Genomic DNA, 68942 nt, shown 5'->3' with positions numbered 1-68942 from the left:
TCACCGGACAACAACCAATAGCACTTGAAGACAAACAAACATTTTTAGAACCACCCTTGCATGCCCAACCAGAAAAAAGTGTAACCAGTGCAGAATCTGAAGCTGGAGCTGCAAGAGATCACACTGCAAGTTAGGACTTGACAGATATGAAGCACTGATAGCATGAATACCACAGTGGCAAACCCTCTATAAAATGTCATAACGATATAAAGAGTATCAATAAAAAGGAGAGGTGGTGAATTGACTCTGGACCTGCCATGTACATATTTTGAAGAAAAGACCTCGCTGCTTCTTCACTAAGTGACCCCACCAACCACGGTAAGACACATTCAATCAATTTCAAGGGCATCACACATAAGCTTTGATAAAGAAGTTCACGCTGTCTTTTGGCACTAAAGTGCTTTCGAGCAAGTGGAAGAACCTGCCAAAGCAATATACATGTCAGATGGCTTGCCAAGCTAGCAAAAGCCAAGAGGTGCATGGCTGTTGATTTTAAATCTCAACCAATAAGCAGGTGATATTTTAAAGCTCTATCTTTCTTTTCTTTTCTTTTCTTCTTGTTCGGTTAGAGAATCCAGGAACTAGAAAATCATCTCTGTAGGGAAGACAAGTTCCACAGTGATGCAGCAATATGCTTACCTGAACTTCCTCATTTTGGAAGTGTTTCTGTATGTTGTCCATGATTTGATCAGCTTGGGAACACAGCTTTGTATAGAAATCAGTAAGGGATGTGTAGGCTCCAGCATTTTGAATACTTTCTATCAGGCACCTAAGCTTGTCAAACTGAACTTCTTCTTCTGCATGCTCCTGGGCAAAAGAGAGTTCAGCGTCTACAGCAGGGAATATAATTTTGTCCTCGGCAATACTGCAGTCATAGAAAACAAAAAACACATTTCAAAAATCTCGAGTGGTCATAAGTTTGATAACAAGACAAAAATAATATTCATGTTCTCTTTCTATTATGCTTGTCTTTGTGTCCTGTGTAGGCACTGAAAGGAAAAGGAAAGGTCCAAGAAGTTCAACTGCCTTTAAAGAAGTGCAATTTGAGGAGATTTGACCATTCAAAATCTTCCATACTTTATTGAGGAGAAGGGTTTTCTAAAAAGACAACACAACTAAGGATTCAAAAGACTGACAAGAGGTAGAATGCATAAGTCATGCAGTGGACTGTACTATGAAGGACTAATCACCCCAAATACTTATCTTTAGGCATGAAGAAAGTTACATCAACGCACTACTGATGAAACAAACAAGTTGCTGCACTTAAACAATGTTATAAGGACATAATATGGAAACACAAAAATAACTGCACCTGTGAAAGATGCAAACTTCAGCAATGAATTGCAGCCTCTTGTTGAATGAAGACAGATTAGAAAAATCTCCAGAATGCTGGATGCTCCTAGCTGCCTCGGTTATATCATTCAACTCTCTTTTAATGGCATTGTGCCAAAGCAGAATTTCATCTATTGGATGGAATTCAGTGGAAAGGGTGGCATCACAATTTAGCTCCATATATTTCCTTTTACCCATTCTAGAAGATTCACATGCACAGTGTCCTTTCATGCTTTGACACCCTAAAGTTGGCGCTCCTGAATCTTGACACCAGGCCTTAGAATTATCTTCACAGCTCTTACACGTTTCAGACAATTTTGCCCCTTTCATCCAGGAGAAAATAACCTTCATCAATAGAAGTTTGAGTCAGCTTGTTCAAGTCCATCCAAAAAAAATTAACTGCCAAATATATCCTCACCTGCCGAAGAAGTTTCTCTTCTGGGATTATCTTACACAAGCACTTGTGCATATCCTGATGCTCATCAGATGATATAGAGGAAGAAAGCCAAGGAAGAAACTCTGCCATCATATTAACAGGAATGCTGCACAGAAACTGCCATGCCAATGAGGCCTGCTCTTCAAATGAAAACTTCTCGATTAGCAAGGGAAAGACCTGCCACGTCCAACAACAAGCTGGTGAAATTCGAATTTATGTTTGACTTGAGTGTATCAAACTCCTAATGAATTATTTGTGAAATATAATTGCCAGTTAGAAAGAGAAGTCTCAGTGGCATGGATTCAAAAACTTAGAGAGCACCTTGTTCCCTGTCAGCTCACCCTGAGCAGTACTAATTTGTTGCACATAGAAAAATCTGAAAGACAAAGACAAGGCTACTTATTTCTAGAATATCTATTCAGAAGTCTTCCCTTGAGCAATGCAGATGTGCACTCTATTCCTCAGGGAAATCCTTGTGGAGGATAAGATGTAGTGTCATAATATCATATTCATGCCAAAACCATATATATCTTGTATAAAAAAGATGTTGGAGCTGGCAATTTGCTATTGGAACTTATAGACTACATTGTCCCCCTTTTTCCTGTTAAACTTGGGGGAAAATATTATTGAACAACTGAAACGAAAAGGATGGACTTCACATCATGCAGATCAAATGTCATGTGACTGCAGCATTGTTAGCCTCCCCCTTTGCATTTTTATAACCAATGGCAGTGCATAAAGACTAGAAACACATCTTTCATTGTGTGTTGATCGTAACTTCTATCAACTGGAGTGGATACTGAAGCACATTAGTCATATGCTGAAACAGAGACAACTCTCAGAGCAAGGAATGTTTGATAGCTTAAAGAACTAGTAGGTATTCATGTTTAATGTGTTGGAGGAAAATCAATATCAATGTTCAAACATGCACAGAATTTCATTGCACCTTTCAGATTCTTCTGAAATAGTCGTGTTGACACAGATTTATTTCAAGTTGAAATATACATTTCTGATTGTTAGTCAATATTTGTAATATCTTCTTGTTCTCTAGTTTAGTCAATCATTCATTACTACATCTGAAACTCTACAATCTACATGTTGTTACAATCTCCCTCCACCTGCGGAATCTATTTATCCTTGTTTTTCCTTTTTGTTCCTAAACTGTTTAAAGCATTAAAGAAAGCTCTGCACATCATGTGCGGTTAAAAGATACAGATTAAGAGAATAGGGGGAACAAGTTTAAATTCCCTTAAACCTATCATGAGAAAATGCAAAGCTATCCTTGCACAACCGATAAAAAAGAATACCTGTTCCTCTTCCTTTGACATATGCTGGTCAATTGATGTTTGAAGGGCTCCTGTACGAGAGGCTAACTCTCTACGATAGCTTTCTTCATTTTGCATGTTTGAATTGAGCAGCTCAAATAATTGATCGAAAAGAACACTCTCCCCCTCATGTTCAAGGGAGTAAGTCCGTGCCACATTCTTCACACGTATATCAAGAGCAGGAAAAATAACCTCCAGTCACAAAAAACATACTGTCAGAATCCTCAGCTAATTGTGTATAAGCTAAACCCAAAGAACAGGGAAATAATCCATTTTCAAGCACGAAATTTGTGGCTGGTAACATCATTTATCACATTAATTGCTTCATAATGCTATGAATTATGATTCTCTCAAAAATAGATAGCAGAGACCTTAAAAATCCATGTGAAAATAGTAACACTGACTTTTATACACGGGATTTATTGCCCACAAATGCTTGTTTTAACTAGTGGATGCTACCTAACTAGCTAATAAAGACACGTGCATAATCCAAAACAGCCAGCCATTGAATCTCAGTCACATCAAGAATGAGAGAGGTTAAAAGAAAGGGATTATACACCATTGAGCAGTGCAAGACCTGATGGGCCTCCTAGTGAACAAAAAATAATTGACCACATCAACATTCCAAATACCAGTCCTGTGTGTTTCAATACACGTTCCCAGGACACACTGTTTTCTAGATTTTTCAGATATTATAGACCTACAAAAGCACTGATGCTTTCCAATACCAATTGATCTGATCAGACTAACAAATTCCAATTGACAGATGACTATGGAATCCATGCCACAGTTGTTTCTGACAGCACTTTCTACCTTTCGTCAGTTTAAGGATCAAGAGTAGAAGCATGAAACTACAGTAACAATTGTCTTATTCCCGTTTCACTTTGTACTGGATCGTGAACAGGAAATGCATCAGGATTTTAAAGCTTGTACTATAGCCAAACATGTGGAAAAGAAAATTTATACCGTTATTTGACAAAACCATTTCTACTAAAAGCTACAATGCTAGTATTTCTTGCAAGAACAAGTGGCAGATTTCTCCAAAGTATACCCTTTTCATTCATCACACTTCATATAATAATATCTAGATCAACTTGTGATAAATTCCACGATAAGTTTTCAGTTCAGAGATCATAATATATCATAAAGATATTTCACAGCATAATTAATTAGAGAAAGATGGCTGATATTACTGTTGTGCAGAAACAATGATTATCAGATTATCTTACCCTCTCAACCTTCTCCATTTGGCTAAAGTTTTACATGCTTATAATATCTGTAACTTCTAAACTCTTGCCAGCTTTATTTTGTTTTGTGTCAGATGCCCCCGCCAGATTATATAGATACAAATAGCTCTCAACCCCAAAATTATCAGTGCAAAAATAACCATCGGGCAAAGCTAGATACATGATGGAATACTCTATAACTTAATTAAGAAAGGAGGGACAAGAGTATAAATGCAATGCTAATTCAATAACTGATACCTTGAGAAAAGAATGCAGATTAAAAGGGAAAAAAAGAATATATCTGAAATAATGTGAATTGATTATAGCGAACAATGCATACCACAATCAAGACAGGCAGGAAATTAAGTACCTGACAAAACATATGGAGTCCATAATCTACCATGTGATAATTAATCTAATGACCAAAGACCATGAGTGGTGACAGTTGAAGTATAATCTGATATTTCAGTTTCCTAGCATTTGAGAGGGTCTTGCCATAAACATGTGATGGATGTTACAAAAACAGTGTAAGCGTCTCATATTATGTTGTGGCAGTATCGTGCCTTTTTGAGGCTAAATTGCATGTGGTGACTCACCGACATCGTCTTCCCACTAGACAAAATTCAATCTGCAAATCCAACTAAAGTGTGCATAAACAACAAAATGGTTACAAGCTTCTCGTGACTCAAAAGATTTGACCCTGTAAATCTGAAATTCAACATTTAAGTTGGAAATGAGGATATGCACTTTGATCAAGCAACGAAAGAAAATTTTAAACTCTGATTGCAAATGTCATTGTGTGCACTAATGACAGAAAAAGAAAAGGAAAAGAGAGTAAATATTACCCAATATGTGATCAAGTAATTCCAGAAGAAATGATAGTTCCAAGTCCCGCCAAATTATATAACAAAAGAGAAATTTTAATTATATTCCATCAAGACAACATGAATTCAAGGCTCATGGTACTTGATCTACTCTAAAACCTGCTGTTTAGGAAACTAATAGGCCCAACAATACGTGCTCATTCTTAACAATCCGGTAAAGCCTTAATCAAAGCTATCACATGTAATTCAATCACAAAGCCACGTAATGAACTGCTATTGCCATTGGCGATTCAGACTCTGCCGAACCTTGTTTTGCAAGATGAAAAAATATTTAGCACCACCATGCTAGTATCAAAGTATAGAGATACTATCCATATGTATCAATGCAACCATGCACAAACCTTCAACTGGTCCTGTCTACGACTACAGCGAAAAACAAAGCACACTCTCAACCAATCCAAAATAAGCAACTCAAATTACCACGATTAACAAAACTAAGAAAATTTAAGCAATAATCACACAAAATCATCACTAAAATGGCAAATAAATTAGAAAGCAAATTCATTTGCATATCCCTAAAAACCTCCAAAACTCCACTTAATCGATTGCAAATACACTAACACGCACAGAATCTGATACATAATTGAAAAATGAAAAAGCAAACTGTGCTGAACAAACTCGGTATACAAAATTCAATCAAAGCCTCAAAATCAACAAATCTGAAACAAAAATTAGTTAAACCAACCTCGTCCTCAGCATTGCAGTGATGCTTGTATATCGAGCGAAAAAGGTAGTAGCGCTCAAGTAACGGCTTAATATCACCACCAGTGGTGGCAAAAGCGATGGCGGCGCGGTGGAGACCATCGAGCTCGGACCTAATAGCTTTATGGAAGAAAAGGAAGATAAGAATTGGAGATTTCAAAGCAGAATTTTTTAGGCAAGTTTTAGACGGTGCAGAAGGATCGATTGGATTCACTGGACCTGCCATTACCGCTACTCCTCCTGCTCCCCCTCCGTCTATACCAGAAAATGGCGTCGACATTATAGCAGAAAATTAATTAACTAGTTGGAGAAGAATCTTGAAATTCCTAATTTATCTCCTTTTGTTTCCTTTTTCTTTCAAGAGAATTTCATTTTTGCGATTTTTTTTTAATCGGTTTCTTGTTTGGTTCTCCAGTTTTCTTGGATTATTTAGTCTTTGTAGAACGGAGCGAATACAAACAGAAGAAGAAAGGTAGAATACAAAATAAGGAAGATGGAGAAGACGGGGGGCGTTTTATTATTTTAGATCGGTCTCTCTCCTTTTTTTTTTTCTCTTTTTTTTTCTTCTTTTTCAGTTATTTTAGGTATTGAATTTTTATTTATGTTTGTTTTGGAATTTTTGGAATTTTTTTCTTACAGAGATTCATCGGGTGATGTGAATCAGAGGACGTAAGCCGGATTTACTAGGATCGACGTAGGACAAACAGAATAAAATTTATATATTTCTAATTTTATTTTATTTTTTTGAATGGTTATTCTGATACTTACATTAGTACAAAGAATTTTACCTTAGTTTGTTATAGAATTAATTGCTTGTTTGTTTTTATATTTTAAAAATGTTTTTGAAAAAAATATTTTTTTTATTTGTTTTAAATTATTATTTTTGTATTTTTAAATCATTTTGATGTGTTGATATCAGAAAAAAATAAAAAAATATTATTTCAATGTATTTTCAAGTAAAAAACACTTTGAAAATCAACTATCATCACGATACCAAACAGGCATAAAAAGGAAATCTGCATTATGTCGCAGGGCGATTGTGTTTTGAAAGAAGCAAGAAGAACTTGATACTCGGGTCATTAACTTGACTATATCCAATAAGATTGATAAATTTAATAATCAGATTTAAACCGAATGGAACAACAGAAAACAAATCACAAAAAAAACATTTGTTAGTAATAAATAAATAAAATGAGTGATTGATATCATACTTGTAAAAAGAAAAAAGAAAGGATTGTTGGAGACTTGCCGCCACTTGACTGTGAACATTATCCACAACCAAAAAAACTTGATGAGTTGATTTAAACTCAATTGCAAAATAATGCAAGATAACATCGAAATAAGTTGCATGGTTTGCTAGACCAATGCCCTGTAAATGTAAATCGAACAAAACACGATGAAATGAGTATTTGTCTATATTTAACCAATTAATTCTATTTAATTAAAAGTAATATATCTCAAAAAACAAAATATAAAAAGTTCTAGATAACCCAACCAAAAATACAAAAAACAAACATAGGATGTAAAAAGCATATAAAAAAACAATGAGCTTAATCTCAAATAGAATAAAATAAATCAAATGATAGAACCTAAAAAAATACATTAGATTAAAAGAATGATAAAAGGAAAAGGCAACACCTAGCGAACGTCTTTAAACTGGGTTAATTTATCGAGAATCCTTGAAATTCCAAAATGGGGTTAACCAATAAGCTCAAATCCAAATCAACTCAATGATGAATTATGAAATTAAGTTTTTTAAAAAAAACTAAAAAAATTAGCAAAGCAAAAAAAATAATCAAAAGAATAAGAATAAAATTTGACATTAAAAAAAATTATTAACGGTGAAATCACCGAAAAAGTTACATTATAAAAATTATTTTAAATGACATAAATAGCAATTAATAGAAGGGGTTTAAACAAGACAAATTTAAATAATCAAATGAGGATAAAAATTGGAATAAGTTTCAATTTCTATAAGTTATTTCAAATAAAATAAATATTAACAAAAAAATCAAGGACAAACAAAAACAAGAGAAGTAAAAAAATCAAATGAGAATGAAATTAAAATAAATTTGAATTTTCATAAGTTATTTGAAAAAAAAAAACAAATACGAGCCAAAAGATTAAGGACAAAATAAAAAACAAAGAGATGCTAAGGGGTTGATTTGAAAAATTGCAAGGCAAGACACAAGAAACGAGGGAGAGAGAAAAAGAAAAAAGAAAACACAAGACATATCTGTCAAATCCAAATCGGAGCTCTGTTTTCTACACACGTCATCTCAATATGAAGAAGACACCGAGACAAATTTAATGATGTTCTGAAATGACATTCTTAGTTACCGGAATCAATCGCACACACCGCCTAAAGATGACGGAGCAGTTGGCACCCACCAATATTTTTTCAATCCCTTTGATTTATTGAAAGACAAAACTAACCCTTACAATTTTACCACACACTATTTGTACAATAACAAAAATACCCTTAGACCTATCACATGAAAAACTAAAACCCAAGGGTAATGAGATATTTTTATTCTGCAAATACAAATGATAGGACGCAACACATCCCTCCTAACCATATAAAGTTTTTTTTGTTTACAAGGCTAGACTGGTAACTTTATTGTACACTCTACAGGTAAAAATACAAATTTACCAATAAACAACGCCAAATAATGCATTGGTCTTAAGAGTATTTATGATAACTTGTAGTGCAATTTTAAAGGCAAATACTCGTCTTACACTGTATCAATTTAAAAATGCCACCACTAGAAAGACAATCATGCCCTCATCATTTAGGCAAAAGTTTTTTTTTTTCATGAACAAAAAAGGGATGGGGAATTAACAATTCCCATCCATGGTGTGTCTTGGGGAATAATGAATTCCCCGTCTTTTTTAGTTTTATCTATAATATATCAAAATTTATTGGTATTTTTCCAAGCAACTTTTTATTGGCTCGAGATTATTTTTACAGTAGCTTGGGTCTAGAAACTAGCCCTGACATGTTCTTGGTTGGGTAAATCAAGAAACTGGTCTGGACCCGACACCATATCCGTTAGTTATACATGTTTATGGGTTTGAACATTGTGCTTGGTCCCAAAGCCAAGTGTGTGGCCGTGCCCTTTGAATCAAGGTGTCGTGCATGGACCCGACACAACTCATGGCACACCCCACACCAGGCACGAGGCCCGACGCTATAAGCATAGTGTATAGCCCAATGCTAATGGACTAACATTGTTTTTCTTAAAAATTTTAAGGGGTGTTTGAGAATGTGGTAGCAATTGTTTTTTAAAGTGTTTTTTCTTTTAGAAATACATCTAAAATAATATTTTTTTACATCAAAATGATCCAAAAATATAAATAAAAATAAATAAATTTAACCAACTTCCATTCAAGTTGCACTCTGACACATGAGGCTTGGTTTACTTGTTGATGTTTGGAAATATGGTAACGATTGCTTTTCAAAGTACTTTTCATTTTAAAACACATTAAAATAATTTTTTTTATTTTTTAAAAATTATTTTTGACATCAACACCTAAAAATGAACTGAAAACATAAAAAAACATATTAATTTTTTTAAAAAAAAATTATATTTTTTTAAAAGTATTTTTCAAATGCAGTGCCAAACACTATCGTAGAGTGGATTTGCCAGACAAGCATACGATGTTAAGAGATTTGGATAATATTTAGGATAAAATTAAAAAAACTAGATAGATTTTTGATGAAATTGATAATTACTATACAGGTTCGAGACTTTTTGTCGTTTCTCAGGGTTTAAATCATCACCCCACGTGGCTTAGACAATTTGGACTGCAATATATTAGCTCACTGGACAATTCTCTCGAGCTAAGTTACGGGTAAAATTATTTTTTTAATATAAAATAATATTTTGATGTTAGTAATATTTTTTCTAATATAAAAAAATTAAATCACATAAAAAATAATTTGATATAAACCCATTATCTTAGCAGGGTTAAAAAACATTCTGAATAATCAATAAAAATATAGTTTAAATTAAAATAAATTTTTAAAATTAAATTTTTTAATAAATATTAAAATGATAACATACTTGATCGATTCAAATTAACTTATATTAATTTGTCAATTCGCATACCAAGACATAAAATTATGATAATCTTATAAAAAAATTACAAAACTCAATTTTTAGTAAACGCAGTGTTAAAATATGAGACTGGAAAAAATTTAATTAAAAAAATAGAAAAAAAAACCTAAGCCAACTTGAATTAAATTTCCAAACCTGTGACCCGGGTCATGGAACCAAGATAAACCAATAGAAAGCAAATCAAAACAAATTATAAAACTTAATCTATATTCAATCTGGTGCTGAAAGATGAAATTGAAAAAAAAATTGATTAAAAAAAGATACAAAAAATTACTCGGGTCAACCAACCAAACTCATAACTCGAGTCATGAGATGGGGGTAACCTCGTATAAAACAAACCAAAATAAATCACGAAATCTAGTTCTCAATCAACCCAATATTAAAGGATATAATAAAGAAAAAAAATTCATTAAAAAAACGGAGAAAAAACTCGAGTCAACCAAGTTAATCCGTTAAACTCGTGACTGGGGTCACGAGCCTGGCATAACCTCATAAAAATAAATTAAAATAATTATGAAGTTCAATTCCCAATAAATTTAATATGAAGGATAAAATTAAAAAATAAATACAAAAATCAAAAGAAAAGGAAAAGGAAAAAATATTATTTTAATTAACAACATTATTCAAGAAAGTAAACAGTAAAATCCCTTCTTCCTTTATTTTTTCTGTTGTTAATGTTAATGTTAATGTGAAAGTACTATTTTAAAAAATAAATAAAACCCAGTCTTGTAATTTAGAATTCGTAACGCGGGTGGTATCACTGAGCAAACAGGTGCCAGGTAAGATACGGATCCATAGACACGTATGGGCACTATGTGAGAATCAGCCTCCACCACGGACAATGAGGGGCCCGGAGATTTTTCACGGAGTCCACATGAGCTTCCACCGAGAACGGATAAAGGGCAACATGGTCATTAGCTTGGTCAGTCAGACAAAAACATCGCGCGTGGTGGTTCCTTACATGATTGTATCACTAGAACAAAGCATATTCAATGTGTGCTCCTTTTCATGACACATTTTGTCGATTGTGTGACATCAATGGCGTCCATCCTTCTCATCGATCTGACTTGTGTGCCAAATATTTCATATATTGAGTATTTGATTTTCTGGTTTAGTGTTTTTTTTAAAATATTAAAATGAGTTTATCTGTGCATTAACTATTTGGCACGACACTCCACACCAGGAAACCTTCGTCGTGTTTAAGCTTGTTTTTTTCTTTTTGAGGAAATTTTCAAGGTGAGGTGGCAAACTCTTTCAATTTTGAGGTTTCACTGTTTAGTCCGTCACTGGTTCATTAGAAATGTGATACTTCCGTATCTCCATCGATACTACACGTGACTGAGATCAAATAAGTAATATCTTATTTATGAATACATTAGTTTAAATGAAAGCCATTTGAAAATGCAATTTTGAATAAACTTGCTTTTAGCATGTAACAATTGATGCACCATGGATATATGTGTGTAGACAGTCCCATGTTAACATATTTATATTTATCGTGCTGCTTTTAATTATTAAATTTTTATCGAATATTTAGTCTCCATTTAAACTCTAAAAATGCACGTGTGCGTTAATACTTTTTTTAATTTAACAGTGTCACATTATTATTACCGGGGAAATTTTAAATCAAGTACGAATTTTAGCAATGCTATTTATTGTCTTTGAATTGTATGCACCTGTCATAAATTTTCAGAAAAAAAAGTCAATACAAATATTTAGTGTTTCTGTCATTACTTTAAAACAATGATTAAGCAGATAACACACGTGCATAATAATTTATTTTATTTCTCAAACAATCGAGATTTTAATTTAACTATCGCCTCAAAAATTGAATCAGAAGAGATTTTATTTCTTTTTGAGAATTAGTAGTGCTTTTAAAAATAATAAAATAATTCAATTTAAAATCTTTTTAATAAAAATAACATAACTTCGTCCGTGTGATGATTAAAAACAAGTTGAGGTTGTGAATATTTACTTACAAAAAAATTGTTAAAATGGGTTAGCACTGATTTCAAATGGGAGAAGGAGGGAGAAGAAATTAAAGAATAAAGAAAAGAAGATCTTAGAGATACATTGAAACTCCAATTATAATACCGTTTGTACCATAAAAAATTCTTGACGAAACAAATCCAACGACACCAATAAAGATCATAAAAAATGATCGAAGTGGATCACGCTCTCAGTTTAAAGGCAAGTCAGCAATTACAACGAGGGAAAAAAGAGATGAAAAAAAAAAGATTATGAAATACACCGAAGTTATGACTATGACACTAGTAGTACCGTAAAAAGAGATCACGACAAGAATAATCAAACAACACAAAAAAGATCATCAACAATGATCGAATAGGGACATACACAACAAGTGACTCACTTGCTTTTTTAGCAAAGAATGTGACCCACTCCAGTCACGTTTGATAATCTTTATATGCATGTTTAGATTTGTCTTGTTAATATCTCTTTGATAATATAAATAGTGTCATAATCGAAGTTTTGAATATGCATTTAAAATCTTTTTCTTTCATTTTTTATCTCTAGTCTATTTATTGAATTGCATGCCAACTCATTTTAACAATTTATTTGAAAATCTGTACTCATAACCTTGACTTCTTACAAGTTGTCATTCATAATTGTGACATGTATTAAACTGAATTACTTTATCAAAAAAACATTTATGTGTTATTTAACTATTTTTTTATATAAAAAAATAGTGTTAACAAGTAAAAATACCCGATATACTTTGATTCAAGTAAATCGAGTCCCAACTGAATTTCACTAGACTATTTTATATCACGTGAATGAATTAAAATCTATTTGTTTTGCATAAAATATTTCACAAAAAAAGTATTTTACAGATTCTTCTGTGTTTGTTTTTGAAGAAATTGTATATGTTTCATGTAAAATATTTTACAGAAGAACTGGTAAATTAAATTATTATATAGTCAACTTTAAAACTTAGTTTATTTATTGAAAAATATTTTTATTTAACGAAGTTTGATAAAATATTTTATAAATATTAATATATTTAATGGATGATATTATAAATAAATTATTGTTCATAAAATATTTTACGATACTTCATGAGTTGAAAATATTTTACAATAAATAAATGTATTTTAAATGTTGACTATAAAATTTTTTTTATTAATTAATTTTCATATAATTTTTTTTTAAAAAATAAACATTATGAAATATTTATCAAAAACAAACACCAAAAAATATCAAAATGTAAAATATTTTATGCAAAACTGTAAAAATCAACATTTTTTTTTTTAAAAAAAAAGAAGAGAAGGGCGCGCGCGAGAATGAAAGAGAAAAAAAGAGCACGCCTTGGAGGGGGTAGTATGGTAATTTAACTCTGAAAGGGCCGATCCGGTTGTTATCCCAAAGCAAGGCTTGAAGGGAGCACATGAAACGGACGTGTAAGGTGTGCCAATCGCTAGGTGGCACAAGACATGCCCGTGCCATCTCAAGACATGTCTCTCCTCTCCTAATACTTGGAGATTCTCGTTGCTTTTCATCCACGAGACCATTTGACTATTCATTTGTGTTATCCTAAATCGTAAAAATTCAATCTAATTGGAGGGTATCAAAATAATTCTTTTTTTCAGATGAAAAACACTCATCAAATCATTTTTTATACATCAAAACTTTTTTTTTCGATGGAGTTTTATATTAACAAGTAATTTATAGACAACTCACACAACTTTTTTTTTATTTTTTTTTAAATGATAACTTAATTGAAAAAAAATCATTCTCTAAATAAAAATAATGATGTGATTACGCGTCTTTAATTTGATCAGTGATGTTCTAGTTCTGAACAAGAATCTATAGAAAAAGTTTAAATAATCTCTGAGGGTAGAGATTATGAAAAAATAATAATGTGATACTGATAGTGTCCAACCAACAATATTAATTAGTTTATAAAGATGATGGCTTAAGACTAGAGCAATCCACCCCCTAATTGTATCCATCAGCTTTAAACACACGCAACATCTCCTTAAACTTTGATTTATTATCCCTTTTCTTCTTCTTCTTCTTCTTTTCCTAGTTTACCTGGAGGTGTATCATAACATACCATGGAACATCGCCGTCACCTGATATATACAAAGAGAGCGAAGGGGTTTGAAAACTCTCGACGAGAGGTCCTGCCGCATGTTGAGTGCTCGGCCACTCACCAACGAGACATGCATTGTCATTAATTACTAGCTGCTGCTACTTATCTTGTGCTTCGTTTGCGTCGGCCGGAAATAATTACAGGCCAAGTTGACGCACAAGTGTTAAAGATCTTCTTCTCCCACGGTAAAGTTTTGTTCTTTACTTGGTAAAAAAAGTTTTCTTCTTTGCACAGAAGTAATTAATCAAATCTCTCCTTTTAATAAACCACCATCTTCTTCTTCCGTGTGTATGGTGCATGTTTGGAATCCAAACATGGGGATTTTAAATTAATGGCATGATTAAATGGATGGAGAAAGGAAGATTTTCTGTGAAAGTTAAATGGCATTATATGCCTACGAGGCTACGACTGGTCTGATATACCACAAATATTTTTCTTTTCTGCTTTCTTTATGTACCAAAGAGAGAAATTCTTTTACGTGGATGCGATTGGGCAAGGCACTCAACCATGCAGGCGTTTTCCCTGTGAGTGGATGACCGTGGAAAACCAATATTAAATCAATTGGTTACTTGGGTGAGTGTGTTATGCTTATGTTTGGCACGCATTCTTCAATTAAACATTGTCCCACTAAATGTGGATAATCCACCATGGACCCAAAAGCTGCCACTATAATCTTCTCCAGATGAGGTGCTGTCAATTTCACCTAACTTTTTCATTTTGATCTGTCCAGAGCACTATCTTCAAAAAGTTTCCCACACTAAGCATATAATATTACCATAATTTACTTCTTTCTACTTAAGTTAAAGACTAAAATTTGATCTTCTTTGCAAGCAGGAGATGCAAATGCTTTTTTAAGTATGGATTAAGGAAACCCTTCAGGCAATGATCTTATAATAGAAAATTTGGCACCCACTACCTCAATTTATCAAAGCGTCTACAATGGCATCCACGTGTGTTTTGATATAAATAATGCCACCAGTCCAGCAATTATTTGCTGTGGATAAATATTCTGAGCATCTTTTATGCTTCATGAAAAGCCAAATTCCATGTATTTCCACCCAAATGCATCGAACCCATGCAACTCGATATAGACCCAGAAAATCCTCACCATAGAGAGCCACTGGGAGGAGTATAGCGTAATTGGCACTAACCCTTCAATTGAAGTTGTGATTTCTGGGGCAAGGTCCTGAACATGGATGGTTAATCTCAAGAAATTAAGAAAATCTTATCAATTCCCATCAAAATATAAGTGACGAACTAACATTAAACACATTACAAGCCCTAGCTAGTGCAAACTACAAGAGGGGGTCTCGAGCAGCCCCTGGTGCAGCTACCAATAAATTTCTCTATTTTTTTTTCCTCTGGAAGTTTGAATGCAGATTGACTAGACAAAACACTGCCCAGTAACTTTTCCTGTTCACTTAGGGGACAATCGACTTGGGTAATGCAGGCCAGATGGAGTGCCCCAAATTCTGGTCTAGCACCGCTGCTATTCTGCATAGCATACACTCAGCACTTCAGTATTGTGTGGCTTTTGGAGTTCATGCCATATGCATATGCCTAATCTTTGTGACATCCTCCATTTCCCCTTTACTTGAATCATTGGTTATGCAACTTTTACATCACGGACGAGTCATGATCTCTTCCATTGGTTATGCAACTTTTACATCACGGACGAGTCATGATCTCTTCCATTGGTTATGCAACTTTTACATCACGGACAGGTCATGATCATGATCTCTTCCAAATTTATACATAAATTAATGTTGAGCAGATTTTTGTGTTTTTAATTTTTTTATTTCAAACTAATATTTTTAAATTATTAATACAAATTATTTTAAAAAACAATCATTATTATATTTTCAAGTACTTCTATAATTCACCGCGTGAATCACATGTTTCTTTTTGAAGCTAATATTAAAAATTACATTACCATTACTGTTTCTAAAAAAACTAAAGGATATGACAAAAATATCTTAGAAAAAAAAATAAATTATGAATTGTAATAGTGTTTAATGGTGTTTTTTTTTTAATAATAAAAAACAAATCTTTCTGGTGTGTTGCAGGTAATTTTTTTCTCCTTTTCTTTCTCTCTCTTTTCTCTATCCTTGCCTTGTCCTAGTACACAATTATTATTTTTTTGGCTCGGTCGGTTGATTTGTATAAGAGTTTATAATAAGAGGAAAAAAGGAAAGTTTATAATAAGCTCAAGAGCCGTAATCACTTATATTTGACTGAAAAATTATTAATGGGCCAGGCTTCATATCTGGGCAACAGCAAGCCTTTTTCTTAATTCAATTGTTGGTATCCGGGCTTGGCTTGCTTAGCCCAGCTCCCAATGAAATTTATTCCCGTAAAAAAAAAATTCAAGATCAACAGCAGTTCAGTTTGACCCTCCTCTCTTTCTTTCTTCACTTACCAGTCCAACAGAAACTTCTTAATTTTCTCACTCGCTAATCTGCAAACAACATTTTTGACGACAACGACCAAGGCCATTTCTGACTCCAGCCTATGGAGATTTTCTCTCTTGGAGAATAAGCCCACGGAAAATGTAATACTAAGGCAAACCAGGATCGAGCCCATGTCTAGTCCTAACCCAAACCAATTGAAGAACTCCATAGCCCAGTATTAAAAAGCAATAACAATGTAATTCGAGAAGAAGAATATCATGAAAAAATCTTAAAAAATAATTTAATTAGTCAGATTTTAAATTTATTTTTTAATAATTATGAGTTTGAATCCTGATTATTAGAGACTTACTAACTTCAAAGTCTATAGAATTAATCGAGATACACGCCCGCTGATCCAAACACCTATATTAATAATTAAAAAAAATAACCCAAAGAAAACAAGGGAAAGAAGTTGGGAATGCCAAGTTAAAAAAATAAAAGTGGAAAAGGATTTTTTTGGATTGTTTAATTAACATAAGCACATATCATTGCTATATCCATAACTTTCTTTATGGTCACACAAGGAACATACCAGAAAAACTATTTACGATCATATTATTCTACGGTCAAACAAGAGGAGCCGAGTACAAGGGAATACCATCGTATTGTTTTATGGTTTGCTTCCTTGGATCTTATCTCCTCCGTGTCGCCTCTTCCTCTCCCTTTCAGGTGATGTCTCAGAGAAAACAGCCTTCTTTTATCAACTCTATGCCATGATTCTTGGATTTGGATCTCACTGCAAACTTTTCTCTAGATTTCACCTTTTTTGATGGCCATCTAGCTAAGTCATATCCTGTGACTGGCAAAAGAAATCAAACATGTGTGTTGACTTTATTAAGAGCTAATTTGTAAGGAAATGGATCGATGCTATATAAAAAGAGCATGGTTAGTGTTGGCTTTATTAAGAGCTAATTTTTGTATTTTTTATACCAGAGAAAAGAAGTTTAGATGGAGACTTATTTGTATTGCGAAAGAGATCAAATTTAGTCACAAGAAACTTAGATATAAAATTATATAAGAAGAAAAAGAAAAAAAAAGAATCGTGAGAAATAATTTATTTGTTTCTTTGTTTTAAAAGTGCTTTTTAAAAATAAATTAATTTTTTTATTTGTTTTAAATTAATTTTTTTTTGTGTTCTTAAATCATTTTGATATACTAATATAAAATATAAACTTCAAAAAATAAAAAATGTATATTATTTTAATATATTTTAAATAAAAAATATTTAAAATCATAACTAAAAATACTTTATTGTCTGCCTTTAGAAAAGTCAAGGTTTTTCTTTTGAGGGAGTCGACAATAAAGTTTTATTGCAAGTATTAATTCTAACCATCTTTGCATTAAAACAAATAAATAACTTGACTTTTACAAATAGTCTTATACTTGTATTAGTTTTTTTTTTTCATTTTATATAACACGGTGAGAAAATTAAATGATATTAATAATCACGACAAAAACTTCTATCAAGAAAAATATCATATACCAAAATAAAACAAAATATATTCTTCCATAATAAATTAAATATGGTGATATTAGTACAATAAACAAAAGTAGTTGTCCTCTATTAACGATAACACCAACCAAAACCCGCCGTGCCAACTGTCCCTTCAATAAACGCACCCGCAGCTCACCATTATTTCTGTACAACCACCGCATTAACGCTCCATCTGTCTTTATTTATTATCAAAACCTAATCATCCATCCCTCCCTGCTCTCTCCCTCCTGAACCTCACTAAGCTAATCCAACAATGGCAACCTACAATCTCGCTTTAATCCTCGGAAACCCCTTAAACGACGACGAATTCCTCCTTGCAAAGCAAACCCCACCTCCAAAATTCGGAATTGAAGAGTATGATTCATTCGTTGACTCTGATCTCTGGGACTTACCCTCAAAGAAGCTGGACCTTGTAGAAGGAGAATTGGAGCCTGGTAGTTTTGTTATCGAAGGCATAGAGAGGACCAGTCTGCGCAAATTTGATTTTGATTCGGCTATTAACAAGGTGATTTGCAAGTTTAATTTTGTGTTTTTAAATTGTGGGTTTGTGTTGTTTTACCGGTTAGTAAATCGGGTTTCATTTTTTTTATGTGGCTTTTGTAGGTTTTGGAGCAAGTGGGGTTTAAGGCAAATGATGGAGGAGAGTGGAGATTTTTGAAGCATCTAGAGGAAGCTGAGTTTGGCCCAGGATTGCCAGTTCATACGGTGTACATTTCGGGAAAATTGTTGAACCGGAATCAGAATTTGCCAGGTTTGTTTTTAGCCGTGTTAATTTTGTTGACTGGTAATAAAAAGCTATGTTGTTATTGATAAAATAGATTCGGGTTCTGTATATAGGATTCTTTTTTGGATTGGTTCCGCTTAGGATTATTTTCATATTCATAACGTAAGTTTCTATGAGTATTGCACTGAAGCCAAGTTAGCTTTTGTGATGATGCTGTTGCTAAAGAATTGGGGTTTAAAGTTTGCTAAAGAGAGAATTTGGTGGAACTTTAATTGATGGACTTAGATATTTGCCTCATAAATATATGGACTTTTATCATGTTTTTAGTTATTACTAGTTTAATGGCCACGCTATCGCTGCTGCTTGGATTAAAATTTTGAACGTAGAAAAACAATATCTAAATTGTTGAAAATTTTTATGCATTTTCATTAAACTTGTTATAACAATTCAAACATGAAAAATCTAAACTTGACTTTTTACTTAGTTCAATTTTAAATTAAATTATATGAGAATTGTCCCGACATAATTTTATTGACTAGATAGGATCAAAGAAAAAATTAAAAAAATAAAAAAATAGATCAGTTTTACTCTAGTTAACTTGCAAAAACTGTAATCCGTTTTATAAACTCTACTGAGTTGATTTAATTTTTTTTTATTATATGATAGAAAATATAAATATTAATTTACAATCAATGTAATATTAAATTATAAAATTCAATAAAAACTTAATATTAAAGTATGAGATTGAAAAAAATAAAATAGAAAAGGCAGCAAAATAAATAAATAAATAAAGGACCAATTAAAAAAAAGGTATAGGCATGTTGCTAAAGGAAAAAAAAAAAGGCTAAGAACCTGGATGAAATAAAAAATAAAAAAGAAGAGATAAATAAAAGAGGTGCAATAACAACCCCCCAGGCTTGTTACAACAAAGCCTGTGTGGGCCTGAGGGAGGCCTGCGGGCCCTGGGCCGTTATTTTTTTCCGCCCCCTCTTTTTGAAAAAGGAATTCCATAGTCAATCTATTGCCGCATTAAACATATCATCCGGCTTAACCAAAGATCAAAGAAACATATCAAATTGTTTCATTGTTTATATGAACAATTAAATCGACTGCATGTTTTGTTAATGTTAACTAGGCTATGGTGAGTTGCTCAAAACTAATTTAAATCGCTTGTAATTACATGCAGGGCTGTGTAAGTGGATGTCTATCCAGAGTTGTTTAAGCTGGCTTGTGGATGTAAAACCAAGTAGTGATCGCGTGGGACCCTTGGTAGTTCTTGGTCTTATTAATGATTCCGTGCATTCTTCAGAGAAAGTGAACACTGCCTTGGATTATCAGGTTTGCTAGATGCACTTCTGGTAGCAAACGTATTATGAAGCTTGGTGCATGTGAAAATAATCTTTCCACGTGGGAAATGACAGTTGTGGAAATGAAAACCTACTTGACTTGGATGCTTGCTATTTTTATCAGTAATTCTCTTAATGTTCAAGCAGTTATTATGCTTACATGCTTCACCTTAATGATAACAAAAAGAAAAAAAGAAGATAACTGTTAAAATATTTTTGTAGAACAGAAAGTGTTCTAGAAAATGTAACACGGAAATGTATACCAGTATTCAATCGACAATTTTGTCACAAGAGGTTTATTTATAATGTTCCTTTCAATTTTTTTTGTTTGGGATGTGCCCTATTCTGATTACTGCATTTGTACTTGAAGTTCAACTACTTATTCTGTATCTGATTTTTACATTTCTGAGATTTATATAAGATATCGGTATCTGTCCCCTTAACTAAAATGAAGACTTGTATTTCTTGTTATTAAATATAACTCCCCCCCTTTTGGTGATGCTTATTCACATTTTCAGGAATATCCACCTGGTGTTATAATTGTGCCTATGAGAAGTAGAACAGCCAAGCCTTTCCACACAACAAACTTGGTTGTATTTGCGCCTGAGAGTGTAAAAAATAAATGTGAGGATTACAATTTTGTAGCACACGGAGATGCATTGATAGTGGACCCAGGATGCCGTGCTAATTTTCACAAGGAGGTATGTCAGTTTGTTACTTTGTGAGCCACATTTTGCTCCAAAATCATTATAGAAGTAACTCTTTGTGAAATTGGGCATGCAATGTGTCTTAATGCTATCTTCACGCAATGCAGACTGCATTTTCTTGACACATTGGCAACAACAGCAATTGTATTTAGGATGACAAGCTCATATTGGAAACAGGTTGTAAGATGAAAACAATTATTTGTCCTAGATCATACTCTCGAGATCTCCAAAATTCTCCCTCGGGCCAATTATCTTTGTGCATGATTCATCTTGTTGCAATGCCGTAATATTTCTTGTTACACAATAAAGCACACAAACTGTTCTTTTAGTTAGCTTATAAAAGACATTTCCCAAGTATCAACTCCAATGCTGTTAAATAATATTCATCTTTGAATTCTTTGCACAACTTTGTGGAAAGCCATAGCTGTCACACAGGACATCTAACCCTCTAGTCCAATCAAATTCACTCTAGTGCCCTGAAAGAAAAGAAGAAGAATAAAATGAAGAAGGTACATACAGAACTGAATTGAACTTGATAACCTTTTACAAGTGCATACCTTGATTTGGTTGTGTCAGGGATAGACTATAGTCATTTTTTTTTTGTTGCTTAGGCTGGTGTCTATGATGTCAGTCAAATTGCAGACACTGGCTTAAATATTTAATTCTTTTATGGCAATTCTTCTAATTAAAAATTTGATCACTCTACCATTTGCTTGATCAGCTCTTGAAAGTTGTTGCTCCTCTGTCGAAAAAGTTGGTCGTCTTTGTTACCCATCACCACAGGGATCATGTAGATGGTAAGATATGCAAAAGCATAGGAACTTACTTTGGCATCATGAGACCAGCCTAGAGTATTTCCGTTCCGTGCATACCATGATCCTTATGACTTCTCTAACTTTTCCAAATGGCTGAGACAACAATAGCATACTGAATTGTGTTTTTTGCCTGAACTTTTTAAATATTAAGTTATGTGCCTCTCTCATTTTAGATGCTTGTGCCGCACTTAATTACACAGTTTAGACATTGGTTCTGATTTGCTGTCTAATGGTTTCTTTCAGGTCTTTCTGTCATCCAAAAATGCAACCCTAATGCCACTTTATTAGCACACAAGAACTCAATGCGCCGCATTGGGAAAGGTTCCAATTACTTTGGCATAGTGATGATATCATTTTGTTATGGAGTGTTTAAAAAACAGCGTTTGTTAAAAAATCTATTTTCTTAATGCCATAATCACCAACTTTAAGCGCAGTGATTCATGAAATAACTTTTTTCAGGTTAATGAGCTTTGTTTTCAATCTCGTTAACTTCATTGAAGCTTAGTAGATATCTTATATTTCGCAGGTGACTGGTCTCTTAATCACATCTCAGTTTCTGGAGGTGAAGACATTTGCATCGGTGGTCAGAGGTTGAATATTATTTTTGCTCCGGTAATTCTTTCTGCATGACTGTTTGTTTTGGAATTTATAGTTACAAGATGAAAACCCAGTTTCACCGAAATTTGTAATGCCTGTAATTTGTGTACTTCATATTCCGTACATGTTTGTGAAACTGGTTAGTTATTCACCCACCCCCATAAAGAAGGCCTACTTTTTAGTTGTTAGCTGAAATATAGGGTTGTTTTCAATCAGGGACATACAGATGGGCACTTGGCACTGCTTCATGTTGATACTCACTCGTTGATAGTAGGTGATCATTGTGTGGGGTAAGATTCTTAGAAGACTGCAATTATCATTGACAATAGATTCATGACAGAACTACATTATCATATTGAGGGCAGTCTCAACCATGTGATTTATAAATTAGGAAATGATGCTATGATGGAAGAGTGAAAGGCTAATCGTTTCAATGTCATGAAATAATATGTTCATATAAAAAGGAAATCACAATTAGTTGGAGCCAAAAGAAACTTGCCTTTGACATTTGTATATTTATGCATTGCATTTTTGTGTAATTTCAAAGAAAATGAAGGCTATGGATAAAGTTTATATAATCATGTTGTCTGTATTTTCACCTCCACATTATTAAGTGTTTGCACATGTTTGTGTGTGAAAGCATTGATGGTGATCATCTTGCAGTTAAGTGATAGCCAAAAAGTTGTGTCAAATTTACTGGAGAGCTGTAATTGAGACTTGAATGGATTTCAACCTGTCAAATGGAGTTTTTTCCCTCTTTCAAGTTGCCCCATACAGTATTCTAAAATCTTCAGATGAACAATGCACTCAGTTTCAGTTGCATATAAACACCAAGGAGCCCCCTACTTGTTTACCTACCTTTTCCCCTCCCATTTTTCTGCAAGTGTGTGTGCTCACCCACACAGAAAAGCCTCGCATCACTTTAGTTTTTATTCTCATTCTTTCATATTGTTCTCTAGGATCTGCATTCCTAATGCATCTATGGGTTTGTTGCAGTCAAGGAAGTGCCCTCTTGGACGTTACTTCTGGTGGAAATATGACTGTAAGTAGATAAAGAAGCTAAAGTGAATACATTATTAATCTTGAGCTTTAATATATGCACTACAGCAGCTGTTAAATTTGCTTGTGCCATCAAACCTATTCTGTTGTTGGTATCGGTATGTATTAATATATTCTTTTGTATTACGATGGTGTTGGACTAAAGAATATGTGATATAGAATAGCATTTGAAAACCGAGGGTTTTCTGCAATCAATATGGGTAGACTAATATTTGAGAAGATTAGGGATATGTATTTGGAGGGATTAAGGTTGAAAATAGCTCATCTAGTGCAGGAGTGGGGCTGGAATAGAGCTGAACCTTTGAGTTTCTCTGAGCCTTCTACGAGCCTTGTGGAGAATAGAAACTGTTGTCGGTCAATTCTTTTTAAACTCTTGGTATGCTGTCCATGGATATGCTATCAGTCAAACTGTAATAGAAAAATAGAATATAAAATAAAAAAATGTTCAAATAAATTACTGCTGTCCGAGTTTTTATTTTCCTTGGATTAATTTAAACATCTTACTGTAGAGGTTTATTGTCTATGCAGGATTACTTCCAATCGACTTACAAATTTATTGAGCTTGCCCCACATGTTTTGATCCCAATGCATGGAAGAGTTAATTTGTGGCCAAAGCGCATGCTTTGCGGATATCTAAAGTATAAAACAAATCACTTTTCTTTCTTTAGCCACAACTCTGTATCATTGTTCTTTTGGTTGAACTGTTAAGGAAGCAGGACCTTGAAGAATTATTTTTACAGTTTTCAGATTAGGATTTTTCTTTCAAGTTCAGGTGGTCGAACACTCTTTTCTTTTTTCTATACAGTAGGAAGATCTCAGGCTGGACTATTTTGAGCCAAGAAATAAATACTATTACCTAGTTTAGACTTGAATTTCATATAGGTGCGCATGCTGTTCAATTGTGGTTCACCAAGCTGTATAACTATAAATCGACCAATGGTCTTACTCTTTAGTCAACTCGATGTTCTAGCTCACTAAACAATAATGATTAGGAGAGTTGCACGATACTGATTTGCACTTGATTTTTTCCTTCTCATGCAGGAATCGTAGAAGTAGAGAATTATCCATCTTGGAAGCAATAGAAAATGGAGCAAAGACATTAATTGACATAGTTGCCAATGTATATTCAGAGGTTGATCGCAGTCTTTGGTTTCCTGCTTCATCAAATGTTAGGCTTCACGTGGAACATTTGGCTCAACAAAATAAGTTACCAAAGGTAATTTCTGCCATGTTTGTGTTACAAATTTATTTTCCTTCCAACAGTAAATATAAACATCTGTATAGTATGGTTCTAGTTTCTCTGTGTATTCATTCATAGGCAAACACCAAATAGTTCCTATGCATTCTTTGTTGTCACTCATCGACAGTAATAAACCAGGGGGGGGGGGTAATACTCATAAAGGGCTTGAAGAATGTTTTTTTAAAGAAAAAAAACTGGTTCAGTTACACTAAAAGGCTTCTTATGGATGGTAGGGGGTAATAGCCGTGTACGTACACAGCTTGTGTTTTGAACAGAATATAACCTATGGTAACAAGATGAGTGCATATTGGAAAAATGGAAGGAGGGTTGGATTGACCTTGACTACAGCTATTATTCACATATTCAAGGGGGAGGCAGGGAATTTTATTTTTTTTACCAGGGGCTGGGCCCCTGCCAGCCACCCTCTCTGCCTCCGTCCCTGCTTGTAGCAGCAATCGCGTATTGTATATATATATTCATGGGGACAAAGGGTTGAACAGTGTGTGTCTTCGAATTTTCATGCCCATCAGATTGTGTTTTTTCTTTTTCTTTTTTGCCTTGAGCTTCTGGTAATCCACATCACACTGGGCACACCTTCTTACCTGCTGACCTTTAGTTTCATACTCGAGGTTTTTTTGGTGCGTGCGTGCGTGCGTGAGGAGACTAGTTTATGGAACTGTAGCAATTCCTTGTGTCTTGGACAAATTGGAAACCAGGTCTAAGTCTAAATTTCAGTTGGTAAAAAATAATCTATTATAGCCTAAAATATTATTTTACAATAAACCTAGACCCAGACCTAGACTTGACTTGACTCGAAACCTAAACCGAGCCACCTAGACTTGACTTGACTCGAAACCTAAACCGAGCCATTCAGCACATGCGCGTGTGTAGGTTTTAAACCTAAAGCACTCTTTGTTTAGGACCTTGTCTCCTTCAAAAGCTAGAGTGTTTTTTTTAAGTTAATTAACTTCTCAACTTTTTATTTTATAAACATCAATCAAGTTTTGTTGTGAGGTGTTAAGTCATTCAACTATATGGACCATGTACTGTGAAGTTTTTCCATCTTGTTTTACAATCTGATAAATGAAAGATCGCTTGCAACATAAGTTGGATAATTTGTCGTGGGAGTGATCAGAGAATACTGCCTTGTAGGAATTTTCGATTCAGAAGTTCCAAAGGACTTGCGGGGTGCATTTTATATCCAGATGGATTTGGGCATATCTTGCTGCTGAATTTCTGTCACGGTCCAAGAACGTACATATACCCAAAATACTAATCGGTGGAGCAGTGGTCAGCTTCGCCGTGTTCTACTCCTTGAAGTACAAGTTCACCTGAAAGTAAGAGAGGTAAGGGTGTACAATTTGCGGCTTTCTGGAAAACAGTCGACGCATTATGGCTTTCATACGGTGATTATTCATCGTGTATTTGAGGCTTCATGGAAAATGTTAAAAATGCACCGGCAGCTAAACCTTCTAAAGAAGGGCAGTATGATACAAGGTGCTTCCACAAAGCCAATCACTGATATTACTATGGATAGCTGCGATGTATAATTTCTCTGCGACTGAAATAGTTGCCTTCTCAAAGCTTTAATCATGTAGGTGAACCAATCTCGGTATGGAAAATTTTATGGTGCTAAACCTATACTATAACCAGTTATATTATCAGAAATGATTTTTCCTTTCTCTTATATGATATAGATATTCAATAAATATATCGTTTGAGTATTATAAGATTTCTCATATGAGTATATCCTAAACAATAAGAATTTCGTCATCCATGGATAACATGCATCCAAAACTGTTACTCAGCTGATGAAATGAGTGGCACTGTCAAACCCAATTGGAGGGAAAATCTGCATCCAGAACTGACCAAATTTCCATTCTTATTTAAACAACAAGAAGCAACAACAAAACTTTTGTTCTAAAGGCACAAACCGTAAGAAATTGAAAGTCTTGTATCATATAGATATAGATTTTAAAGTTATTTGCAGTCCAAAAGACACAAGTATTAAAAAAAAAAAAGAAGAAGAGAAGAAGAAGAAAGAAGGGATGGGGTATAAAACAAGAAGAAGGTTGTTATCAGTAGAAAATCATCGAAGACACGACTGCGTTAGTCAGATGTATTTCTCTAAGGGAAGGAGAATATGAAATTTTAAATGCTAATTCAAACCATTGTTGCATAATGTCAATACAATTAAATAAAATAGCATTATGATTTTTACAAAGGCTCTTATATTTGTATTAATTAGCTAGTTTTCTTTTATTCTTGTGAACATATATATATATATATATATCATGACATAGAATTCTATCAAGAAAAAATGTAATCTGACAGAACTTTATGTTCTTCTGTAGTAAATTGAATATAGAGATTTTAAATAACGAATTACAATGGATAAAAAGTGGGATGTCCTTTATTAACGGTAATACCGACCAAACCCACCACCACAACTGTCTTTCAATAAACTCAACTACCACTTCACCGTTATATCTGTACAACTACTGCATTGACCCTCCATCTGTCTTTATCAACACCTAATTCTTCCCTCACTGATCTCACCATCTTCAACCTCTCTAAAAAAGTCGAAGTAAAAATGGCCACTTACAACCTAGCTTTAATCCTCAAAAACCCCTCAGACGAAGCCGAATTTCTCCTTGCAAAGCAAAACCCGCCTCCAAAATTCGGCATCGAAGAGTATGATACATTTGTTGACTCCGATCTCTGGGACTTACCCTCAACAAAGCTGGACCTTGAAGAAGGAGAATTGGAGTCTAGTAGTATTGTTATAGAAGGCTTGGAGAGGACCGATTTGGGAAAATTCGATGTTGAATCGGCTATTAGCAAGGTAATCCTATGAGTTGATTTTGTATTATAATTTGGGTGTTTGTTTTGTATTATTGATTAATGAATTGGGCTTTCTTGGTTTTTGTTTCTTAAGGTTTTGGAGCAAGTGGGGTTTAAGGTAAATGATGGAGGAGAGTGGAGATTTTTGAAGCTTGTAGAGGAAGCTGAGTTTGGCCCAGGATTGCCAGTTCATAGAGTGTACATTGTAGGGAAATTGTTACCTGGGAATCAAAACTTACCAGGTTTGATTTTATCTATGTTAATTATGTATCACACACACGCGCGCACACAATTTAGTTATCTCTGCTGACGTTGATGGTGGTAGAGAATTGAGGTTGAAGATTGTTACAGTAGAATTTGTTAAAACTCACATTGATGGACCTAGAAATGCTTCGTGTTTGGAAATATATAGTTGTCTAATAGACATTTCAATTTGGTTCTGTTTTAGTTATTAGTACTACCATTGTATCTTTGGTGAGGCTCGCAAAACTAATTTGGAATGAATGGAATTACAAATGCAGAGCTGTGTAAGTGGATGTCTATCCAAAGTTGTTTGAGCTTGCTTGTGGATGTGAAAAAAAGTAGTGATCGTGTGGGACCTTTGGTAGTTCTTGGTCTTATAAATGATTCGGCACAATCTTCAGAGAAAGTGAATACTGCCTTGCATTATCAGGTTTGCTGGATGCATTTCTGTAAGAAACATATTTTGGAATTATAGTTTTTTATTGATTAAACTGGTTCTCAATTGCCTGTTAAACGATTCTCTTACTATGGAAAATGACAGTTGTGGAAATCAGAACCTACTTGACTTGGACACTCGCTATTTTTATCAGCATTTCTCTCCATGTTTAAGTGGTTATTATGCTTTTATGCTCCACCTAAACAATAGCAAAAAAGAAGACTTGTTAAAATAGTTTTGTAGACAGAGCAGTGTTCGAGAAATTGTAACAAGGAAATTCATTCCACTTTCAATCGTGACAATTTGTTACAAGAGGCTTATTTATAATGTTTCTTTCAAATATTTGATTTTGAATGTGCCCTATTCTGATAACTGCATATGCATTTGATGTTCAGCTACTGGTTCTTATCCAATTTTTGGATTTCTAATTTTTATCAAAACCCTAAAACAAATTGGTGTGAAATCTTGTATTTCCGTTATTAAATATAACTCCCCCCCCCCCTCTCCCCCACTGTCTGTTGTCTGTTGTTTTATTTAGATGACATTTATTCTCATTTTCAGGAATATCCACCTGGTGTTATAATCGTGCCTATGAAAAGTAGAACAGCCAAGCCTTTCCATACAACAAACTTGGTTATATTTGCACCTGAGAGTGTAAAAAATGAAAGTGAAGATTACAATTTTGTAGCCCATGGAGATGCATTGATAGTGGACCCAGGATGTCGAGCTGATTTTCATGAGGAGGTATGTCAGTTTGCTACTGGCTCTGAAGCATGCATTGTACATATGATTTCTTTCTGAGCCACATTTTGCTCAAAAATCCTAACAGAAGTAAACTCTTTGTGAAATTGGGCATGCAATATGTATTCAATGTATTCTTCCCACTATGCAGCCTACATTTTCTTGACTTAACTGGCAGCTGCAGCAATTGTATTGGATGAAAAGCTCATAAGTGGAAGCAGGTCGTAATTTTACTGAAATAAAAAATTCATTAGAACCTAAATGGAAGGGAAAACATATTGTCCAAGATCATACACCCAAGGTCTCTATAATTCTCTCTGTTGGGCTATTGATCCAAGTGCGTGATGCATCTTGTTTGGATGCCATAATATTTGCTGTCATACAATATATCACACAAACTGTTCTTTTAGTTTAGCATATAGAAGGCATCTCCCTAGTATCAACTCCGATGCTGTTAAATGATATTCCACCTCTTAATTCTTTGCAGAACTTTGTTGAAAACCATAGTTTTCACACACAGCATCTAACCTCTAGTTGAGTCAAATTTACTCTAGTGACCTGAAAACAAAAATAAAAAATGAACTAAGAAAGCTCATATGGATCTGAATTTAACTTGATAACCATTTGCCAGCGCCTACCATGATGTGGTTATTGTATGGGGAAGACCTTGGTCATTTTATTTTATTTCATTTTTTATATTTTGTTGTGGCTGGTGTTAATGATGTCAATCAAATTGCAAACAGTGGCTTAAATATTTTATTCTTGTAAGCTGTGCAATTCTTCGAATTAAAAAGTTGATTGGTGTTTTATTTTGCTTGATCAGCTCTTGCAAATTGTTGCTGCTCTGTCTAAAAAGTTGGTCGTCTTTGTTACCCATCACCACGGAGATCATGTTGATGGTAAGATATGTAAAAATGTTGTAACATGCACTTTAGGATCATAACTTACACTTCGCCTGAACTCTTAAATATCACCTTTTCTACTTTGGTTCTGATTTGCTGTATCGTGGTTTGTTTCAGGCCTTTCTGTGATCCAAAAATGCAATCCTAATGCAACTTTATTAGCACATGAGAACACAATGTGCCGCATTAGGAAAGGTTATAATTACTACAGCATTGTGATAATATCATTTTGTTATGTAGTGTTTAAATATATGACATCTGTAAAAAAATGTTCTTTTTCTTTGTATCATAAGCATCAATTTTAAATAGTAATATAATGTCCATGAATCAACTGCTCCTGGGTTAATAAACATTATTTTCAATCTCATTCACTTCATGGAAGTTTAGTAGACACCATATATTTTGCAGATGACTGGTCGCTTGGTCACATCTCAGTTTCTGGAGGAGAAGACATTTGCATTGGTGGTCAGAGATTGAATATCATTTTTGCTCCGGTAATTCTTTCTATGTGATTTGTTTGGAATTTGTAGTTGTGAGATGATAAACCAAGTTTCATCAAAATTTGTGTTCTTCATATTTCGTGCATGTTGGTAGAACTGGCTACTTATTCGCCCAACCCATGAAAGAAGGCCTACTTTTTAATTATTAGCTGAAATATAGAGTTTTCTTCAAACAGGGACATACAGATGGGCATTTGGCACTGCTTCATGTCGAAACTCACTCGTTGATTGTAGGTGATCATTGTGTGGGGTAAGATTCTTAGAAGACTGCACTTATTCATTAAAAATAGATTCTTGATGGGACCGTGTTATCATCTTGAGGGCAGTCTTAACCATGTGATTTATAACTAAGGAAATGATGCTATGATGGAATTGCGGAGGGCTTATCATTTCCATGATTTCAAATCATATGTCAATAAAAAAGGAAATCATTGTTGTGGAGCCAAAAAGAAAACTGCCCTTGACATTTGTATATTTATGCATTGCATTTTTGTGTAATTGGAAAGAAAATGAAGGCTATGGATAAATTTTATATAATCATGTTGTCTGTATTTTCTCCTCTACATTAGTGACTGTTTGCACATGTTTGTGAGTGAAGACATGGAAATTGATAATTGGTTCATATGATGAATAAAAAAGAACTCCCAGTTAGGATAGCCAAACAGTCGTTTCAAATTTACTATGAAGCTGTAATTGAGACTTGAAAGGATTTCAATCTTTTAAATGGGAGTTTTTTTCCCACTTTCAAGTTCCCCCGATGTGGCATTCTATTTTTTTTTTCCTGATGAACAAAGCACTCAGTTCCAGTATTCAGTTGCATATAAACTCTCTGGAGCAAATCCCCCGCCCCCTGCACGCCCAGGTGCAACAGCCGCACATAAGCTGTTCTTGAACAGGCTCGCCTACGCCCCCTCAAAATTTTCAAAAATTCATCATGCTCCCAGCAGTTTTGCATATTTTTCATATTGATCCTTGTGATATTCTAATTTGGTCCCTCTGAATTTTTTCCTTTAAAGTCGTATTATATTTAACTTAGCCTCCCAACAATTTTACTCACCTTCTGCCATTGCACATACCCGCACAGAAGAACCTAGCATTTATGTAGTTTTTGTTCTAATTATTTCATATTGCTCTCTAGGATCTGCGTTCCTAATGTATTTGTGGGTTTGTTGCAGCCAAGGAAGTGCCCTCCTGGACGTTGCTTCTGGTGGAAATATGGCCGTAAGTAGATAATAAGCCACAATGATACAACTACATTATTAATCCCGTGCTTTAATATATGCACTGCTAACAGGAGTTAAATTTGCTTGTTCCATCAATCTAATCCTGTTGTTTGTTTCATTGTTGTATTGATATGTTCTTTTGTATTACAATGGTGTTTGACTAAAGAATATGTGATATAGAATAGCCTTTGAATTTGAAAATTAATGGTTGTTCTGAAATGGATACGGGTGGACTAGTAATTGAGAAGATCAGAGATTTGTTTTCCAGAGAGATTTAACTGATCCAGGGCAAGAGTGGGGCTGGAACAGAATTTACAGAAACCTTAGAGTCCCACTAAGGCCTTCTAATAGAAAGTTTGGTTAGTTGATATTTTTAGATTTTGTGGTATGCAGTTCATGAGGTTGCTAAATCAGTCAAACTGTAATGGAAAAATGGAATGTAATATAATAATAATATTCAAATAACTTGCCTCTGTCCAAGTTTTTATATACATAGAATCTATAATTTGAACATCTTAGTGAAGAGGTTTGTTGTTTATGCAGGATTACTTCCGATCTACTTACAAATTTATTGAGCTTGCCCCACATGTCTTGATCCCAATGCATGGAAGAGTTAATTTGTGGCCAAAGCACATGCTTTGCGGATATCTAAAGTATGAATAAATCATTTTCCTTTCTTTAGCCGCCACAGTGTATTATTGTGCTTTTCGTTAAGCTTTTTATATGAGATTTGGCTATTGCAGGACGATAGAGACTTATCTTTACGAGTTCAAATTAGGAATTTTTCTTTTCTCTGTACATTAGTAAGATCTCAGGATGGACTATTTTGAGTTAGAAAACAATACTTTTATCTAGTTTAGACTTGCAATTTCATGTAAGGTGCACACGCTGTTCAATTTTGGTTCACCAAGCTGTATAAATTGACCAATACTCTTACTAGTTAGCCAACTCAATATTGTAGCTCGCTAAACAATAATGATTATGAAGAGTTGTATAATACTAAATTGCATTTTTTTTTCTTTTATTCCACAGGAACCGTAGAAGTAGAGAATTATCCATCTTGGAAGCTATAGAAAATGGAGCTAAGACATTATTCGACATAGTTGCCGATGTATATTCGGGGGTTGATCGCAGTCTTTGGTACCATGCTGCATCAAATGTGAGACTTCATGTGGATCATTTGAATCAACAAAATAAGTTGCCGAAGGTAATTTCTTCCACCTTTATGTTACAATTTTTTCCCCCTTTCAATGCATGTATGAATGGCTGTACAGGATGGTTCTAGTTTCTCTGTGTATTCATTCATAGGCCAATAGTCCCTATGCTTTCTTTTCATACTCATAAAGGACTTAGGCAAATTTAAAATAAAAAAAGAAGTTAACGATTCTCAGTTACACTAAAAGGCTTATTATGGACAGTAGGGGATAATAGCTGGATACATACGGAACTTGTATGTTTTGGACAGGATATAACCTCTGGCGATAAGATGAGTGCATATTGGGAAAAAGGAGGGGCGGGGTTTGATTGATATATCTATTTTATGGTTTGTGACCTTGACTATAGAGAATATCCACATAATCTTGTAGCAGCAATCGTATGTATAGTACCTGTATGTCCATGGAAGCGAAGGGTTAGATCTTTATCTTTAAATTTTCAAGCAGGTGCATTTGCTAACAGATGTTTTTTTGAACACATGATTACCTCAGTGTATTTTTTGCCCTGAGCTTCTGATAATCCACATGAAACTGGCTGTATCTGCTCACCTGCTCAAGTTATTTACCTTTTTTGTGTGAGATTCATACTGTTATGGAATTTTAGCAATTCCTTGTGTCTTGGAAAATTTGGAAACAGCAATGCTGTATAGGATAACGATTAGAAATTAGTGAAATTTGCTAAATTCCAACTATTCCTCGGAGAGTGTGCAGGGCTTCTCTGTAGACACTTTCAATTGCAGTTTGATTGCATTTGCTGAGAAGGTGGGTAAAATTGAGCCCAAGTGAAGAGAGCTGCTGTGTCTGGCACATTCGCCCACTACATCTCTTAGGTCGGACCCCTTCCCTTGAAATTCTCCGTAGTCATTCAACTATGTGGACCTTATACTATGAAATATCACTCTTGTAATCTGAGAAATAAAAGATTGCTTGCAATGTAGATGGATACTTGGTAGCGGGACTGATTAGAGAAATAAACTATGAAATATCACTCTAGTGCTGACCTTATAAAGAAAGGCCCATTTATGATACAAGGTGCTTCTACGAAGTCACTCGTTGATATTGATAAGGATGGCTATGATGTTCAATTTCTCGGCAACAGAAGTACTTGGCTTTACAAAGCTTTAAACATGTGGGTTAACCAATCTGAGTATCTCCTTAATTGAGAAGGATTTCGGCATCCATATACTAAGGATAACATGCACTACATATTGCCCCAGCTCTATATAAATGTAATGTGAAATTCTAAGTAATTTTTTTTTATGTGATCTTGATGAGTGGATATCTCTCTTAGTCTTAGTGTTACCGCAGTCATGGACATTCAGGTTGTATTCAAGTGCTACCATGTCGCTACTTGTGATGAATGATGTTGAAGTGTTGCCATGTCGTATGAAATGAAACTAGTACTCTTGATCTTGAACCCCCCACAGTGAGATAATCTTCCACTGAATAGAATGGCACGATTATTGAACCAACTCTCTCAGATTAATATGTTTTGATGATTATGAAACATCTTGCTATTTTGTTTCTGAGTTAATTGTGTTGAGCTGTTGTGCTAGGGTTTGGACCTAAATGGTGTTTATGGACGCGTCAAACTATGATCACTCAATCTCAACAGTGCCGGTTTGAGGAGCTCTCTCTTCCCCGATAATAATTTATTTACTTTCATTTAGAAATTCATCAATGTATTCAATTAGAGATTCTACATGTTGATATTGTATGAATAAAATTCCTTCAGAGAACATGGAAGCACGGGTATATAGAAGAAATTTATATCGTTTTCTTTATCCAGAAGCATAGTTTTAAAATCTTTCCTTTGCTCTCTGGTTTTCACACCTCTTCTAATCTTCTTGTTTTTTCTTAGTTTTGCCTAATATGTCATGTGCTAAGCTTCTCTTTTTTTCTCCCTCTCTCTCCTAATAATTTATTCCAAATTTCACATTGAACAAACCTCTAGCATGGTAAATGCTTCGGCCTTCACTGATTTCACTGTCCAACACATGATATTCTTGATCCTCTCCCTGCTTTATTCACGCATGGGAGTGTGTGATGGATCCAGAGCCACAACATCCATACCTTTCAATCAGTAACACCCCACAGCCAATAGCAGTAAATCAATCCCAACTTTTCCTTCATTTCTCAGAAAATCAGGTATGTCTTGAAATTCACGCTTCTAATCCTCCCAGTTCTGGCATTTCCCATGTGCTCAAGCAACATTTACCTTGCTCTTTTTTTAACGTCTCGGGCCTTCCCAAATTCTCCGATCACGCTGTCTTGGTTTAAAGGTTTAAAAACATCGCTGATTTGAATAGAAGAAAATCAAACCATTTTGTAGGTGGTACAAGTTTTAAGCTAGAGACAGGGAGGTAGGGAGGGAAATGAAGCAGTGTAAGATCACTGTGTTTCTAAAAGACCTGTCCATACGTTTTAGAAAAGAAGTTAGAGAAGGCAGTCTTCAAGCTACAACCACTGTAGTTTTATGTTTGTCAATGGTGTCATTTGTTGTGATTCTTGCAATGTTCATAAATAATAATGTCAAGAAATATCTGGTATCCGAAGATTATTCTTACTATCAGTTGGCTACTTTAACCCCACTATCATCTGGGTCTCCATGTCCATATTTTCTTTGCAACTCTTTTTTATCTCCTCCTTCCTTGCAACCATCGCAATTTCCAATGACAAGCTTGAGAGACTGGGTAACTCCAAAGGAACTGTGTCATTCTATGAATGACAAGGAGCTATTATGGCGAGCCTCAATGGTGCCACATATTGATGAATACCCTTACAATCGTACACCAAAGGTTGCATTCATGTTCTTGACCAGAGGGAGTCTGCCTTTGGCCCCACTTTGGGAAATGTTCTTCAAGGGACACGAAGGTCTCTACTCAATCTACCTCCACAAGTCACCGGAATTCACAAATCAACACCCTGAATCATCAGTCTTCTACCAGCGTCAGATACCAAGCAAGGTCATAACTCATAAATTTATTCTTGCTTTCAGTTCGTATATGTATTGACAGGCAAAACTTGGCCTCCCAAAGGAAGTAGAAGAATATTATAGGCTTTAATTTTTTTGATATGCATATATCCAGTGCATTTAAAGTGTTTCTTGCAGCCAGCTGAATGGGGGAGAGCAACTATGATAGATGCTGAGAGACGTTTATTGGCCAATGCTCTACTCGACTTCTCCAATGAAAGATTTGTACTGCTCTCCGAGACTTGCATTCCAGTATTCAATTTCAGCACAATCTACAACTACCTTATGAACTCAAACCAAAGCTTCCTAGGTTCATTTGATGACCCAAGACACACGGGGCGTGGTCGATACAACAAGAGAATGCGGCCAACTGTGACATTATCTGATTGGCGTAAAGGTTCCCAGTGGTTTGAAGCTCACCGCAAGGTTGCGATCGAGATGATATCTGATGTGAAATACTATCCTGTTTTTAGAGATCATTGCAGGCCTCCGTGTTACATGGATGAGCACTACTTCCCAACTCTAGTAACCAAAATTTCCCCTGAGCTGAACTCAAATAGGAGCATCACTTGGGTTGATTGGTCTGGTGGTGGATCTCACCCTACAAGATTTGTGAGAAAGGATGTCTCTGAAGCATTCTTGAATCAGATCAGGAATGGGTTTAATTGTACATATAACGGTGGCATCACCACAGTTTGCTTCCTTTTTGCAAGGAAGTTTCATCCAAGTACTCTAGACTCTTTGCTAAGGATAGCTCCAGGATTGCTTGGTTTTCGCTCTTAATTAGAAACCTCATGATGTCTAGCTATTTTAAGAGCAATTAATACAATTCGATCAAGAAGCAAAACTAGTGGGATGATTTTAATTATAACAAAATCACGAATAAAATGACTCCTTAGTGACAAAGATAATTACAGTTGCATAGATAGGATTCGGATTACACAGGAACCAAAAAAATGGTTGTATTTCAGATTTTACCATGGTTATACCTTGTTTTCCTCGGTCAGAGGGTTACTACCATTATCCTCATACCCAACCTGATCTTTTACATTGATTTTCTTCTTCTTCTTTTTACCATGGTTGTATTTCAGATTCTCACATCCTGAGGGACCCGTCATTTATATTTTCGGGGAGAACTTCTTGTTTGGATTTGAAGTTCAGATTTCAGAAGACCACTTCAGCTGAATGACGTTCGAAGGCTGCCCATTTCTCAACTCGCAAGTTACTCGCCGGCTATTTCAATGAAAGCTTTTGGGCCAGTTGAAATGGGCTACCATGGCTGTTCGAGGTTTAAGAGAATATTAAGGCTTGATTTTGTGGCCCATTCCCATTAATAAAATATGGTTTAAACTTGTAAGAGTGACTTTGTTTTGTTTTTGCCGTAGTGTTTTCATGAAAATTGATTTTTTATTATTTTAAATTAAATTTTTTTTAATATTTTTAAATTATTTCGATAAGCTGGTATCAAAAATAAATTTAAAAAATAAAAAATAAATTATTTTAATATATTTTTAAATAAAAAGCAACAACTACTACTTCAATGTAAAATAAAATTTTTTGATATAATTATAGAGCGATAGAGAATTTCATTAAGAATTCAAATGGGACAAGTAAGAAACTAATTTACCTAGTTGTTTGTGTCTGAACTTATTCTAGTTATTTCCATTCTCAAAGAAATCAAAATCATTAATATGCAAAAAAAGGGGAAGTTTCGTTGCAGGTAACAATTAATGATAGTGATAATTCTAAGAAAGATGGTGATGGGCGGTGAGAATATTCACCCCGTCATGGACAATATAAAATCTCTGTTCCAATTAAATTAGACATAAGGGCTATTATTTTTCTTTGTTTTCCTTCCCTTTTTCTTCTCAGAATCTTCCTACAAGAACTATTAAATGGAGGAACACGTGATTTCTTAAACCAACCGCGCTGTGCTGATGCATTCCGGTGGCCACTCCATGATGTTAGGAGTGATTTAGGGTTTAATATTCTTTCTTGAACGGTCAGCATGCAACGCTGGCAATGATTTCTTAGTCAATTGCATGAATAATAAAATTAATTCTCTTGGTCTGGTCCCTGTAGGGTGGCCAACTCTCCCATGGCAGCCCTTCACTGATTACCAACAACTCACAAGACGTGTATGTTGAGCCAACTTGTAAAGAACCTTCCTTCTATGCAAATGTATTAACTGGCGGGCCGGCGGCCTCTCATTCTTAGTTGCCAACGCTGTGCTGCTAAAATTATTCTTCAAAGTCAAAAGGGCCTTTAAGCTTTCCAAATTCAGACAAGGTCAGAGTTGGTAACTAGCTAGCACACATATGTTACTTTAATTGCCCCTACCAAGTTATTCATTTCGAAGAAAAAAAGAAAAAAAAAATAGAAGAGAGAAGGTATAATGCTAATTCTATATATTATATATTTTAAATAAATAAATTATTGAATGAATAAAACCAACTTATTCAAGGCATGAGATTTTCTATAAATGAGCTTAGAAAAAAAAAAAAAAACTAGCTGTATCTTGTGGAGACAAAAACAGCTTGCTTCTGAATTATTCCACGTGGTTTCTTTTTTAATGTTTGAACACGATGGATTCCCTGTTGAAAGAGAGAAAAAGTCGTAATTTTCATTATTAAAAAAAAAAAAAAAAGAAGTCGTGATTTTAAAACAATGAACCAGAAAGCCACCGTCATGAAATGGGGTCGCACCACAAATTTAAGCCAACGGCATCTCATCTTCTGATTTCCACACCACTCTCTAGAGATTTCCCGTCTCTCCTTCTCTCTCCCTCTCTCAAAAGTCATCAAAATTGTCATTTCTTCCTTGAAATTCTCCATTAAATATGCTTGATCGCCTTTGCTTTAAGAAGTTCCCCATCTATCTTTGCATGCATATATATATATATATATGTAATAGTTAGCGTCTCGTATTAATTTCTTTTTATTAGCTTTTAATTTACACAAACTTCTAACAAACAACTCTACTTATCGTCACATCTATCTGTGTGTTTGGTGGCCATCGATCCCTTCTAGCACTGCTTACAACAAACGTTTGTTTGACAGTATCATTTATTCTTAAGATATCATCATTTTTTCCAACTGACATCTCTTGTGCTCGAAGGAAAGAACTGCTTATTGGATCAATAAAAGAATAATCCTGAAGCCTTCGCAAGCAAGACTACCACTACCCCTACTTTAGTTCTTTCGAGTTATTGAACTCTTTCCTTTCACATATCAAATTAAAGCAACCAATTACCATGAAGGGTCAAACTCAAAACCAGAATCTGGTCACTGCATTTACAAAGCTGTTCAATGCCCAGTTGCAACTCATCAATGTCCTTTCTCTCTTCTTTTTATTTGGCTGTGGTCTTGCCACCGGAGTCATTCTTAGTTCCTATCTCAACAACATATCATTCAATCTACAAGTCAGTCATTTCTCTTTTTCTACCACTACCACAACAGCATCGCCAACATTCAAGCTGCCTCCTCGCGTAGGCTTGAAAGAATATCTGAAGGTGCCTGATGTTAAGCATGATATGGATGAAAAGGAATTGCTGTGGAGAGCTTCCGTGACTCCAAACATACGTGAGTTTCCATTTGATAGAGTTCCGAAGGTTGCTTTTATGTTTTTGACAAAGGGGCCAGTTTTGATGGCTCCACTGTGGGAGAAATTCTTCAAGGGGCATGATGGGTTGTACTCAATTTATGTGCATTCAAGTCCATCTTACAATGAATCAGAGCCCGAAAGTCCTGTGTTTCATGGCAGAAGAATTCCCAGCAAGGTTAGTTAATTTATCGCATAATTTCGTGTGGCTTAATCATGTGAATTTAGCATTTCTTATCCAATTGTTTTGATCCTTAGCATCCATGTCCTACATCTATTGCACAAATTATTAATTAATGATTGATATTTTTTTTCTTAATAGCAATACTTGATTGATTAAAGCCCTTTTTGATTTCTATCAAAAAAGAAAAGGATTAGAAGCCTTAGGATATATATATATACATATAGCCATACGCGCGTGAGAAACTACCTAGGTTGTTTCCTAGAAGAGATAAAATGAATGCCTTTTGTATCACACAGTAGACTGGAGATCAATAGAGATCCATTTCTCCACTCAATGCAGGTGTATGAGAAATTGCCATTTAGCTAAAAAACAAAGGAGGTCATGCCAATCTCAAGCACCGCTCCTCTCTAAACAAAATCTCTACCGCCACAAATATGTACTCGTTTACATATCAAATTTAGCACAGTAATAAATAAGCACGCGCACACAGCATGTACATTAAGGTTCTATATATGATGACCCATTCCTAGCCATTTTAAGTTGAAGTGGAATTTGTTCAGTGACATGTTGTTTGTTGTCCATGGGATTCATGAAGGTCTTGACATAAGAATATTAATGAAGGTCTAAAAGATCTAATCAACAGAAAAACAGCGTAAAAGAAAGATCTAGTTGTCTGCGTGAATTATTAGACTGCTTTTTCTTGATATTCTATAGCACAGTTTCTACGGTTCTTTTTTGTTAATTATGGTTGCTCAATTTCCTGCTTACGTGCCATGATGCAGGTTGTTCAATGGGGAAATGCAAACATGATTGAAGCTGAAAGACGACTATTAGCCAATGCACTCCTTGACATTGCTAACCAACGTTTTGTTCTCCTCTCGGAATCATGCATTCCACTCTTTAACTTCTCCACTGTCTACACTTACCTAATGAACTCAACCAAAAGTCACGTGGAGTCCTATGTCTTAGAAGGTCCAGTAGGTAATGGCCGATATAGTCCACGGATGAGACCTGGGATCAAAATCGACCAATGGAGGAAAGGCTCACAGTGGTTCGAAATAGATCGAGACCTTGCCATTGAAATTGTCTCGGACCGAAAATATTTTCCCCTATTCCAAAAGTACTGCACGGGACAATGTTACTCTGATGAGCATTACTTACCAACATTTGTGACTATGAAGCATTCGAAGAGGAATTCAAATAGGACTTTGACTTGGGTTGACTGGTCCAGAGGTGGGCCTCATCCTGCTAAGTTTTTAAGGACAGAGGTGACCATTGAGTTTTTGGAGAGGATGAGAAGTGGCAGCAAATGTGTGTATAATGGGAATCACACCAACACTTGTTTCTTGTTTGCAAGGAAATTCTGGCCTAATGCTCTAGATAGGCTATTGAGGTTTGCTCCCAAAATCATGCATTTCAACTCATAGGTTTACAGAATAGTTTCATTCTTTATTCATTTGTATAAATGTTGCATATTCCCTCTCGAAGAGCTTGGAGTTTACAGCTCTATGATTCTTTATTCCTTCATGTTACAAGATATAAAACATGGAAATTTTTAGGTTTTTCCCTTGCATGTATTTACATGTGCTCCGCTTCAATAATATTAATCCTAATTAATAGAAGCACTAATTTTATTTATGTAGCTCAGATTTTGTTACTAATTCATTGTTCTTTTGATGAACATTGTTGATACCATATAGCAGCAATGGTGAAAGCAAAACCTGTCGTCATGGTTCGCGCAGTAAAAAAGGACAGTACAAATCTATCAGAAATTCATAATCATCTGCTAATTTGTTTTTTGAATGTTTCTAATTAAATCACAGTCCAATTGATGATTGCTGGTTAAGTTTACCGAAGCCTGGATACTCAGAGCATTCCCCTGCTGCTGCTGCTCTTTTCTCTTCATGCTTTCACAACAAATGCATTCATTCATTTTTGGAAAAATTAACATGAAAATGACTGCCATCTCCAAGATTTCATCACATGTTCAAGAGGGCTTGTTGACTGTAACATAAACAGTTGTGTTTAGGCCCTTCGGGGCCAAAATGACCCAATTTTAGGGGGGGGGCGGGGGGGGGCGCATTTAAAAAGCCCTGACAATCAACCAAATAATGCCTGCCCCATACGTCTACTACCAATTGATTCCATTCGATCTTGTAGGCTTACCTTCAGGTCTGAAATGCAGTTTTCAAACCAAGCCCTCATACCATTAGCAGAAAAGAATGATTAAATTGAAGTGCACATTCCACAATGATTAAAAATTAAGATTCCATGGCCCAAAGAAGAAGAAAAGAGATTCTGTCCAGGATATAACAATTAAATACTCCCATTCATGAATATTTTATGCAGATGAACATGGCAATCGCCTCAAGATAAGAGGCTTTATGCAGATGAACATGGCAATCGCCTCAAGATAAGAGGCCACTAGTGATTAAAGAAATGTAGGGGATTGGCCATCCCTGTCTAAGTGATCAATTTCATGATTACGAGAACATCATTGGTAGAACAAATTTCATCAACTCTTTGCCGCTCTTTTAGCATAAACGGCCTAAAGAGAAACATATCCTCCGATTCATTGAATCTAACAAAAAAAATAACATGGCAAAACTCAATAATGCAGGAAAATTAAACCCACCATGATTTACATCAAACCCCAGTACTCTTAGTTTATAACTGAATAAACTGCCCTTCTCCTTCTGCGACAAATTGTTCAATCACTGGCCAGCTCCACTAGTCTCTTCGGACAAGCAAGGAGAATCAGAGACAGAGTCAAAGGTGTCGTGACATGGAGACATTTCGACCCCGCGTATCTCCTCAATCATCCTAACCACGTGGCCCATCCTAGGCCGATGATCAGGAGATGGAGTTGTACAAGCCAATGCAATTTGAAGTAGGCCCACCATCTCCTCCTCAATATCCTTATACCTCATCAGCTCCAAATCAAACACCTCAGCCGTCCACTCCTCCCTCACCACAGATTGGACCCACCTTGGCAAGTCCACAGGCCCACCATACCCATTTCCAGGCCCAGCACCACAATCCACTATAGAAGGGCATTTCCCTGTTAAAATCTCCAATAGCAAAACCCCAAAGGAGTACACGTCAGATTTTTGGGTCTGTTTTCGACCGTCAGATGTTGCTTCGGGAGCGCGGTAGCCATTGGATCTTGGGGCAGAATTAGTAGAAGATGCAAAGAGAGTGAGCCCAAAATCTGAGACACGGGCATTGCCTGCCTTGTCTAAAAGGATGTTTGTGGATTTGATGTTACCATGGACGAGTTTAAGAGCTTTGCATGAGTTGTGCATAAATGCTAACCCACGGGCTGCTCCAGCTGCTATTTTTAGCCTAGTAGTCCAGTCCAGTGGGGTTCTTCCTGGTCCTCTGTTACCTGTCGGGATACATAATTAGGCATATTTTCCCACAAATTTAATAATTTTACACTAAACAAGAAGAGTTGGGTTGTGTATCATTCAGGGGTGTCTCCCTCATGTAATGTCAGCATCAGATGTTTGAGATAAGAGTCCCGAACAATTTGGGTCCAAGAGTATCTTAAAATTGGCTTGATCTAAACCACCGACCCAATAGTGACATTAGGTCATGGTTATGATGTGATTAAAGAGCCTAAAATAAGAGAAATCATTGCCCCGTTAACCTATACTCACACACTAGATTCTTGAGTCACCCTAAAACACACTAGTATAGCTTGGCTAATGGCTAACGAGGTTAATTTTTGGTCTTATATTCGCTGGAAAAGGAAACAGACCAAAAGGAAAAGGATGGTCGAGAAAACACAATTATCTGTAGTGTTGTCCACTCCTGCTATATCCCAAATCACGATCAAGCTCATAAGCTGAACTTTTCTGTCAAATATTTATAACTGCTCCCTTGTCCGTCATGAATAATGGCTATAACAGTAACTATGCATGGACCCCACCCCAAATACACCTTACTATTCAGGGGCGAGAGCCAGCCTTGCAACCATTGGATTTACTACCAAGAAAGAAAGAATTCATCAAAACTACTCGACTGAGGTCTGCTTCCAATGCAGTGGTAGCACAAGCACAACAGCATATCAGGCCCCATACTATCAGCCAGATGTCCAATTCCATAAAAAACAAAGCGAAAAAATTCAGAGGGGCCCGCTAAAAACCAACCTATACCTACTAAAACCTACCCCGCGTGTTGGACTCCTCCGGCTGCACTCTCCCTTCCCACCAGGGCATGATCCCAAAATAATTTGTAAATTTTTCATGGTCCACAATCTAAAGCAGTTCCTAGAGCCCCAAACAATCAAGAACGATCATCAAAAGAATCTAAACAAAGCGAAAAAATTCAGAGGGGCCCGCTAAAAACCAACCTATACCTACTAAAACCTACCCCGCGTGTTGGACTCCTCTGGCTGCACTCTCCCTTCCCACCAGGGCATGATCCCAAAATAATTTGTAAATTTTTCATGGTCCACAATCTAAAGCAGTTCCTAGAGCCCCAAACAATCAAGAACGATCATCAAAAGAATCTAAACAATAAAAGAACAATAGCAGCTAAAGAAAGGAAACAGAGAAACCGAAACGATATGGTAATGGAAACACAGAGAAAATTGAGCAAAAACGTAATGCAACGTACCATGAAGAAGCCAAAACAAGCTCCCATTTGGCATGTAATCATAGACCAGCAACTTCTCTTCTCTAGCGAAGTAATAAGACTTAAAACTAACCAAATTAGGATGTCTTAATCTCCCTAAAACCTCCATATGTTGCTCCAACTCTCTTTTCCCTCCAACATTAGCATCCTTAAGCCTTTTCACTGCCACCACATTCCCATCATCAAGGACTGCTTTGTATGCGGTTCCAAACCCGCCTTTCCCTAACATCTCTGCTGAAGCTCTAAGTAAATCTTCAAGCTCAAACCTTTCCACCCCTTCAAAGAACACCATCCTTCCCCTCTCAAAGCCCGGCTGGTTCGGGTAAGGGCTCGAAGAGTAAACAATCTTCTCGGTTTCTAACAGCTTTGAGCCCTTCCCATTTCGCATTTTGGCTGCGTAGTTGCGCCAGAAGTAACAGTAGAGAAGGAGAGAAACCACGGCAAGAATTAAAATATCCCCTAATATAATGGCTATTAGGGCTAATGGGCTTATTTTGGTTGATGTTTTGCTGATTTTGTGGTTAGTGTTTGTTGGTTTGTTTGGTGCTACTACTGAGCTTGGTGTTGAAGAAACTATGCTTGTTGGGTTAGTTCCAGGCAACAATGGAGACGCTATAGCCCCATCGGATCCGGGTCTTGTCGGGTCGGAAGCTAAACTTTTACAAGCCTGTAACGGGGATCCACAAAGACCAGCAGGGAGGCTTTGAGCGAAAGCGGATTCAGGGAAACCCGATAAAGATTTGGGTATTTCACCGGATACCCGGTTATTAGAAACGTTAAAGTCTTGCAAGCTTGGTAAATTCAAGCTAGAAATGGACCCAGTAAACTGATTCTCTTCAAGCCTTAAAGTCAACAGATGAGTCAAACGGTTGACAATCACCGGAATGTTACCGGAGAAGTTGTTGTGAGACAGATCCAAACGGTAAAGTCTAGAAAGAGAGGGGACAGAAACAGGGAAGGTACCAGAGAAGTGATTGTGAGATAAAAAGAGAAGCTTTAACGCACTGAGGTTAGATATGTTTTGAGGTATGGGACCTGAAAGATTGTTTCTTTTGAGGCTTAAGACTCGAAGCTGAGTGAGAGAGGTTAAGGTCTGCAAAGAGCTGCCTTGAAGGTTAAGGTTTTCGAGGACAAGACGAGAGACTCGGTCGTTGAGACAAGCAATGCCCGTCCAGGTACATGGGTTGGTGCTGGAGTTCCAGTCTTGGAGCTTGTTATCTGTGTCTGACAAGGTTTTGAATTGCAGAAGAGGTTCTGAATCTGGGTTGGAAGAAGCTTGGAGAAGAGAGAAATGAAGAGATATTAAGAAGAAAGTTGTCATGTATGGAAATAGAAAAATGGGTTTTGCTAGTGCCATTGTTGAGGATCTGCAAGAGCAGAGAGAGTAGGGAGCAAGTGAGGGGAGTGAGGAGGATTGTTTGTAGCTTGTAAGGGAGACAGGTGAGAGTTGAGGGTGTGATTAATGGAGAGGTGAAGGGGTTACCTCCTTAAGTAAATGACAAGTAAATTAAATTACTAATAATTAACAATCTTCATTTCTACTAGAGATGATTTGAGGTGGATGGAACAAACAAGCAGAGTGAACTGAAAGGCATGTAACGGATGTACTGCAAGGTTAAATTTTGATTGAAAAGACTTCACTGCACTTCTATTCCTATTAGAGTAACGCTCTGGAGTTAATTTTTGTAAATTAATTTTATTAATTATACTTCAAACCAATTACAATGGCTAAACTGGAGTAACTGCTTACTAATTATTCTTATTAATGTTGAAGTTTGTAGAATCCCTTTTGATTTTTAAGTTAATATACATAGTTTAGTGTTTGCAAGTGTGATATCTTCTATTTTTCAATGTTTTTTAAAAGTGTGTTTTATTTAAAAACATTAAATTTATATTTTTCTTAGTATTTTTTTGGTAATTTTAATGTGTTGTTGTTAAAAATATTAAAAAAATCTGAAAACTGAAAAGTAATTATTTTAATATATTTTTCAATTAAAAAATATTAAAAAAGACCATCATGCACTATAAAAACAAAAATATATATAGAATGATTGAAATTTAAGATTACACAAATAGATCATGTTGTGATTTTTATATTTAAATATTAAAATTAATCAATATATAAATATACCACCTTGTTAATAAAACCAATAAAATAAAAATAAATAGAATGGAAGACCTGAGCTAAATTCTCATTTCTCCCATCTAAATCAATATCTTGCTGTTAAACAATAACCAATCATGGTAAAAAGCCCTGATTTTGTATTGTTATGATTTATTAATCGTTATCTTCCGTAATCCGTACCTGCAAGATATCCTGACACGCGTGGCTTTTACCTTTTCAGTATTGCTATTTACTGGAGTACGTTTTCTGTTTTGCGTGTGAAAAATGTTTTTAAGAATTATTAAAAAGCTTTATTTGCTTTAAATTAAAACAATTCTTATAATTTTATATTATTTTTTACATGATAATATCAAAAATATTTAAATAATAATAATTTTAAATCTTTTCAAAATAAAAAATACTTTAAAAATAACTATTTATCATAGCAGGCATGAAATCACTGAAATTAACCCCCTTTGATATTGTATTTCAAATGAAAGTGGGGTAAATTTTGGAAAAAAATTGTTTAAAATTAATTTTTATTATGTTTTTAAATCATTTTAATATATTAATATAAAAAATAATTATTTTCAAATATTTTTAAATAAAACATATTTTAAAAAATAATTACACTACAGCCCTCTTAAACACTCTAATTTTTTCTTAATTCTAAGTGGCTAGTAGCCCAGTAGAGTAGAGTGAGCTCTCAACTTTTTTGACTGAAACGGGAAGTTGTCCGTATTATCCAGCAAGTAGATGACCAATTTGCTGTGGACATATACAGCTTTTGACAGACAAGACAGGAATTATTTGGTTCATCTTTTTGTTTAACTTGTTACCATCAATGCATGTCTTCTTTTGAAGTCATGAGATTATGGAAGAAAGGTAGGGGTAATATTGTGATTTCGATTCAAAAAAGGGCACAAGTTAAGCTAGCAGCGGCACGAATAAAGAGCGCAGCTTTGGCTTGGCTTTGGTTTTCGAATTTGTTGCCATTTTAAGCTTTTGCTTTTGCTTTCGCTTTTCATCTTTTTCGCAAAAAACCGGTCTGCTGGTCATCTCTTGCTTAGACCACGGGTTTCCACTCTCTAGTTTATGCTTCCTGCCACGTGGTGCGTTAACGACTGGCTCCTTTGCACATCGATGAAATGCATCCCTTCCACTCTACAATCATGCAATATCGCGGTAGGTTAATTTTGGTATGGTAAGAACAAGTCCCCTTTCAATTGAATCTTCGACATGTCATGTACACTGACTAATATATTCACAATACAATATTTTTTATACCCTTTTAAGAGTTTGAATCTTGGATAATAACGCAGTGAACATACTAAATTATTAAACAAATTGAGTTTCCAGAATTACTCACTGCATGCCAGTCTAGCTTATGCTATTAGAATACTAGCAAAAACAAACAAACAGGGCACAATTTGTCTCGGAGACCGGCATTTCTTGCTTTATTATTTGAATATCCGTGTAATCGATAGGAGGAGGCCGTATATTAAAACTACGGTAGACTGGCACACTATTCCTTGCACCTTGCACGAAGCAGGCAGGAATTCATTAATAAAATATTGAATACATGTGCAGTTTGCCGATAGCTTTATTTTCTCATGTCTCCGATGTTGAATGCAATCGATTACTGGCTTTCGTTTTCCAATGCAATCGAGTATAAGAAAATTGGAAGGAGAATTTTGTCTTGGGGTTGGGGATGGACCATGGAGCCTTCGACTTCTACTCAAATTTGCTCGGTAGGGCACAGCATTTGAGTGGGGCTATAGTAATAATTGATGGAGAGCGTCAAAGGCGTTTGTTTCAGTGGGACGGTCAACCGGGCTGCAAGGTTGTTCATGAAATTACATTATTTTTCAGCTCGGTAAAGAAGCTCGTTTCTGGTCCAATGATCAAGACAAGGTTGTAACTCCATTCCAAACCAGTGCGTCGTGCGCGGGAGATTGCTAAGGACTTATTTTGGTATCCTCGATGATTTTTTATTCTTTCTTTTCATTTTTTTTTAAAAAAACTATTCGCTTAAAACGACGACAGTCAAGTTGCCAAAACTTTAAAGAAGAAACGAAACGAAGTGGTTTTCAAAAAGTTATATATATATATAGTTCTTACTATCACCGTTACTTTTTTTTTTTTGGGGGGGGGGGGGGGGGGGGTGGAGACAACCCTAAGATTTATAGAAAACTCCGAAGCTAGGCTTGGTGGTATAAAAAATAAAGGACAAAGGTGGGCTTAACCATAAACAGCGTTGGGGTTTATTTGTATATGGTGTTTGTATTCTGGGCCTATTGTCCCAGTGTAGATTCTTACTTGCTTTTGCCCAGTTGAGCTATGGATCCACTCTCTTTGTCCGAAAGCAGCAGAACGGCTGTTAGATCAGCTTGATTCACAGAGAGACATCATCTGCTAAGTCCAATTCTTGGTTTCTTGGACTATAAGATAGGCATTGTTTCTCAAAGAACCTATAATAATGCTAGAAATACTTAATTTTTTTTCCACTAAGAATGATTTCAAGTCCATTTGGGAATATGCAAATTCAATGAAAAGGCAGAGCATTTCTTAAGTGTTCAAAACTGTGAAAGATTTTCGATTCCCTTGCAGTCTCTTCCTTCCCTGTAGAAGGTCACTTTATTGAGCTACCTAAGAAATGCAAGAGCTTTATACCCTTGCGCGTGATCTGTATAAAACGTAAAGAGTAGCACATCCCCTTGTAAACTTCTTTCAGCGATTACTACACTTCACCTAGTTTCCCTAGATTTTAAAGAACGCATGAGAAAGTCATGCCTGCATTTTCCAACTAACCTGATGCGAACTAGCTTGTTGCAGCTTGTATGAAACAAAGAACGCATGAGAAATACCTCTTAATTCCTTTCCTAAATACTTTGGTCAGCACTTTCCAGGCACTCCTCACAACCATTCATATCCCATTTCATTGAAATCCTTCTCTAGACAGCTTTTCGTAGCCAACATTTTGTACTGTTTGACTGAGTTCCTCTTCCTCTTTCCTGGCACTCCTTACGTTGTATTCATGAAGAATTCAAGCTCTTTTCTGCAGGACAAACGCAACAAAAGAATAATGTGTGCCGTTTGATGCACAAGCAATATGAGATTTTCTGTAATCAACAGTAAATGGTTTGGTGCATAAGTGGAGATCAGCATGATAAGGACTAAGGATTAAAGTTCAGAAATGACTGGTCGAAAGAGTAACTCTGAACAGGAGTGAAGCAAAGCAACTGGTATTGAAAAACTCAAAGTCAACTAACCGAAAGGATTGGTTTGAATAAGAGATAGTTTGAATGCAACAATGACTGACGGTAATCTTACAGATAGGTCTTTTTCTCTCACACAACACCAAAGCCTGGATAGCACAGAGTCAGCCTCAACATTCTGGACGTGGAAAGGGTAGCTTATGTTAGGGCCAGGACCAGTTTCTAGGCTGACAAGCTTCATATTTTTGGTCTGCCTATAAAATAGATTTACTAAGAATGTTGAAATTACGGACAATAAATCCCGACATGTAAGGGTATTTTGAGGATTAACAAGTTGTGGAGACTCATTGGGAATATAGGATTAAAGAAACAGGTCAAAAAAAACAAGAATGTAAAGGTCTATACAGAACATAGGACCAGCATAGTAACCTCTAAACAAGGGACATAACCTGGTAATTTTGAGAGTCAATTGCATTTTTTTTACTTGATTTTCATACTCTATATCCATTTGATGTACGATGTTATTTTCAAATTATAAAATATTGATTGCAAATTGAAGTGATGTCTTAATTGGCTTTCACCGCATATTAAAATATATGACATATGCCGCATTATCTCATGAAGTGTTGCATACGAGGTATGGAATGTATTGTTATTTCTTTCAGTTCTAAAGTCCTAGAATGATGTGATTTTGAGTTGAAAAGGTCTTACTGCACCAGAGATTACAGGCAATGTTCTCTTGTACGAGAAGATTAGTCAATGGCCAACTGCTCTGTCTTCTATAGGGTGGGAGTGTTTCATATACTGTGACCAATTTGTCAATCTGCAGGCCTGCCATTTACGTTGGCCATCATATTCATATCCAAGTACTAGCCTATCTATGATGTCAGCTGCATTATCGACAATTAGTCTGTCATTAATCAATAGTAATTAGTACTATCATGCTGTATTACCAGCAAAGAAGGTAGAAAATATAAGCAGTAGGTAGGTATCATACCTGTTCTCGCCATGACTCATTCGAATTTCCCCTCGCTGTCCAGTGAAGAGGTAACGGTTTACAACATCATTAACAATAAATCCAAGTCTCCTTTCAAGTCAATAGTAACCAGAATCAAGACAACTGTCCAAAGTAACAGTCGTTTGTGACACTGGTTAATGTCTTGTCCCCTGGAAGACTCGTGGAAACAAGTTGAACTTGGGGAACCAGTAATTATAAAACTAACCCTACTGTTTTAAACGAGGAAGTTAGTTCCTCCCCTTAATTTGCCAAGACTGGATGGCCCGTCACAAAGCTTCTGTGAAAGTCTTGAGCTTGTTTGAGGCGTTAAAATAATGGCAGTCTGTGAGAAATTTGTTTCTATCGAAATTTGATGGAGATGGGGTTCCACTTCTTCCAATGTGGGTGGGAACCACACAGATTTGTTAGGCCATCTTCCTCCATCCTTGCTGTTCAAGTATAATTGCGCTTTAAAATTCAGGTTGATATTCTAACCCTGATCAGAAAATTTAGATCATCCACGCATTTCTGATCCATTTGCAAAAATTTTGAGGCCAATCAGCGTTCAAATTCTCACAATGAATTGCTAGATGGAAACTATAAAATAACCCGCTCCTTCTCAAAGCATTTGGATTTGGACTATTAAAAAAAAATGCACGAGGGCAACGTAAATTAACCCAAGACCCCCCAACGAGGAGAGATGGGTACTGGTTGAGCTATAGGCTCTTTGAAAATTCCTGCTCTTTTCAACAGTCATTGTGACAGAAAAAATGGACGTGTCTATGTAACCTTGTCCTAGCTTGTCATAAATCTAAGGGAACCTTAGTAGCCCAACCTTGAAAAACCTATGGTCAGTCGTCCTTTACGAAGTTCAGTCTAGAACAGCATTGCTCCTTTTTCCCAGCACCCTTGTGATGTCATGAAAACTCGATAGGAAATTGAATACCCCTCTCCTGCACTAAGGTGATAAAATGGCCACTCCTCTAGGCACAGAGAATATGATAGCATAGCAAGCCTTAAAAATAATCCAACTCTTCAGCTTGATTAGCTTTCACTACTAGCAGAATATCAGCATTTTTGGAACTCCAGGCAGGTGCTCCTTAAACCAACTCCTCCTTTAAATGCTAAGGCTAATTTTACATTATAGGCACATATTACATATACATTTGCCGCGCCACCGTACTAAGATTCAAACAACTGCCTGCCCTAGGTAAATGTCGTTTACCAAAAAAAAAATAAGAAAGAATGAGTGAGTGAGTGAGACAGTAAAGAGTTATGCCACTCTGACTCCACTTGGACGTTTTCCTTCCATGGCATCCTTCTTATTACGGCAGTCTGCACAGAGGAAAGGCCCTTGCCAAGGCTTTGAGCTGGTGGAGAAGATAGACCCAGCATGAACCGAGATGCCCTCACTTGGAGCAAGGTCAATTTGACAGACAACACATGTAAAAAGACCAGATGTTGATTGCGACGTGGAATCACCATTCCCTAATCTGGAGAACACATTAAAAATAAGAAGTTAGATGCACAGTAAGAAATTTCCATTCCCAAGTCTGCAGGACACAACTTAAGGTGCAGGTAGACATTGAGACAAGCGCGGAGCTCCCACATTTCAAGTATGCATGATACAACATGGACCAGTAAACAAGGATAACCCCACTGACACGTCAACTGAACAAATTAAACTAGATGTTATGGGGTGTTTTGTTACCCTATACATTTTAGGGTAACAATACAAATTTTCCATGCTCCATAGTAAACTGTGTTTAGAGAGATATGAAAATTATCAGCATTGACTCAAAGTAAAAAGGATTCAAGATATCCAATTGTTTTATATGCCACTGCGCACCAGATTCATCAGAGATGATCAAGGCTTGTGATTTCTCTTATCTGCTATTAATTAAAATTAAATTACCAGGCGACAAATTACAAAATTCAACTCAAAGAAACTGTTTTAACACTTGCATTCCTCTTCTTAGTGCTAGGGCTCAAATCTAAATCTAACAAATTCCCATCCCATTGCCACAATAGCCAAGGGCTGAAAAGCGTGAGGCTTGCACCTTAAATCACTTTTCTACAATGTTTAAAACACAGATGACAAAAAAAAATACATACAGATAGAACGAAGAGAAAAAAATCAACTCAGGTCCAAATAATGACAAATTACAACTGGAACAGTTAAGGGGTACTTCAAAAAATACGTTCACAATTTACAATAAACAACTGGAACTCAAAGACAAAATCCCCCCGGACTAGTCATAACTCATAGCTCATGTAGGTCAGGAGCAATTGTCCTTTCATAGAGGGAGTGCACATTATACCTCCTAATAAAAAATCACTTGAGTTTGTTTGCTATCGTCAAGGAGTTAACACAGTGATAGCATATAATATGAAACTGATAGAAAATGATGCATGTTTCCTCTCCTTCTGCTAAAAACTTACTTTTCATACTATATGATGTATAATGAATAGGACAAAGGTGGAGTATTGCAGGGGGGAAATCAATGTGAAAAAATGCATGCAAAAATGACAGCACTAACCTTTCAGCAAGCATAGCTGACCCTTCTTCAAACAGTTCTTCAACTATTCCTATGGCAGAAAGCTTCTTCGATAGCTTACTGGCAGAAAAATGGGATTTCTTCCTAAACAACAAGGCTCTTAGCTTGTTCTGTTTCTTGGGAGGAGTTGAAGGTGGAATTGAATTGTCAGGAGGAATTATGTCAACAACTACGCAGGTTGTATCATCCTTTAGTCCCCTTGTCCTTAATGCTTCCTGAAGAACAACATATAAAATGAAAAAGCAATTTGAGCATTTAGTATAGCACAAGCATTCATTAAAAGCAAGATGCTACTTCAAGTCAGCTTTGCCCATAATATCAGCATACGTATTATTTTAAAACTGCATTGGAAAATTTGAAGGGCACTCTAATTGAACCAAGACTTGCAATGAGAAACGCTGCAGAAAAGAATGTTAATCACCTTTACTACTTGTCTGGCAGCAAGTTCAGCTGGTAAACCATGACAAGATTTTGCTGCCATTTCTGAGGATAGAGCATCCCATATGCCATCAGAAGCAATTATAAGCCTCCCACCTGCATTTGATAGCTTTATATGGAATGGAGCAAATTAGAGTTCATGCTAAGGGACAGCACAGACATTAAGTATTAATGTACAGCTTTTGCATTCGGAGAAAGAAAATAATTAAAAGAGTACAATACATTCAACAACTAAAAAATACTTAGTAGAAGTAAACTGAAAATGATTCTTACTTTCACTTGTTTGACAAATGGAACAGGAACTATAAACTCTCCAACATCCATGTCTCCAATTGACCTAGAAAGGCATAAACCTCCAGGCCAACAGCGAAGTGGACCAATCTGTAGCGTTTAAAGGTTTAGCAAAATATATATACAGATATACCAAAATTACCATCGCCTGAAAGAACATTCATTTAAATGACAAGCAGTGAGACTTTAACAGTTGTAATAAGAATAACGTGCAAAATCTAAAAGCACCTCACCTCAACACCACCAACAGTGCTAAGCCTTCCAACTACCCCACCACTTGCAGTCACCCTTTTCCTCCTGCAGATATTGTAGAATAGATTATACTTCTGTCAAATATTTAGAATGAATAAGGTCTTGAGAATAGACACATACTCCTCCACGTTCTCTTGAAGTCTGTGATCAACAGTTAAGGAGAAAACAGCACCACCCTGAGCATCTAAAATACAACGCGAGTCCCCAACAGAAGCAACAGTAACAGTCCATCTATCAACTATTACAAATGTTGCTGTGGTACCCGATGTTTCTCCTGAAGAAAGGCACAGCATAGATTTAAACACAAATTATCAGAGTTACCTAAATGCACAAAATGGAAACCTAGAAAGGATAAAAAAAAAAAAACTGAAGGATCGGGGTAAATAATCCCATGCCTCTGCTCTGGAACTCCTTATCAGTCTTCACAAATCCAGCAACTAAAGCACGGGGTAAAGCTTGAAGCCACTCCTCCCGTCCAAGATCACGAGGAATAGCACCCAAAATATGATTCAACAAATTCTCCCTCGTATATATTGCTGCAGCATTTCCATTGTGCCCATCGAAGATCTGACAGTTAGGAGAGAACGAAGACCATCTTATCGAACAAGAAAGATATAGCAGTAGAAAACACATTCAGGTCTTACAGATACTTTGTTTGTTTCTGAACTCTGTTAAAGGAGGTCATTCAAAGTTTTCCACTTTACATACATTACTATAACAGGGACTGGAAAAGGGAAAGTTGTTAAGTTCGAAGCAACCATTGCCCTTGGTCAACAACAGAATAGAACTCTTTGGAATATTAGATCATCAATCAAATAGATAAAATAACAAATGAAAACCCCAACTCCAAAACTTCTTCTAGAGTTGGTTTTACAGAGAAATCAGCACTGAAAAGTGGACAGCATAGAAATATATCACCCAACCCAAAGTTTGGTGCACCGTGTCCTCATACCCACGACAATGCAAAAGAAACTGCATTCGCCAAGGATTGAAGCAGAGCCTGTTAGTGCATATAGGCAATTTGGTCAATGACCCGACATCCTCACTTAACAAAAAAATACTCCAAAGTATACTTGTTAATTATTTTTTATAAAATATATTTATTAATTATATTTTATGAAATAAAAATTACCCCACTTAACAAAAAGTTCCAATTAAAAATTGCTTAAGACTCTATTTGTCGAATATACATAAAAAAATAATAATAAAATATTTCTTAAATATTTTAAAATATCTCGTTTATAATTTTTTATCCTCTTATTGACTTTAAGCCGCCTCTGTATTGAGATATGATAGGAGTTGAAAGAATAAGAATAAGAATTACCGCAAACACAGAAAATGTTGATGACGAATTCCCTGGTAACCGCTGACAATCCATCTTAATCAGGAAATAATCCTCCCCTTTCCTAGACTGGGCTGCATGACCATATTTGACAATTGGCTTCTCCATCTTCTCGATCCTCATTTCTCTGCTGATCAAAGCAGCAAGAGGCACAAGATTATCACGCCGACGCCTCTCTTCTCCAGAAGCCATTATCTTCCACTCCAATATCTTAACCACCGGAGTCTGGACCTCAGACCTTCAAGTTACTGGTTTCTTTTGTCTCAGGAGCATATCATACCCCAAAAATCGAAGTGCTTATGGTTATATCCGGTGCAATCCAACTTAAACATAGCTTCCTTGATATCAATGGTTCTCCCAGAATATATCAAACCCGCCAACCCCGTTCGCATGAAAATTCCAAAACTCAACACTGGAATTAAAAAATTTCAATCAACCGCCAATTTTTGTAACTTGATCTACAGTCATCAGTCAGAGAATAATAGCAAGTTTTAAACTAAGATCAAGCAGAAAATGAACACATCTAAACTAAGCATGCAGTTTAAGGAAGTTGCATTTGTAGTGAACAACCAGCATAACAAAAATAACAATAATCTATAATTAGAAGACCAAAAGCTCTACTGTAAACCTTAAATAGTTAAAACAGTTAAGCACCAAAAGTGAGCCTAGCTAAAACCGTATGTAACATTGGATTCATAATCTGTTAAAACATAAACTGCCAGCTCTAGTAAGAGAATGTGAAATTCCAGGAAGAAGCAAGAATGTCTGGTTTTGTGTTTCTTAGCAGAGACAAAAATGCAGATCAGATCAAGACACTAAAGTAGCCAACGCCACAATTACAGGGATATGGAACGTGTTTTGCTGATAAAAAGTGAACTGTAATACCATTAATCTAAAAACCCAAAAATCTTTCAATTAAAGAAACAAAATACCATGTTATAAATATAGAAATAAACAAAATAAAAGGTGAAAGATTCAAATAAATTTTAAGTACCAGAGATCAGCTTCTATACATTTTCCTCTACCAAGCAGAGGTAGCTCTTTTTTTTAAAAAAAAAAAATTCACTTCTTCACCGAAACTTAACTAAGAAAAACAAAAGGGATTGCTTAAAAAGACAACCTTTTCAATTAGAGAAAGAAAAGGGAGAAGCTTTGCTGGCTCTATAAAGCAACCTCTTCAAATACCCACATTTCCCTTTCTGTAAAAAATCTATCCTTTTTTGTGCCATCCCACCTTTGTTTTTTTTTTTTTTCTCGGGAACAAAAAAAATAGAAGTTAGAAAGCAAGAATTACAGTCATAAGACCAAACCACACAAACCCAATGAAGTACAAGAGTGTTATAAAATTACTAGGAAGTAAGGAGTGTGTGCTTGTTTATCTAACCAAAGATGACACTTTGGGCTTGGAGCTGGGTGAATAACAGGGGAACAATAAAAATAAAAAATGAGTTCATGCCTTCTTTAGCAAGACGATTTTTCCACTTTCATTGGATTTGATAGGTAAAATGAGCTAAAATGGAACTAGGGCAGCATGCAGTTGATAGTCTTGATAGTTGAAGGTTGAAGCTAGAAGAAAAGAGGGTAACAAGAACAGCAGACAGATCATTTTTTAGGGTTTTAAATTTTAAATAAATGTTTTTTCTTTCATGAGTGGAACACTGACACGTACTCAAGAGAGTCCAGAAGGAGGTTGCATGTGTTCTGCAGCTATCTATACACAGATGGGGGTGGTGTACGTGTCTTAATTTGGCAATAATTGTAATTTTTATTTATTTAGGTGGTCCCTGGTATTTGGCCTGGAGGACTACCTTTACAAAAAAAAATTATGTGGTTGGACTGTTCTTGGATGTCAAATCTTTGGATTAATGGATGGGCTAATCGCCGGAGTCATCAATTTTTATGGCGCCGTTTCAAAAACATTATTTAAAAATAATGATAATATTTTTTTAATATTTACAAATCATTTTAATCTATTAATATTAAAAATAATTTTTGAAAAATAATCATTATTACATACGTAAATACCTTTTAGATATCACTATAATATTTAAGTGTTTAACAATATAAAAAATTATATTATAATGTTTTTCTATTTTGTTTTTAAAAACTCTAATTTATAACTTTTCAAGGGCAACAACCTTAACTGAATACATGATAAAAAAAACTTCAAGAAAATTACTAATCATTAAATCCTGATCTCATCGTGAGATCTGATAATGGATCTCACTGATCTAGCCATTCACGTATATTCTTGAATTTTTTTTATTAATATTTAGCATCACTTGAATTAATCGAGACATGTATGAGACAAACGTGATGGCCAATAGACAAAACACCTGGTCTTGGGTGGTAAATAAAAACTAATTAATAGTGCATTTGGCGTAACTTTAAAATTATGATTTTTAATTTTGAGTTATTTTTTATAAGTAATTTATGACAAGGATAGTTAAATTAGAAATATGTTTGATAAATAATGATTGAAATCATTTTTTAAAAGCTAATCATTTTTATTCAAATCAAAATTAATCTTAATCAATCATGCTTATACATTTTTCTAATCAAAAGTAAAAAAGTAAATTAAATTAAATTAAAATTTGTCATGAAAAAAAATAGAAGGAAAAAATTGTTTTTTTTTTAAAAAAAAAATAGCATCTCGGATTTGTCTCCTACTCTGTCCATAGCAAACACGAGATCTCAGGTTTGCTCATGCTCACCAGTCACCACAGTTACTTACAAAGGCAATGTGAACATGTAGTCCAAGCAAGTTGAAGAGGAATTAAGACACCAAATATGAAAATATAAGAACTTGATATAGGTTTTTTAAGCCAAAGGGATTGATTAACTAGTTAACTAAAAAACACAAGAATCAAACAACAATTTACTCCAAATCATTTTATTTTTTTTAAAAAAAGGAATTAATTAATATCAGGCCACCCAGAGTCTCCTGTAAGAGAAATTAAAACCATATAAAAAAAAAACAGAGGAATCAGATCATTCACACAATCCAAATTCACTCACTATTCATTCCAAAAAGAAACCAACATCCTTGTCTCGAGCCATGTGATTAGCCTGCATGTGGTCTTGCTAGGACTACTCTCCTTGTAAATTACTATAGGCCATAGTTTAGGCATGAAGGGCTATCGAAATAAAGAAAATGTAGGCAGCATTGATGCATAGGATTGCCGTAAAAAGATGCTAGCTTCATTTCAGATTTCAATTGCTTGACAAATAGTAATCCGTAAAATCACTGTTCTTGGTCAAGAGGAGCACCCTCTCTCTCTATGGAGGGGAGTGGTAGCATTGATGGCCAAGTATGCACTCCTTGCTATATTCAATAACATTAATGGTTTTTGAACCCATACGACTTAGCCCCTCATGATTGGAAATCTATAACTCAGTCCTTTGACTATTGTTGACTAATGCTCCATTAAAACATTTGTTGTTTTTTTTCTAAATTTTTAAGATACCCTTTGACCTGTTTAATTAAAAACCAGCACAGAAGGAGTTTAGAAAAAAACCAAGATGTCTTAACATCACAAAAAATATCAAGTTAAGAATTTTAAAACGTCGAGGATTAAGTTATGAAAACTAGAGAATTATTTATTTTAGGTGTTTGAAAATATAGTAATAATTATTTTTTAAAATGTTTTTTTATTCATAAACATATTTTTTAAAAAAATTAACTTCTAAACAATATTTTTTATATTAGCACATTAAAATAATATAAAAATACCAAAACAATATTAATTAAAAACAAAAATCAAATCAAATAAAAATCATTGAAAAAAAATGAAACGTTATGCTAACATCACATCATTTTTTTTTTTTAATCTTTAAAGACTCGTTATATTTATGTTAGTCAAAGTTTAGGATATTTACAAGTATACCTTCGATCGGAGACATGCATGTGCATTAACTATAAGCTACGATAAATACAATAAGTAAGATTTAAACTCTCATGGGTGAGCTATTTACATAGCTCGCTCAATAATTTTTTATTTTTTTTAAGCAGCTATAAATATGCTACTAGTCATTTGGTAGGAGGACAACCAAGATCCTTTGCTCCCCCATGTTACGTAGCAAGTATGGATTTAGCCCTTTTCTTTTATTTTTTATAAGCAAATATGAATTCTATTTTTTTATTTATCAAATACTTATTGTGTCTATTTATTTCTGTGTTTTAAAAATATTTTAAAAAAATTAAAAAATATATTTTTTTATTTTAAATTAATATATATTTTTTAAATTATTTTTAATGTGCTAATGTTAAAAATAGTTTTTATAAAATAAAAAATATATTTTAAATAAAAAATATTTTAAAAAATTATTATTATTATTATTCCAAACAGCTGCAGAAACACAGCATGACAGACAGTGTTTTCGTTCCAAAATTTGTGATGAACTAATTACAAGAGCTATATTTTGTATAGGCTTGTAATAATGTATACGGGGGCATTAGTCTAATTGTACCATCACTAGCAAAGATATTTAAAGAAATCAGTATGCACTCAAAAACATAAATTCGTTTCACTGCTGATCATGAACAGCATGTGAGAACGAGCCTTTCTCGGCCCCACAGCCCACATGCCAGGCCTGTTTGCTCCAAGGAAAAAAAAAAAAAAAGCAACGTTTTAATCTAGGCTCATCAATATACGAGAAGGATGAAGTTTCCCTCGGTTTAAGACATATGTTGTCCCTATAGCTCTTCAAAATGTTTAATCTGGTCCCTCTACTTGATATTTTTTTTATTAATTAAATCCTTGCTCTATGATTAATGTAAACCATCTACCTAACAACATGTTTAATTTGGTGCTGTTAGTAGTTTTTTTATTTTCGAAACTATCCTGGATGAGTGACACAAATAAATAAAATACAGAAAGATTAAAAATACAAAAAAAAAATATATTCATTGAGGTTTAAAAGACCACAAAAGGAAAACGTTAGCATAAAGAACGTGATTCTCTATGTTCAGTATGTTTCTATCTTCTTCTTCTTTTTTTAATTGTAATGGTATTTTTAAAACAGCTTACATGTTAATTGAAATTATTATTTTTCCAAGTAATTTTTATAGCACACCTCTTACATAAGCTTGGCCTATTCAGAAAAAAACATAAACTAATTGAATGAAAACCTAGTCCTATTTAAGATAATGACTTGATTTTACTCTTAAAATTGTTTGTATTAAATAATTTATTCAAATACTACGTGTGTTTTTACACCTGACACATTTTAGCCTTAACTGTTTTTTAACAGTGATACGTTGTGGGTTACATATTTTTTAAAAAAATTTAAAAATATAAAGATGCTAGAAAGTCAATAATTTGATGCATATTATATAAAAGAAGTTTTAAAATATTAAAATATTGACATATTGGATGATATATTATTTTTAAAAAAATATTGAGATGACGACATATTAGATCAATTTTTATCAACCATGATTAACCTGCAAAACTCGCAACTCAAGGTAAGAGAATGTGATAACCCCATGAAACATATATCAAAACAAATTAGAAAGGTCAATCATGGTTAACCAAAGATTGGTGGTTGGCGCTACACCATATGCTATAATTTTTTTAACTAAATGTGAAAAAAAAGTCAAGGTTTTATAAGATCATTTAATTCAATACCATGTAAAAAAAAGGCAACCCTAATTTAACAACAAGAAAACTCGGATAAAGTTTCTAAATATAGGTTAGTTTTCTAAATTTAAAATCCATAAAATTTTAGACTCGGGTTTAATAATTTACCCTTCAAACTACATGAAAACTATGAAAAAAAAACAAGATGAAAGTATCAACAAGTCCTTGAATAGTGTTAAGATTTTTTAAACTTCAAGATTACATGATCATTGATCTGTGCTTATAAAACGAAAAAATCCAAGAAAAAAAACTGTAACTCAATTGGTTAGACTCTAGATTTGTTTTCTAGAGGTCACTAATTCGAGTCTCACAAACTTCATGACCATTAGAGACTTATATGGTCGTTAATTTTAGGGCCCGTGAGATTAGTTAAAATATACTCAAGTTAATCCGGACATCTATATTAATAATAATAAAATAAAATAAAATAAAATTTTGGCCGCATTTAAATAAATTCAATGTGCCAAAAAGCACAAAAAACCAAGCCGCCCTAATTGAAAAAAGAGTGTGTTTGGTATTGCGGTAGCTATTGTGGTTGTGGTTTGAAAAAAGTTGTTTTATAAAAAGTACTTTTAGTTAAGGTTAGTTTGAAAAAATAGATGTTTGGTTAAAACTGTGGTTGGAATTGAGGTTAAACAAAAAGTAGTTTAATGTGTTTGGTTAAGAATGTTTTTGGAATTGAGGTTATAAAATAATTTAAAAAATTATATATTAACATTGATGGTTTTTAATTTAAACGTTATAGATTTAACTATTGCTATTACATCATAAAATAAATAATACTTTATATAAAATATTTTTATTGTTCCATTATAATATCTACAATTCTATCATGTATGAAATACATCCGACAAGGACTACAGTTTTTTTGGTTTCTTAAGCACGCAACAACATCAGGTAAAATATAATCAGGAACAAAATTGGAATTGCGATCAAATTCTGCAAATGCTACGTCATCAAGCGATCTTTGTTTAATTTATGTAGTTTCATTGAATAATATTAAACACTAGTTTTTTGAATAAAATACAATTAAAAAAATAAAAAATAATTTTTATTTTTTATTTTACAAAAATAGTGCAGCACGCGAACAGTGCAACAAGCTGCACTGTTCATGCTAATTAATTAGCAGGATATGCGCATGCAGCAGAAAGACAGGAACGCGACGAGAGAAGCAGATAATTTATGCTTCAACAAAACAACGTTTTCAACGCAGTTAATGGTAGGGTCCACGTACAAAAATCACGGTTAATTTCATAACCAAACACTATATTTTCACTGTTACATAACAAACGTAGTTGTAAACGCTTAGACAAACGGACCCTTAAATCAATAATAACTTATAAATCCATGAAAAGTCAGCTTTGTCTTTTCTGATAAAATGGTCAAGCTTTTCAGTCCACTATTTCAATGACTAGCAATTTCTCTTTTGAGCTACAATATCCCCCCCCCCCCCCCCCCCCCCAAATCTTAGTTTATGTTAATAATAATTAATCAATATAATATAATATAATACAATACAAGAATATACGATGTCTAGATTTTCGTGATGAATCACAAGAGCTTTGTTCAGTAGAACTGTAGAAGACGGAGCTTGTGAAGGAGAGATCGAATCCAACTAATTCAAGTTAGAGTCACGACCCATGACCTCCTTTCGATACCCCAATCATCAAGGAAGAACGAGCTTCACTGAAAAGAGACCGGGGCTAAGATACACAGGTGAAGTAGAGGTAGAACCGTACAAGTGTCGCATGTCGTAGCATGATCACCTGTCCAAAATGAAACGGCAAAGTCGCCGCGACAGAGGGTCGAAGTGTAAATAAAGGTACGTACCATGAAAAATAACACTGGTCGAAGTGTAAATAAAGGTACGTACCATGAAAAATAACACTTCACTGATGGCCAACGAATTTGAAATTGCTTGGCCGTGAACTAAGCTAGTTTATGAACTGAAAATGCAATGTCAAGACGAATGGGTTAGTTATGGTATGTCTGGTAAACATATTAGAATCCTTGTTTTATCCAAAGTTATCTTGAAATAAAAAAAAATTGTTTTACTGTAGAGCGAGATGAACTTATCCAATAGTATAAATAAGAGTAGTTATTTCTCAATTATTCTTTAAATTTTTAATTTGAGTGGCTAAAGTTTGATCAAGTTTACCTAAATTTTATTAAAATAATTTTTTACATGCAGGGGCTTAATTGCAAAAAAAAAATGATTTGGAGACTAAGTCGTGGCACCATAAAATTAAAGCATCAGAAATATTTCCTATAGGGACAAGAATATCATAAAAATAACAAATGGGGACTAAAATAAATTATTGTAAAAATTAAGGGACTAAAATAACTTATGCGGAAACTTTATTTAGTTAATAAGCACATGTATTTGTCTATGACAGTAAGATTCAGTATAATCTCATCTTACCGTGCTGTCTAATTCAGTTTTCATTCCATTTCTTGTCATCGTGATGTCCGTCGTCCAGAACGAACCCTTGATTTAGTTAGCATCTATCATGTTGGCTTTAGTTATGAGATCAAGAATGTATTTGCTGAGTAAATGAAAGATCATTACTGGTTTGGGAAACATGTAACTCCAAAGAAAAAATTGAGATGCTTCGTGCTCTCCGGAGAAAATTTATAGCTTATTTTGTATCATGATAGATTTTTTTTTTAATTTTTTAATTTAAAAATATATTAAAAAAATATTTTTTTAAAATTTATTTTTAATGATGAAAGTACTTTTCAATAACATTTGAGTTTTTTAAAAAGTGTTTTTTAAGAAAAAATTAACTTTATTTGGGGTGAGTGTTAGTACAAACCGTTTGACTTGAACAAAAAAATCTAACTAATTTTCTCTTTTATTTTTTTTATAAATGGAATTATAAAAATAAAAAATCCAAAAAGCGTTCAGTTCAATTAACTATGGATATCGTAAATAATTTAGTTAATTTACTCACTCTCCACTGACAGAAAATTAAGGTTCTGATTTCACATAACCAGCTTTCCCCTTCAAAACGCAAAACAAAAACAAAAACAAACCCTGAAGTAAAAAGTGTTAATATTCATCCTTCTTTTATGAAAAATACGAATAAAGTATTCTAGCAAAGACCCAATCTTTTTTTTCTCTATCGTTAGTTTGAAAAAAGAAAAAGAAAAAACACTTCCTTGAGGATCCCATTCATTCCCTTCCAAAAATATTTGCCAGAAGGCTAAAACTCGTACCTCTTCAATTCAGTGTTTCTTCCACGTCTAAAGAGCAACCGGGTCCAAAAAAATTCAGTCCTAATAAGTTAACAACCCTTCAAAGGGGCCAACCCCACCTCGAAAACATAGCCCTCTCGGTCAATGTAATGCAATAGAGTCATAGAGAGAAGGGGCTCGTGTTTTCTCTCTCTTACATATACCTATAGGTATATATATTGATTGATGTAGATATAGATCTGCCATGGTGATTTGGTTTTGTTTTATAGAATTCTTAGACTTGTAGTGAGGTTTCAAAGATGACTGGAGGTGGGGAAGCTTCCCATAAGCGAAGCCCCAGGGAGTTAGCATGCCATGCTGGTGCTGGTGCCTCCGCAGGTCTGCTTGATAAAGCTCAAGACTTTTGGTTGATAATGTTTTGTTTGTGATTTTAATTTGTGGGTTTTATGTCTAATTCAAGAAATCACAAGAATTTTTGTTTATTGGTTGGTGCATGCAAGTTTAGGTGATTAAAGATTGGATAATTTCTGCAAGATTATATAGTTGATTCTTCTTGCAGGTGTTATTGCAGCCACGTTTATGTGCCCATTGGATGTGATCAAGACAAGGTTACAAGTCCATGGCTTGCCTCCCAATTCAGGTCAAGGAGGTATGGAAGATTTTGTGCTCTTGAATATAATGTTTTATGATAATCCTTTGAAAAACTATGAATTGGTCAACTTATAAGCATCTACGGTGCACATTCTGGGGATGTGTTTCGAGATTGAATTGCTTTTTAGATATTTAGACGAGTAAAGACTGCACCTTTTTAAGAAACAGAAGGCTAAATAGCTTTGACATGGAACTTAATAGGAACATGAACCCTGATTTTTTGTTTATGACTAAACTGAGATAATGAGTGGTTATTTTTTTTTACAGGTGCTTGTTTGTTGGTTTATAATATATTTTTGGTTTTAAGTACTAAGGCAGTCCATAGAGTGTTACGATTATGTCATCTGTTTCAATGGGAAACTTCTAACTTCCTTTTCCCCTAAACATGCATGCATTGTCTTCCCTATTTGTCCTACGCAATCATTATTAACTGGTAATTGTGACATTCAGAATATATTGGATTGCCATCATTCCTTAGATGAACTAGAAAATATGATTATTCTACAAATACCAGATATATAGTGCAGTTTCCTTGCTTATTGATTTAAACCCATTCTTGTGCTCTTCCGTGCCCTCTATGCTCAGGTAGTATCATCATCTCAAGTCTTAAACACATTGTCAGAACTGAAGGTTTTAAGGGATTGTATCGTGGGCTCTCTCCAACAATAATGGCACTTCTTCCGAACTGGGCTGTGAGTACTGCCTATGTTGCTTTATAATTTTTGTTTATATAGATAGATGCTTGAAAGACACTAGGGTGCTTACAATGTGATTAGTTGGGCTAAAATGTAATGTCTATGATCTAGGACTTAAAGTGTGGATTTTCTGAATCCACCTTGTCCCAAGCTTGCCTCTTTGGTTCTTCCTTGTGTTCTTGTGGAGAATTTTAATGTTGGGGAATAGGAAATCTGGTTTTATTTTCCAATGAATGGAAAATAATTGTTGACATGTCTGCAGAAAGAAGACAATGATCAATAAGAAGCCATCACCCTATCCATGTTGATTGAAAAATTATATAATGAAAACACCCTCTAAATTCCAGGGCATAGATTATCTCTGGGATTGATCAAAGGGAACTGTGTTAAATTACTTTTTTTTCTGTCAAGACAAACACATCCAGAACTACCACCTTATGTGCTCTTCACATTTCCTGTAATGACAAATGTGTTCATTTCATTTGTAGGTGTATTTCACAGTTTATGAGCAACTTAAAGGCATCCTTTCAAATGGTTGGTTTTTCTAAGAGTTTCTTACTTGAAAATTATGCGTTGGTCTTCTTTTGAGTTCACATGAGAAACCTTGTTCTATTAATAATCGCTCTCTGAGATTGAAGAATGTCAAGTACTGTTCTTATTTTGATTTATTCTAAAATCTTATGTCTCATATTGTAGAGGATGGGGATAGCCATCTCTCAGTTGGTGCAAACATGGTAGCTGCTGCTGGTGCTGGGGCTGCAACATCCATTGCAACAAATCCATTGTGGGTTGTGAAAACCAGACTCCAGGTAAGTCAGCATGGTTATGAATCTGATTTCCTCTGAATATGTATATTTGTTAAGATCACAATGGTTCTATCACATGTCAACTATAATTGCTGCCTGCTAAATTGTTGAAGGCTTCTATCAAAACTTCACTGTAGTTTTTGATTTGACAAACGTGTATGCACATGTTTTTAGTGGAATGTACTTTCTAGCTGCACTTGGCTTAAGCTGCTGCCTTGCCAGAGTTCATAGCTGAGTTGGGACAACCATGTCGCTATATATTTTAGTCTCGCAGAAGTATCTAAACCAGGTCATAACTGGAGAGTGGGTGGAGTTCTGAGGATCAAACTCCTCATCAATTCTAGCGGGATACTTGACCCAAGCAAGCATACATCTTCAAACTTCAAAATAAGAGAAGAAACTTCAGTCAACACTATTTAACATTATGTTTCCCTTGTATATTTAGTTATTCTTAGACCCTAAACAGTCAATGTGCACGACCATATTGTGTTAGAGAAGAAACTTTCTTTTCTATATTCTGATTAGCTAGGATGCCTGATGATTCTTTGCTTGGATGTCTGGGTACTCTGATATTACATGTGAACAACAACTGTTACTCTGCATAGCTTATAATCGATTAATAATTGTTGCACCATTGCTGTTCCACTTCAGATATTCTTTTGTTTTTCTTCTCTTTTAGACGCAAGGAATGAGGCCAGGTGTGGTTCCTTACAAAAGCGTACTTTCTGCTTTGAGGCGGATTAAACAAGAGGAAGGCATGCTAGGCTTGTATAGGTCTGGTGTAAAAATTTTGATTCAGCTTTCTTGATTAAGCTTTTAATTGCTGAAGGAATTGATGTGAAAGTACATTTCTGTAATAGTTAAGCCCCTTTATGTTTGTAATGTTTTGCAAGCATTTGTACTATTGTTTTAAGATGATTAGAAAATCTTCTTCTCATGATTTGGTTTCATAATGCTGCTTTCTTTGTTTGAAACAGTGGGATTTTGCCTTCTTTGGCTGGGATAAGTCATGTTGCAATTCAATTTCCAGCATATGAAAAGATCAAGTGTTACATGGCAAAGAAGGGTATTGTTTATTATCTTATAACAGTCCAACTTCTGTAATTATATTCGAACAGCTCTGATTATACTATTTTGAAGTTCTCAGGTAATACAACTGTTAATAATTTAAGCCCTGGGGATGTCGCAATTGCCTCTTCAGTATCCAAAGTACTTGCCTCTGTACTGACTTATCCACATGAGGTACGCTTTGACATGGCACTTTACTCAGTGAGGTTTTATCTCCCATGAAAACTCCATCCCCTTCCTGTGTGTGTTTGTCTATTGTTATAATATCTTAATGTCAAATACCAGGTGGTGCGTTCAAGACTTCAAGAGCAAGGGCAGCTCAGAAATTCTGAGGCCCATTATGCCGGTGTTGTTGATTGCATTAAGAAAGTGTTCCAAAAGGAAGGTTTCCGTGGATTTTACCGTGGCTGTGCAACTAACTTAATGAGAACGACTCCATCTGCTGTGATTACATTTACCAGTTATGAGATGATACACAAGTTCTTCGAGGGCATTCTGCTTCCTGACAAGAAGCATTCACATGCCCAGACTAAATCCGATGACCATGCCAAACCTCAGCAGGAGATCAAAGGAAATGTTAATAGTAACAACACCGTTTCGGGGCAATCACAAACCCAACCAAATAAGACTCCCTCTATTCCTTTGGGAAACAAAGAGCAGCTACCTGCTGCGCACTGATTGGTGCTGTTTCTTTACAACATCCCTGTTGGGGAAATTCTCAACAGAAAATGAAATGGACAAGTTAAACGTGAAGGTAATAAAAAAATGCAAAATTCTCTCGCCAAAATTTTGATTTATTTTTAAGGCCTAGGTTGGTTGATTCAGTTTTTTTTTTTCCTTCCTGTTTTCCGTCCTCAGGCTGTTTATACTTGGTTTAGTTTTCAATGCCTGACTTCCGCTTTGGACGTTGGGGATGATCAAAGGATTTAATGGCATTTTAGATATTTCCATCCTGTTAACTTTACTTAGGGAGGCAAAAGGATATCATGGTTAGATTTGGATGAGCAGGTGTTTAGAATCTTGACTTGCAGTGTATGCATATGTATATTTCGCTTGTTGTCAAGCTTGTAATTTGTTAGTTCTTCAGATCAATTCGAGAGTAGAGTTGAATGTTGTTGCCGAAACATATGCAGAAGAGAAATTGAAATGTTGAGGAGGTAAATTACCTAGTCCGAGCTTCAATCTCAATTTTTTGTTCTCTGCAACACAAATAAAAAAGGAAATATGGCAGTAGTGCGAAACGTAAAACTACGAGTTTATGCATGCTTTGCCCAATCGAACTCTCCAATATTTAACATGCACAAAAATCAGAAAAAAAAAAATTAAGAGCAAGGAGGACCTGCTTATGAGTAATATGGGATTTTGTGGCAAACTAAATTCTGTTCTCACGACCCATAATTGTAAACCAAACCCAGTAAGCTAAAATCAATTGCATAGAAGACAGGAATTGAGTGGGATACCAGATATAAAGAATAGAAGGTCTACTAAATGTCTTAAGGTCCTCAGGACTATATTGGGTCGTAGTATACAAATATAAACAAACTTTCATGTATTTATCTCTCCCTATTGTGCTGTGTCCATGCATATCATACCTTTAATTGAATGGA

At 35.0% G+C, this 68942-nt stretch overlaps 8 protein-coding genes across 21 annotated transcripts in view; 5 read left to right on the top strand and 3 right to left on the bottom strand.

Moving 5' to 3' along the window:
• The window catches only part of LOC7466888 (zinc finger protein BRUTUS), a 13551-nt gene extending 7160 nt beyond the window's left edge, over positions 1-6391 (bottom strand). For 2 of the 5 annotated variants that reach the window (XM_024610404.2, XM_024610405.2), the window contains exons 1-7: positions 5889-6389; positions 3076-3285; positions 1751-1945; positions 1313-1677; positions 640-865; positions 253-421; positions 1-108 (exon numbers count right to left, since the gene is read on the bottom strand). The exon at positions 1-108 is cut by the window's left edge and continues 1128 nt beyond it. In XM_024610404.2, the coding sequence (XP_024466172.1) occupies positions 1-108; positions 253-421; positions 640-865; positions 1313-1677; positions 1751-1945; positions 3076-3285; positions 5889-6185 (1570 nt within the window). In that variant the 5' untranslated portion in view covers positions 6186-6389. Of the gene's footprint in view, positions 109-252; positions 422-639; positions 866-1312; positions 1678-1750; positions 1946-3075; positions 3286-4322; positions 4458-5888 lie in introns of those variants that run through there. The other 3 variants (XR_002984299.2, XM_024610406.2, XM_052456427.1) reach the window with 3 other exon arrangements.
• Positions 6392-18188: 11797 nt separating this feature from the next.
• LOC7466887 (uncharacterized) lies at positions 18189-26260 on the top strand. Of its 2 annotated transcripts, XM_024610472.2 has the most exons (12): positions 18197-18590; positions 18689-18836; positions 19996-20147; positions 20674-20856; positions 21584-21659; positions 21921-21998; positions 22204-22289; positions 22491-22564; positions 23271-23316; positions 23862-23971; positions 24375-24549; positions 25726-26260. In XM_024610472.2, the coding sequence occupies exons 1-12, from the start codon at positions 18339-18341 to the stop codon at positions 25906-25908; spliced, it is 1563 nt and encodes a 520-aa protein (XP_024466240.2). In that variant the 5' UTR covers positions 18197-18338; the 3' UTR covers positions 25909-26260. The 2 variants fall into 2 exon arrangements, with proteins under 2 accessions (XP_024466241.2, XP_024466240.2); XM_024610473.2 differs by lacking the exons at positions 23862-23971; positions 25726-26260 and having other exon boundaries at positions 18189-18590; positions 24375-24518.
• A 758-nt stretch (positions 26261-27018) lies between these two features.
• On the top strand, positions 27019-34460 carry LOC7466886 (uncharacterized). Of its 4 annotated transcripts, none has more exons than XM_024610474.2 (13): positions 27020-27418; positions 27512-27659; positions 27939-28090; positions 28658-28840; positions 29661-29736; positions 29857-29934; positions 30148-30233; positions 30416-30489; positions 31415-31460; positions 32006-32115; positions 32495-32669; positions 33388-33506; positions 33615-33966. In XM_024610474.2, the coding sequence occupies exons 1-12, from the start codon at positions 27167-27169 to the stop codon at positions 33460-33462; spliced, it is 1455 nt and encodes a 484-aa protein (XP_024466242.2). In that variant the 5' UTR covers positions 27020-27166; the 3' UTR covers positions 33463-33506; positions 33615-33966. The 4 variants fall into 4 exon arrangements, with proteins under 4 accessions (XP_052312278.1, XP_024466242.2, XP_006378472.2 ...); XM_006378410.3 differs by lacking the exon at positions 33615-33966 and adding an exon at positions 34233-34460 and having other exon boundaries at positions 27021-27418; XM_052456318.1 differs by lacking the exons at positions 29857-29934; positions 33615-33966 and adding an exon at positions 34233-34460 and having other exon boundaries at positions 27019-27418.
• Positions 34461-34583: 123 nt separating this feature from the next.
• Positions 34584-36895, top strand: LOC7466885 (glycosyltransferase BC10). Of its 2 annotated transcripts, none has more exons than XM_024610475.2 (2): positions 34584-35642; positions 35777-36895. In XM_024610475.2, the coding sequence occupies exons 1-2, from the start codon at positions 35052-35054 to the stop codon at positions 36431-36433; spliced, it is 1248 nt and encodes a 415-aa protein (XP_024466243.2). In that variant the 5' UTR covers positions 34584-35051; the 3' UTR covers positions 36434-36895. The 2 variants fall into 2 exon arrangements, with proteins under 2 accessions (XP_024466243.2, XP_002315929.4); XM_002315893.4 differs by having other exon boundaries at positions 35789-36892.
• A 1463-nt stretch (positions 36896-38358) lies between these two features.
• On the top strand, positions 38359-41076 carry LOC7475576 (glycosyltransferase BC10). The gene is made up of 2 exons (XM_002315892.4): positions 38359-39428; positions 40217-41076. Exons 1-2 carry the CDS (start codon positions 38904-38906, stop codon positions 40859-40861), a joined length of 1170 nt encoding a protein of 389 aa, XP_002315928.1. The 5' UTR covers positions 38359-38903; the 3' UTR covers positions 40862-41076.
• An 855-nt stretch (positions 41077-41931) lies between these two features.
• On the bottom strand, positions 41932-45632 carry LOC7475575 (probable leucine-rich repeat receptor-like protein kinase At1g68400). The gene is made up of 2 exons (XM_002314812.4): positions 44058-45632; positions 41932-42822 (listed from the first exon to the last, which is right to left on the bottom strand). The coding sequence occupies exons 1-2, from the start codon at positions 45430-45432 to the stop codon at positions 42149-42151; spliced, it is 2049 nt and encodes a 682-aa protein (XP_002314848.4). The 5' UTR covers positions 45433-45632; the 3' UTR covers positions 41932-42148.
• A 5404-nt stretch (positions 45633-51036) lies between these two features.
• Positions 51037-56950, bottom strand: LOC18102562 (probable protein phosphatase 2C 15). Of its 4 annotated transcripts, none has more exons than XM_024609844.2 (10): positions 56396-56950; positions 55258-55687; positions 54886-54933; positions 54329-54500; positions 54054-54207; positions 53915-53978; positions 53664-53771; positions 53374-53499; positions 52935-53167; positions 51037-51887 (listed from the first exon to the last, which is right to left on the bottom strand). In XM_024609844.2, the coding sequence occupies exons 2-10, from the start codon at positions 55465-55467 to the stop codon at positions 51668-51670; spliced, it is 1335 nt and encodes a 444-aa protein (XP_024465612.2). In that variant the 5' UTR covers positions 55468-55687; positions 56396-56950; the 3' UTR covers positions 51037-51667. The 4 variants fall into 4 exon arrangements, with proteins under 4 accessions (XP_024465612.2, XP_052312102.1, XP_052312103.1 ...); XM_052456142.1 differs by having other exon boundaries at positions 56461-56950; XM_052456143.1 differs by lacking the exon at positions 54886-54933.
• A 7090-nt stretch (positions 56951-64040) lies between these two features.
• On the top strand, positions 64041-68504 carry LOC7475574 (nicotinamide adenine dinucleotide transporter 1, chloroplastic). Of its 2 annotated transcripts, XR_002984350.2 has the most exons (10): positions 64041-64493; positions 64675-64764; positions 65352-65458; positions 65950-65995; positions 66158-66270; positions 66947-67041; positions 67245-67333; positions 67415-67509; positions 67621-68089; positions 68194-68504. XR_002984350.2 is itself a non-coding variant. In XM_024610648.2 (9 exons), the coding sequence occupies exons 1-9, from the start codon at positions 64415-64417 to the stop codon at positions 68011-68013; spliced, it is 1107 nt and encodes a 368-aa protein (XP_024466416.1). In that variant the 5' UTR covers positions 64041-64414; the 3' UTR covers positions 68014-68504. The 2 variants fall into 2 exon arrangements, 1 of the variants encoding a protein (XP_024466416.1); XM_024610648.2 differs by having other exon boundaries at positions 67621-68504.
• The last annotated feature ends 438 nt before the right edge of the window (positions 68505-68942 follow it).

This window comes from Populus trichocarpa, chromosome 10 (genome assembly GCF_000002775.5).
Source record: "Populus trichocarpa isolate Nisqually-1 chromosome 10, P.trichocarpa_v4.1, whole genome shotgun sequence".
NCBI classification, from domain to species: domain Eukaryota; kingdom Viridiplantae; phylum Streptophyta; class Magnoliopsida; order Malpighiales; family Salicaceae; genus Populus; species Populus trichocarpa.
This window is presented reverse-complemented; position numbering and strand designations above follow the sequence as displayed.

Coding starts and splice junctions, on each gene's coding strand:
- LOC7475576 (XM_002315892.4), top strand. CDS start 38,904: ATGAAGGGTCAAACTCAAAACCAGAATCTGGTCACTGCATTTACAAAG. Junction 39,429..40,216: donor GCAGAAGAATTCCCAGCAAG/GTTAGTTAATTT, acceptor GCCATGATGCAG/GTTGTTCAATGGGGAAATGC.
- LOC7466886 (XM_006378410.3), top strand. CDS start 27,167: ATGGCCACTTACAACCTAGCTTTAATCCTCAAAAACCCCTCAGACGAA. Junction 28,091..28,657: donor ATACTGCCTTGCATTATCAG/GTTTGCTGGATG, acceptor TCTCATTTTCAG/GAATATCCACCTGGTGTTAT. Junction 31,461..32,005: donor CTTCTGGTGGAAATATGGCC/GTAAGTAGATAA, acceptor TTGTTTATGCAG/GATTACTTCCGATCTACTTA.
- LOC7475574 (XM_024610648.2), top strand. CDS start 64,415: ATGACTGGAGGTGGGGAAGCTTCCCATAAGCGAAGCCCCAGGGAGTTA. Junction 64,494..64,674: donor TGGTGCTGGTGCCTCCGCAG/GTCTGCTTGATA, acceptor TTCTTCTTGCAG/GTGTTATTGCAGCCACGTTT. Junction 64,765..65,351: donor TCCCAATTCAGGTCAAGGAG/GTATGGAAGATT, acceptor CTCTATGCTCAG/GTAGTATCATCATCTCAAGT.
- LOC7475575 (XM_002314812.4), bottom strand. CDS start 45,432: ATGGCACTAGCAAAACCCATTTTTCTATTTCCATACATGACAACTTTC. Junction 42,823..44,057: donor CTTGTTTTGGCTTCTTCATG/GTACGTTGCATT, acceptor GTATCCCGACAG/GTAACAGAGGACCAGGAAGA.
- LOC7466885 (XM_024610475.2), top strand. CDS start 35,052: ATGAAGCAGTGTAAGATCACTGTGTTTCTAAAAGACCTGTCCATACGT. Junction 35,643..35,776: donor AGCGTCAGATACCAAGCAAG/GTCATAACTCAT, acceptor GTGCATTTAAAG/TGTTTCTTGCAGCCAGCTGA.
- LOC7466887 (XM_024610472.2), top strand. CDS start 18,339: ATGGCAACCTACAATCTCGCTTTAATCCTCGGAAACCCCTTAAACGAC. Junction 20,148..20,673: donor ACACTGCCTTGGATTATCAG/GTTTGCTAGATG, acceptor TCACATTTTCAG/GAATATCCACCTGGTGTTAT. Junction 20,857..21,583: donor GTGCTAATTTTCACAAGGAG/GTATGTCAGTTT, acceptor TTGCTTGATCAG/CTCTTGAAAGTTGTTGCTCC.
- LOC18102562 (XM_024609844.2), bottom strand. CDS start 55,467: ATGGCTTCTGGAGAAGAGAGGCGTCGGCGTGATAATCTTGTGCCTCTT. Junction 54,934..55,257: donor CAACATTTTCTGTGTTTGCG/GTAATTCTTATT, acceptor ATGCACTAACAG/GCTCTGCTTCAATCCTTGGC. Junction 54,208..54,328: donor TAAGGAGTTCCAGAGCAGAG/GCATGGGATTAT, acceptor GCCTTTCTTCAG/GAGAAACATCGGGTACCACA.